General features: G+C 46.1%; 1 protein-coding gene across 1 annotated transcript; it reads left to right on the top strand.

Moving 5' to 3' along the window:
* The first annotated feature begins 24,690 nt into the window (after positions 1-24,690).
* Positions 24,691-55,409, top strand: adck5 (aarF domain containing kinase 5). The gene is made up of 14 exons (XM_061742263.1): positions 24,691-24,720; positions 25,023-25,279; positions 33,734-33,809; positions 38,278-38,475; positions 40,903-41,043; positions 41,156-41,269; positions 41,347-41,478; positions 41,554-41,637; positions 42,430-42,511; positions 43,227-43,305; positions 44,211-44,302; positions 48,099-48,351; positions 53,461-53,574; positions 55,283-55,409. The coding sequence occupies exons 1-14, from the start codon at positions 24,691-24,693 to the stop codon at positions 55,383-55,385; spliced, it is 1,755 nt and encodes a 584-aa protein (XP_061598247.1). The 3' UTR covers positions 55,386-55,409.
* Positions 55,410-72,089: the final 16,680 nt, after the last annotated feature.

Below are 72,089 nucleotides of genomic sequence, written 5' to 3'. Positions count from 1 at the left end.
ATAGGGGGGGTTCTGATTGGATAGGGGGGGGGGTTCTGATTGGATAGGGGGGGTTCTGATTGGATAGGGGGGGTTCTGATTGGATAGGGGGGTTCTGATTGGATAGGGGGGATTCTGATTGGATAGGGGGGGGTTCTGATTGGATAGGGGGGGGGTTCTGATTGGATAGGGGGGTTCTGATTGGATAGGGGGGTTCTGATTGGATAGGGGGGGTTCTGATTGGATAGGGGGGTTCTGATTGGATAGGGGGGGTTCTGATTGGATAGGGGGGTTCTGATTGGATAGGGGGGTTCTGATTGGATAGGGGGGTTCTGATTGGATAGGGGGGTTCTGATTGGATAGGGGGGTTCTGATTGGATAGGGGGGGGTTCTGATTGGATAGGGGGGTTCTGATTGGATAGGGGGGGGTTCTGATTGGATAGGGGGGGGGGTTCTGATTGGATAGGGGGGTTCTGATTGGATAGGGGTGGGGTTCTGATTGGATAGGGGGGTTCTGATTGGATAGGGGGGTTCTGATTGGATAGGGGGGGGTTCTGATTGGATAGGGGGGGTTCTGATTGGATAGGGGGGTTCTGATTGGATAGGGGGGGGGGGGTTCTGATTGGATAGGGGGGGGGGGGTTCTGATTGGATAGGGGGGGGTTCTGATTGGATAGGGGGGTTCTGATTGGATAGGGGGGTTCTGATTGGATAGGGGGGTTCTGATTGGATAGGGGGGTTCTGATTGGATAGGGGGGGGGGGTTCTGATTGGATAGGGGGGGGTTCTGATTGGATAGGGGGGTTCTGATTGGATAGGGGGGGTTCTGATTGGATAGGGGGGGTTCTGATTGGATAGGGGGGTTCTGATTGGATAGGGGGGGTTCTGATTGGATAGGGGGGTTCTGATTGGATAGGGGGGTTCTGATTGGATAGGGGGGGTTCTGATTGGATAGGGGGGGTTCTGATTGGATAGGGGGGTTCTGATTGGATAGGGGGGTTTCTGATTGGATAGGGGGGTTCTGATTGGATAGGGGGGGTTCTGATTGGATAGGGGGGTTCTGATTGGATAGGGGGGGTTCTGATTGGATAGGGAATATTATCTATGTCTTGAAAAAGTTGAAATTTTAGAGAAAAAAGTTGAAATTTTGACGAAAAAAGTCAAAAAAAAAGTTGAAATTTTGAGAAAAAAAGTTGAAATTTTGAGAAAAAAGTCGAAAAAAAAGTAGAAATTTAGAGAAAAAAGTAGAAATTTTGAGAAAAAAGTAGAAATTTTGATGAAAAAAGTTGAAAAAAAGTAGAAATTTAGAGAAAAAAAATGGGTTCTGATTGGATAGGGGGGGTTCTGATTGGATAGGGGGGGGGGGTTCTGATTGGATAGGGGGGTTCTGATTGGATAGGGGGGGTTCTGATTGGATAGGGGGGTTCTGATTGGATAGGGGGGTTCTGATTGGATAGGGGGGGTTCTGATTGGATAGGGGGGGTTCTGATTGGATAGGGAATATTATCTATGTCTTGAAAAAGTTGAAATTTTGAGAAAAAAGTCAAAAAAAAAGTAGAAATGTTGACGAAAAAAGTCAAAAAAAAGTTGAAATTTTGACGAAAAAAGTCAAAAAAAAGTTGAAATTGTGATGAAAAAATAGAAATTTTGATGAAAAAAGTTGAAATTTTGAGAAGAAAGTTGAAATTTTGAGAAGAAAGTCGAAATTTCGAAAACGCACAAAAGAACGAACGCACGAAAAAACGCACGCAAAAAACATACGAAAAAGCGTACGAAAAAACGTACGAAAAAACGTACAAAAAACGTACAAAAAACGCACGAAAAAAGCGCACCAACGCACGAAAAAACGCACGCAAAAATGCACGAACGCACGCATACGAAAAAACGAACAAAAAAACATACAAAAAAACGTACGCAAAACGCACGCAAAACGCACGCAAAACGCACGCAAAACGCACGCAAAACGCACGCAAAACACACGCAAAACACACGGAAAAACGCACGCAAAACGTCCGAAAAAACGCACGAAAAAACGTACTTTCGTAACGCAGCGAAAAAAACGTACTTTCATACGTTTTTCCGTGTGTTTTTTCGTGCGTTTTTTTGCAAAAAAACGTAAAAGCGCACGAAGAAGCGCACGAACACACGAAAAAACGCACGAACGCATGCAAAACGCACGCAAAACGCACAAAATAACGCACGAAAAAACGCACGCAAAAACGCACGAAAAAACGTGCGAAAAAACGCTGCGAACGCACGAAAAAACGGATGCAAAAACGCACGCAAAACGCACGCCGAACGCACGCAAAACGCACGCAAAACGTACGCAAAACGCACGCAAAACGCACGCAAAACGCACGCCAAACGCACGCCAAACGCACGCCAAACGCACGCAAAACGCACGCAAAACGTACGCAAAACGCACGCAAAACGCACGCAAAACGCACGCAAAACGCACGCCAAACGCACGCCAAACGCACGCAAAACGCACGCAAAACGTACGCAAAACGCACGCAAAACACACGGAAAAACGCACGCAAAACGTCCGAAAAAACGCACGAAAAAACGTACTTTCGTAACGCGCGAAAAAACGTACTTTCATACGTTTTTCCGTGTGTTTTTTCGTGCGTTTTTTGCAAAAAAAACGTTAAAAGCGCACGAAGAAGCGCACGAACACACGAAAAAACGCACGAACGCATGCAAAACGCACGCAAAACGCACGAAAAAACGCGCGAAAAAACGCGCGAACGCACGAAAAGACGGATGCAAAACGCACGCCAAACGCACGCCAAACGCACGCAAAACGCACGCAAAACGTACGCAAAAGGCACGCAAAACGCACGCAAAACGCACGCAAAACGCACGCAAAACGCACGCAAAACGCACGCAAAACGCACGGAAAAACGCACGCAAAACGTCCGAAAAAACGCACGAAAAAACGTACTTTCGTAACGCGCGAAAAAACGTACTTTCATACGTTTTTCCGTGTGTTTTTTCGTGCGTTTTTTTTGCGAAAAAACGTAAAAGCGCACGAAGAAGCGCACGAACACACGAAAAAACGCACGAACGCATGCAAAACGCACGCAAAACGCACAAAATAACGCACGAAAAAACGCACGAAAAAACGTGCGAAAAAACGCGCGAACGCACGAAAAAACGGATGCAAAAACGCACGCAAAACGCACGCAAAACGCACGCAAAACGTACGCAAACACGCACCAACGCACGCAAAACACACGAAAAAACGCAATGATTGGATGGAGGGGGATTCTGATTGGATAGGGGGGGTTCTGATTGGATAGGGGGGTTCTGATTGGATAGGGGGGGTTCTGATTGGATAGGGGGGGTTCTGATTGGATAGGGGGGGTTCTGATTGGATAGGGGGGTTCTGATTGGATAGGGGGGGTTCTGATTGGATAGGGGGGGTTCTGATTGGATAGGGGGGTTCTGATTGGATAGGGGGGGTTCTGATTGGATAGGGGGGTTCTGATTGGATAGGGGGGGTTCTGATTGGATAGGGGGGGGTTCTGATTGGATAGGGGGGGGTTCTGATTGGATAGGGGGGGTTCTGATTGGATAGGGGGGTTCTGATTGGATAGGGGGGGGGTTCTGATTGATAGGGGGTTCTGATGGATAGGGGGGTTCTGATTGGATAGGGGGGGGGATTCTGATTGGATAGGGGGGGGTTCTGATTGGATAGGGGGGTTCTGATTGGATAGGGGGGGTTCTGATTGGATAGGGGGGGTTCTGATTGGATAGGGGGGGTTCTGATTGGATAGGGGGGGGTTCTGATTGGATAGGGGGGGGTTCTGATTGGATAGGGGGGTTCTGATTGGATAGGGGGGGTTCTGATTGGATAGGGGGGGGTTCTGATTGGATAGGGGGGGGTTCTGATTGGATAGGGGGGGTTCTGATTGATAGGGGGGTTCTGATTGGATAGGGGGGTTCTGATTGGATAGGGGGGTTCTGATTGGATAGGGGGGGGTTCTGATTGGATAGGGGGGTTCTGATTGGATAGGGGGGGGGGGGGTTCTGATTGGATAGGGGGGGGGTTCTGATTGGATAGGGGGGTTCTGATTGGATAGGGGGGGGGGGGGTTCTGATTGGATAGGGGGGGGTTCTGATTGGATAGGGGGGGGGTTCTGATTGGATAGGGGGGTTCTGATTGGATAGGGGGGGGGGGGGGTTCTGATTGGATAGGGGGGGGTTCTGATTGGATAGGGGGGTTCTGATTGGATAGGGGGGGGGGGGGTTCTGATTGGATAGGGGGGGGGGGGGGTTCTGATTGGATAGGGGGGGGGTTCTGATTGGATAGGGGGGTTCTGATTGGATAGGGGGGGGGGGGGTTCTGATTGGATAGGGGGGGTTCTGATTGGATAGGGGGGTTCTGATTGGATAGGGGGGGGTTCTGATTGGATAGGGGGGGTTCTGATTGGATAGGGGGGGGTTCTGATTGGATAGGGGGGTTCTGATTGGATAGGGGGGTTCTGATTGGATAGGGGGGTTCTGATTGGATAGGGGGGGTTCTGATTGGATAGGGGGGGGTTCTGATTGGATAGGGGGGGTTCTGATTGGATAGGGGGGGGTTCTGATTGGATAGGGGGGTTCTGATTGGATAGGGGGGGTTCTGATTGGATAGGGGGGGTTCTGATTGGATAGGGGGGTTCTGATTGGATAGGGGGGTTTCTGATTGGATAGGGGGGGTTCTGATTGGATAGGGGGGGGTCTGATTGGATAGGGGGGGGTTCTGATTGGATAGGGGGGGGGGTTCTGATTGGATAGGGGGGGGGGTTCTGATTGGATAGGGGGGTTCTGATTGGATAGGGGGGTTCTGATTGGATAGGGAATATTATCTATGTCTTGAAAAAGTTGAAATTTTGAGAAAAAAGTCAAAAAAAAAAGTAGAAATGTTGACGAAAAAAGTCAAAAAAAAGTTGAAATGTTGACGAAAAGTCAAAAAAAAGTTGAAATTTTGACGAAAAAAGTCAAAAAAAAGTTGAAATTGTGATGAAAAAATAGAAATTTTGATGAAAAAAGTTGAAATTTTGAGAAGAAAGTTGAAATTTTGAGAAGAAAGTCGAAATTTCGAAAACGCACAAAAGAACGAACGCACGAAAAAACGCACGCAAAAACATACGAAAAAACGCACGCAAAAACATACGAAAAAGCGTACGAAAAAACGTACGAAAAAACGTACAAAAAACGTACAAAAAACGCACGAAAAAGCGCACCAACGCACGAAAAAACGCACGCAAAAATGCACGAACGCACGCATACGAAAAAACGAACAAAAAAACATACAAAAAAACGTACGCAAAACGCACGCAAAACGCACGCAAAACGCACGCAAAACGCACGCAAAACACACGCAAAACACACGGAAAAACGCACGCAAAACGTCCGAAAAAACGCACGAAAAAACGTACTTTCGTAACGCGCGAAAAAACGTACTTTCATACGTTTTTCCGTGTGTTTTTTCGTGCGTTTTTTTGCAAAAAAACGTAAAAGCGCACGAAGAAGCGCACGAACACACGAAAAAACGCACGAACGCATGCAAAACGCACGCAAAACGCACAAAATAACGCACGAAAAAACGCACGCAAAAACGCACGAAAAAACGTGCGAAAAAACGCGCGAACGCACGAAAAAACGGATGCAAAAACGCACGCAAAACGCACGCCGAACGCACGCAAAACGCACGCAAAACGTACGCAAAACGCACGCAAAACGCACGCAAAACGCACGCCAAACGCACGCCAAACGCACGCAAAACGCACGCAAAACGTACGCAAAACGCACGCAAAACGCACGCAAAACGCACGCAAAACGCACGCCAAACGCACGCCAAACGCACGCAAAACGCACGCAAAACGTACGCAAAACGCACGCAAAACACACGGAAAAACGCACGCAAAACGTCCGAAAAAACGCACGAAAAAACGTACTTTCGTAACGCGCGAAAAAACGTACTTTCATACGTTTTTCCGTGTGTTTTTTCGTGCGTTTTTTGCAAAAAAACGTAAAAGCGCACGAAGAAGCGCACGAACACACGGAAAAACGCACGAACGCATGCAAAACGCACGCAAAACGCACGAAAAAACGCGCGAAAAAACGCGCGAACGCACGAAAAGACGGATGCAAAAACGCACGCCAAACGCACGCCAAACGCACGCAAAACGCACGCAAAACGTACGCAAAAGGCACGCAAAACGCACGCAAAACGCACGCAAAACGCACGCAAAACGCACGCAAAACGCACGCAAAACGCACGCAAAACGCACGCAAAACGCACGCAAAACGCACGCAAAACGCACGCAAAACGCACGCAAAACGCACGCAAAACGCACGGAAAAACGCACGCAAAACGTCCGAAAAAACGCACGAAAAAACGTACTTTCGTAACGCGCGAAAAAACGTACTTTCATACGTTTTTCCGTGTGTTTTTTCGTGCGTTTTTTTGCGAAAAAACGTAAAAGCGCACGAAGAAGCGCACGAACACACGAAAAAACGCACGAACGCATGCAAAACGCACGCAAAACGCACGAAAAAACGCACGAAAAAACGCACGAAAAAACGTGCGAAAAAACGCGCGAACGCACGAAAAAACGGATGCAAAAACGCACGCAAAACGCACGCAAAACGCACGCAAAACGTACGCAAACACGCACCAACGCACGCAAAACACACGAAAAAACGCAATGATTGGATGGAGGGGGATTCTGATTGGATAGGGGGGGTTCTGATTGGATAGGGGGGTTCTGATTGGATAGGGGGGGTTCTGATTGGATAGGGGGGTTCTGATTGGATAGGGGGGGTTCTGATTGGATAGGGGGGTTCTGATTGGATAGGGGGGGTTCTGATTGGATAGGGGGGGTTCTGATTGGATAGGGGGGTTCTGATTGGATAGGGGGGGTTCTGATTGGATAGGGGGGTTCTGATTGGATAGGGGGGGTTCTGATTGGATAGGGGGGGTTCTGATTGGATAGGGGGGGTTCTGATTGGATAGGGGGGTTCTGATTGGATAGGGGGGTTCTGATTGGATAGGGGGGGTTCTGATTGGATAGGGGGGTTCTGATTGGATAGGGGGGTTCTGATTGGATAGGGGGGGTTCTGATTGGATAGGGGGGGTTCTGATTGGATAGGGGGGGTTCTGATTGGATAGGGGGGGGTTCTGATTGGATAGGGGGGGGGGGGTTCTGTATCTTTATCTTTATGTCTGCTATGTTTGTGTTTCTTTGTTTTTCTATTTTATTAACAGATTTAACTGTATGGTTGTAATAATTGAAAACATTTCAATAAATATAGTGTAGAAAAATAAATAAATATATATCTAAAATAAATAAAAAGCTAAGTAGCTCAACAAGACGTGTCTTAAGTAAATTCTTACGGGAGGGTCCTGGTTGCCGTAAAGATAAGCAGATTTTTCGGTTAGTTTTTTCTTTTTAGATCCGAGGCTTTGCGTAGATGGCGGCTTCCGCAACTTTCAGCCGCTTTTTCTGCGCAAGCAAGCTTTATAGATGAGGCCCCAGGTCCTTCAGGGCTGGATTTGAAGCCGATTACGTCACAGCGGCTGAAGGCTGTCCCGTCTGGAAGGCTGTCCCGTCTGGAAGGCTGTCCCGTTTGGAAGGCTGTCCCGTTTGGAAGGCTGTCCCGTTTAGAAGGCTGTCCCGTTTGGAAGGCTGTCCCGTTTGGAAGGCTGTCCCATCTGGAAGGCTGTCCCGTTTGGAAGGCTGTCCCGTTTGGAAGGCTGTCCCGTTTGGAAGGTCCTTCAAATGCAGCAACAAATGCAGCTTGTTTTCCCGCCGTTTGAAGGATCCATCGTTGTTTCCTCCCACTGTTGCCGTCCTTTCCCTTGCCCCCCCAGGGCTCCAGAGTGCGACCTATTAGGTCGCATATGCAACCTAATTTATTAAGGTGCGAGTTAAAATGTAATGAGGTCGCTCCGGTGCTACCTGCAACAGGACTAGTGGGAAAAAAAAAAATTCCCACCCGGCTGCGTTAGTGCGTTAACGCGCGCGTACACGCAGCGCGCTCAAAAAGGTAAACAAAGCAGATGCAGTATGAAGCGGTCTATAGTCAATTCTTTTAAGAAGAAAAATGTGCCAGAGGCTGGTGGAGGAGGAGAAGAAGAAGAAGGGTCAGCAGAGGGAGCGACAAGAATCGTGGATTCTTCTTCTTCTGATGAAGAGAGTGACAGGTTGGAGAAAGAGGCGGGGGAGAGCGGGGAGAAGAAAAAAAAGTACAGCTTTCTGGCCAGTTCCCGTGGTTAAGATACGAGGGACAGGCAGGCCCGGTTCTACGAGGGTGCATAAGCATCAGCATTGCACCCTCAGTTTATGTGTTTCTCAGTTGAAAAGACGAAAAGAAAACTGACAAATGCGCCCGCGTTAAGCCTCATTTATGGTCCGCGTTAAATCGACGGCGTACCCTACGGCGCTTACGCGGCGACGCGCACCGTACCTTCGCGTCCCCGCGTATCCTACGCCGTAAGATCTGCGTTGGTGCAGCGCGGAACCATAAATCAGCCAGTGTCCGTCACTGATCTGCTTCCTGCAGCAGCAAGACGCTGCTCTCTGCTGCTCCGTTAACACAAACTAACATGGATATTCAGAAGTGGTTCAAGCACAACCACGCCAGCAAGTTTACAGGACTGTCTCAGAAAATTAGAATATTGTGATAAAGTCCTTTATTTTCTGTAATGCAATTACAAAAAACAAAAATGTCATCCATTCTGGATTCATTACAAATCAACTGAAATATTGCAAGCCTTTTATTATTTTAATATTGTTGATTATGGTTTACAGTTTAAGATTAAGATTCCCAGAATATTCTAATTTTTTGAGATAGGATATTTGAGTTTTCTTAAGCTGTAAACCATGATCAGCAATATTAAAATAATAAAAGGCTTGCAATATTTCAGTTGATTTGTAATGAAACCAGAATGGATGACATTTTTGCATTACAGAAAATAAAGGACTTTATCACAATATTCTAATTTTCTGCTTATTTTTTGCTTAATCTGCAATTTGCTTATTGGCCACATTGAGGTTGAACACGCTCATGCAGAAGGTAAGGAGTGTGTCTCATTGTTGTAGGTAAATGATCAGGTATCTTATAAAAACACACAGAGGTAACACTTTACCATAAAGTCACCTCAATTAGCCTAACATTAGTTAGTACATTAACATTACTAAGCATTTATATAAATTATATTATCCAACTTTTAATTTATTAACTAACTCTGACTAGTAAACATTAATTAGCCTAACTGTAGGCTATATGTGTTTCCTATACATAATGATTGTTAATCTGTAAACAGGTAATTAATGCTTAATAATTTAACTAATGTTAGCAATGAAAAATATGGTGCTACCTAATTCGTTTTGGTGCTACTAAATGAAAAGCTAGGTGGCACCAGTGCTACCTGTGGAAAAGTTAGTCTGGAGCCCTGCCCCCCCCCCCCCTCCGACTTTTCTGACTTCTGCTCCCGTTTAGCAAAAGATTTTACTGAGACTAAGTGAGAAGAGTCTGATTTGTCTGAGTGAGAAGAGACGGTTTACGCCCTGGAGGATTAGAACCACGCTCTTTATCAAAACTGTCCTTGTGGGTGAGCATACTCATCCGCGAGGGTTAGGGTTAGGTTAGGGCGAGGACAGCTGCAGCTGAAAGAGTACTAGCCTTTTGCTCATTGACATAGGTTCAAGCCTATCTGATAGGCAGTTTTTAAACTCCTGCAGTAAAATGAGCTCACGCAACTGGTCAAACTCAGTGACTGTTGATGACTGACACCAGCGGTCAAATAGAGCTTCCTTCTCCCGGCCAAACTCTGCAAATGTGTGATTGTCAGATTTTCTAAACTTGCAGAACCTCTGCCTGTCGGCTTCAGGCACCAATTCAAAAGACCTGAGTACCGCAGCTTTAACCTTATCATAGTCAAGACAATCATCTGCTGATTTAACATTAAAGGGAGGAACCATACGGATGCATTTATTAATATCAAAATCAGGTCGTGCAACACTGACATGAGGAGCAGGCTGATTGAGTTCTAACTCCTTCAAACGTATTTCTCAGTTAGTCTGCTCTCTCAACTCCATCTCTCTCAGGTTAGTCTGCTCTCTCAACTCTCTCAACTCCATCTCTCTTAGGTTAGTCTGCTCTCTCAACTCCATCTCTCTCAGGTTAGTCTGCTCTCTTAACTCCATCTCTCTCAGGTTAGTCTGCTCTCTCAACTCCATCTCTCTCAGGTTAGTCTGCTCTCTCAACTCCATCTCTCTCAGGTTAGTCTGCTCTCTCAACTCTCTCAACTCCATCTCTCTCAGGTTAGTCTGCTCTCTCAACTCCATCTCTCTCAGGTTAGTCTGCTCTCTCAACTCCATCTCTCTCAGGTTAGTCTGCTCTCTCAACTCCATCTCTCTCAGGTTAGTCTGCTCTCTCAACTCCATCTCTCTCAGGTTAGTCTGCTCTCTCAACTCCATCTCTCAGGTTAGTCTGCTCTCTCAACTCCATCTCTCTCAGGTTAGTCTGCTCTCTCAACTCCATCTCTCTCAGGTTAGTCTGCTCTCTCAACTCCATCTCTCTCAGGTTAGTCTGCTCTCTCAACTCCATCTCTCTCAGGTTAGTCTGCTCTCTCAACTCCATCTCTCTCAGGTTAGTCTGCTCTCTCAACTCCATCTCTCTCAGGTTAGTCTGCTCTCTCAACTCCATCTCTCTCAGGTTAATCTGCTCTCTCAACTCTCTCAACTCCATCTCTCTCAGGTTAGTCTGCTCTCTTAACTCCATCTCTCAGGTTAGTCTGCTCTCTTAACTCTCTCAACTCCATCTCTCTCAGGTTAGTCTGCTCTCTCAACTCCATCTCTCTCAGGTTAGTCTGCTCTCTCAACTCCATCTCTCTCAGGTTAGTCTGCTCTCTCAACTCCATCTCTCTCAGGTTAGTCTGCTCTCTCAACTCCATCTCTCTCAGGTTAGTCTGCTCTCTCAACTCCATCTCTCTCAGGTTAGTCTGCTCTCTCAACTCCATCTCTCTCAGGTTAGTCTGCTCTCTCAACTCTCTCAACTCCATCTCTCTTAGGTTAGTCTGCTCTCTCAACTCCATCTCTCTCAGGTTAGTCTGCTCTCTTAACTCCATCTCTCTCAGGTTAGTCTGCTCTCTCAACTCCATCTCTCTCAGGTTAGTCTGCTCTCTCAACTCCATCTCTCTCAGGTTAGTCTGCTCTCTCAACTCTCTCAACTCCATCTCTCTCAGGTTAGTCTGCTCTCTCAACTCCATCTCTCTCAGGTTAGTCTGCTCTCTCAACTCCATCTCTCTCAGGTTAGTCTGCTCTCTCAACTCCATCTCTCTCAGGTTAGTCTGCTCTCTCAACTCCATCTCTCTCAGGTTAGTCTGCTCTCTCAACTCTCTCAACTCCATCTCTCTCAGGTTAGTCTGCTCTCTTAACTCTCTCAACTCCATCTCTCTCAGGTTAGTCTGCTCTCTCAACTCTCTCAACTCCATCTCTCTCAGGTTAGTCTGCTCTCTTAACTCTCTTAACTCCATCTCTCTCAGGTTAGTCTGCTCTCTCAACTCCATCTCTCTCAGGTTAGTCTGCTCTCTCAACTCCATCTCTCTCAGGTTAGTCTGCTCTCTCAACTCTCTCAACTCCATCTCTCTTAGGTTAGTCTGCTCTCTCAACTCTCTCAACTCCATCTCTCTTAGGTTAGTCTGCTCTCTCAACTCTCTCAACTCCATCTCTCTCAGGTTAGTCTGCTCTCTCAACTCCATCTCTCAGGTTAGTCTGCTCTCTCAACTCTGCCAACTCCATCTCTCTCAGGTTAGTCTGCTCTCTCAACTCCATCTCTCTCAGGTTAGTCTGCTCTCTCAACTCCATCTCTCTCAGGTTAGTCTGCTCTCTCAACTCCATCTCTCTCAGGTTAGTCTGCTCTCTCAACTCCATCTCTCTCAGGTTAGTCTGCTCTCTCAACTCCATCTCTCTCAGGTTAGTCTGCTCTCTCAACTCCATCTCTCTCAGGTTAGTCTGCTCTCTCAACTCCATCTCTCTCAGGTTAATCTGCTCTCTCAACTCTCTCAACTCCATCTCTCTCAGGTTAGTCTGCTCTCTTAACTCCATCTCTCTCAGGTTAGTCTGCTCTCTTAACTCCATCTCTCAGGTTAGTCTGCTCTCTTAACTCTCTCAACTCCATCTCTCTCAGGTTAGTCTGCTCTCTCAACTCCATCTCTCTCAGGTTAGTCTGCTCTCTCAACTCCATCTCTCTCAGGTTAGTCTGCTCTCTCAACTCCATCTCTCTCAGGTTAATCTGCTCTCTCAACTCTCTCAACTCCATCTCTCTCAGGTTAGTCTGCTCTCTTAACTCCATCTCTCAGGTTAGTCTGCTCTCTCAACTCCATCTCTCTCAGGTTAGTCTGCTCTCTTAACTCTGCTAACTCCATCTCTCTCATTTTAAGTTTAAGCACCTGGGGCCTCATCTATAAAGCTTGCTTGCGCAGAAAAAGCGCCTGAAAGTTGCGGAAGCCACCTTCTACGCAAATCCTCGGATCTAAAAAGAAAAAACTAACCGAAAAATCTGCTTAACTTTACGGCAACTCAGACCCTCCCGTAAGAATTTACTTAAGACACGGGGAACTGGCGAGGCAGGCTGTGAGGTGGTGAAATGAAGCCAGATTCATGTCATACTCTTAATAATGTCATCACATAGGCCTATCACAACATATATCAGACTTAAAATAATAAAATAATGAAATAAAATAGCGCTGATCGTGTCCTCTGTGTGTGAAGCTCAGTCAGTCAGGACTCTGGTGCTGCTGGAGCTGCAGCCTCTTCTTCACCCGCTTTAGGACAGAACAAATGAGGGGCTGCGTTTAGGGAGCCCCACGGAGCCCCTAAAGGGACTCAGATCTTTTTTCATATATATGAGTTTTACGCGCGCGTGAAACCTTTACGTGCAGGTGTATGGTGCACGTTCATATACTTATTCTAACTTTTACTGTGACCACCAAATAATGTGGTTTTCCTGTCCTCCACATCATCTACAACATCTCTGTCTCCGTGAAAGTCAGTGTCACGGTGGCTGCTACTTCTCATTCATTCTGACGCCAAACAGGCTGCAGGAAGCCACTGCGCATGCTCAGTAGGCTCATCCATATGCATTTATGGGCGTGTACAGGGCGGGGATTCAGCTACGCAGCCTTCCAGCTGGACTGTGATTCATAAAGGAACGTTGCGTGCAAATCTGCGTGCACATGGTTTTATTGATCCAGATTTTTTTTTGCGCCCGGCATTTTCGGCTTTTGAGCGTACGTGCACTTTTAGTATGAATCCTAGGCAGTCCATTTTAAATGAGGCCCGTGCTCTTTAAGTTTAGCTGTCCCATCATTTTCCTTGTCCTGCAACTCTATGCGGCGCAGCTCTAGCTCCAACTTCCTAACGCTCTGATCAGCATCAGGTGAAGTACCAGAACCATACTGGGGTCAGGAAAAATACCTTCGTCAAACAATGCTGCCCACAACTCAGATTTAACTGTCCTTTTAGCCTTAGTACTGGAGACTTTGATATTGTAGTGATCAGCAATATCAATTAAACTATCCTTTGTGCATTTAACAAAAACATCAAGGGAAGGCTGCTTAACAAACTCGTCTAAATTAAACTCCATTTAGAACTAGGGCTTTACCAATTGTATAAAGAAATCACCGCAAAGCGACAAAAGAGCGCAAAAAATAAATTGCAAAAGCAATATAGGCTTAAGGCCACAAAGACCACCACAAAACGCTCACAAACAATATACAATTTAAAGCAAAATAGCCAGCGGATGAGACACAGCCGAGCAAGCCAAACCCTGCTCAAAACCACTGCTCAACAAAGTGATGTCCTAATCAGGGGTGTGCACAAACTTACACAAACTTAGGCCTGCAAAAGCAAACAACCAATTCCAGAAACTCAATATAATTAAGTCAATCAATACTACTGAAATCAATGAATATACTTTGAAAACAAAAGGCCTACAGTCAATTAAGGTCTCCTTAAAACTAAAATAAAGACTAGCGGCCATCTCCAGGCCCAAACTAAACTAAAATAAAGACTAGCGGCTATCTCCAGGCCCAAACTAAACTAAAATAAAGAATAGCGGCCATCTCCAGGCCCAAACTAAACTAAAATAAAGACTAGCAGCCATCTCCAGGCCCAAACTAAACTAAAATAAAGACTAGCAGCCATCTCCAGGCCCAAACCAAACTAAAATAAAGACTAGTGGCCATCTCCAGGCCCAAACTAAACTAAAATAAAGACTAGCGGCCATCTCCAGGCCCAAACTAAACTAAAATAAAGACTAGCAGCCATCTCCAGGCCCAAACTAAACTAATATAAAGACTAGCGGCCATCTCCAGGCCCAAACTAAACTAAAATACCCAAACTAAACTAAAATAAAGACTAGCGGCCATCTCCAGGCCCAAACTAAACTAAAATAAAGACTAGCGGCCATCTCCAGGCCCAAACTAAACTAAAATAAAGACTAGCAGCCATCTCCAGGCCCAAACTAAACTAAAATAAAGACTAGCGGCCATCTCCAGGCCCAAACTAAACTAAAATAAAGACTAGCAGCCATCTCCAGGCCCAAACTAAACTAAAATAAAGACTAGCGGCCATCTCCAGGCCCAAACTAAACTAAAATAAAGACTAGCAGCCATCTCCAGGCCCAAACTAAACTAAAATAAAGACTAGCGGCCATCTCCAGACCCAAACTAAACTAAAATAAAGACTAGCGGCCATCTCCAGGCCCAAACTAAACTAAAATAAAGACTAGCAGCCATCTCCAGGCCCAAACTAAACTAAAATAAAGACTAGCGGCCATCTCCAGACCCAAACTAAACTAAAATAAAGACTAGCGGCCATCTCCAGGCCCAAACTAAACTAAAATAAAGACTAGCAGCCATCTCCAGGCCCAAACTAAACTAAACTAAAATAAAGACTAGCAGCCATCTCCAGGCCCAAACTAAACTAAAATAAAGACTAGCGGCCATCTCCAGGCCCAAACTAAACTAAAATAAAGACTACCAGCCATCTCCAGGCCCAAACTAAACTAAAATAAAATAAAGACTAGCAGCCATCTCCAGGCCCAAACTAAACTAAAATAAAGACTAGCAGCCATCTCCAGGCCCAAACTAAACTAAAATAAAGACTAGCAGCCATCTCCAGGCCCAAACTAAACTAAAATAAAGACTAGCAGCCATCTCCAGGCCCAAACTAAACTAAAATAAAGACTAGCAGCCATCTCCAGACCCAAACTAAACTAAAATAAAGACTAGCGGCTATCTCCAGGCCCAAACTAAACTAAAATAAAGACTAGCAGCCATCTCCAGGCCCAAACTAAACTAAAATAAAGACTAGCGGCCATCTCCAGGCCCAAACTAAACTAAAATAAAGACTAGCAGCCATCTCCAGGCCCAAACTAAACTAAAATAAAGACTAGCAGCCATCTCCAGGCCCAAACTAAACTAAAATAAAGACTAGCGGCCATCTCCAGGCCCAAACTAAACTAAAATAAAGACTAGCGGCTATCTCCAGGCCCAAACTAAACTAAAATAAAGACTAGCAGCCATCTCCAGGCCCAAACTAAACTAAAATAAAGACTAGCGGCCATCTCCAGGCCCAAACTAAACTAAAATAAAGACTAGCGGCCATCTCCAGGCCCAAACTAAAATAAAGACTAGCAGCCATCTCCAGGCCCAAACTAAACTAAAATAAAGACTAGCGGCCATCTCCAGGCCCAAACTAAAATAAAGACTAGCGGCTATCTCCAGGCCCAAACTAAACTAAAATAAAGACTAGCAGCCATCTCCAGGCCCAAACTAAACTAAAATAAAGACTAGCAGCCATCTCCAGGCCCAAACTAAACTAAAATAAAGACTAGCGGCCATCTCCAGGCCCAAACTAAACTAAAATAAAGACTAGCGGCCATCTCCAGGCCCAAACTAAACTAAAATAAAGACTAGCGGCCATCTCCAGGCCCAAACTAAACTAAAATAAAGACCAGCGGCCATCTCCAGGCCCAAACTAAACTAAAATAAAGACTAGCGGCCATCTCCAGGCCCAAACTAAACTAAAATAAAGACTAGCAGCCATCTCCAGGCCCAAACTAAACTAAAATAAAGACTAGCGGCCATCTCCAGGCCCAAACTAAACTAAACTAAAATAAAGACTAGCAGCCATCTCCAGGCCCAAACTAAACTAAAATAAAGACTAGCAGCCATCTCCAGGCCCAAACTAAACTAAAATAAAGATAAATAAAGCCATCTCCAGGCCCAAACTAAACTAAAATAAAGACTAGCAGCCATCTCCAGGCCCAAACTAAACTAAAATAAAGATAAATAAAGCCATCTCCAGGCCCAAACTAAACTAAAATACCCAAACTAAACTAAAATAAAGACTAGCGGCCATCTCCAGGCCCAAACTAAACTAAAATAAAGACTAGCGGCCATCTCCAGGCCCAAACTAAACTAAAATAAAGACTAGCAGCCATCTCCAGGCCCAAACTAAACTAAAATAAAGACTAGCGGCCATCTCCAGGCCCAAACTAAACTAAAATAAAGACTAGCAGCCATCTCCAGGCCCAAACTAAACTAAAATAAAGACTAGCGGCCATCTCCAGACCCAAACTAAACTAAAATAAAGACTAGCAGCCATCTCCAGGCCCAAACTAAACTAAAATAAAGATAAATAAAGCCATCTCCAGGCCCAAACTAAACTAAAATAAAGACTAGCAGCCATCTCCAGGCCCAAACTAAACTAAAATAAAGACTAGCGGCCATCTCCAGGCCCAAACTAAACTAAAATAAAGACTAGCAGCCATCTCCAGGCCCAAACTAAACTAAAATAAAGACTAGCGACCATCTCCAGGCCCAAACTAAACTAAAATAAAGACTAGCGGCCATCTCCAGGCCCAAACTAAACTAAAATAAAGACTAGCGGCCATCTCCAGGCCCAAACTAAACTAAAATAAAGACTAGCAGCCATCTCCAGGCCCAAACTAAACTAAAATAAAGACTAGCGGCCATCTCCAGGCCCAAACTAAACTAAAATAAAGACTAGCAGCCATCTCCAGGCCCAAACTAAACTAAAATAAAGACTAGCAGCCATCTCCAGGCCCAAACTAAACTAAAATAAAGACTAGCGGCCATCTCCAGGCCCAAACTAAACTAAAATAAAGACTAGCGGCCATCTCCAGGCCCAAACTAAACTAAAATAAAGACTAGCGGCCATCTCCAGGCCCAAACTAAACTAAAGACTAGCGGCCATCTCCAGGCCCAAACTAAACTAAAATAAAGACTAGCAGCCATCTCCAGGCCCAAACTAAACTAAACTAAAATATAGACTAGCGGCCATCTCCAGGCCCAAACTAAACTAAAATAAAGACTAGCGGCCATCTCCAGGCCCAAACTAAACTAAAATAAAGACTAGCGGCCATCTCCAGGCCCAAACTAAACTAAAATAAAGACTACAGCCATCTCCAGGCCCAAACTAAACTAAACTAAAGACTAGCGGCCATCTCCAAGCCCAAACTAAACTAAAATAAAGACTAGCGGCCATCTCCAGGCCCAAACTAAACTAAAATAAAGACTAGCGGCCATCTCCAGGCCCAAACTAAACTAAAAAAAAGACTAGCGGCCATCTCCAGGCCCAAACTAAACTAAAATAAAGACTACCAGCCATCTCCAGGCCCAAACTAAACTAAACTAAAATAAAGACTAGCAGCCATCTCCAGGCCCAAACTAAACTAAAATAAAGACTAGCGGCTATCTCCAGGCCCAAACTAAACTAAAATAAAGACTAGCGGCCATCTCCAGGCCCAAACTAAACTAAAATAAAGACTAGCGGCCATCTCCAGGCCCAAACTAAACTAAACTAAAATAAAGACTAGCAGCTATCTCCAGGCCCAAACTAAACTAAAATAAAGACTAGCGTCCATCTCCAGGCCCAAACTAAACTAAAATAAAGACTAGCAGCCATCTCCAGGCCCAAACTAAACTAAAATAAAGACTAGCGGCCATCTCCAGGCCCAAACTAAACTAAAATAAAGACTAGCAGCCATCTCCAGGCCCAAACTAAACTAAAATAAAGACTAGCAGCCATCTCCAGGCCCAAACTAAACTAAAATAAAGACTAGCGGCTATCTCCAGGCCCAAACTAAACTAAAATAAAGACTAGCGGCCATCTCCAGGCCCAAACTAAACTAATATAAAGACTAGCGGCCATCTCCAGGCCCAAACTAAACTAAACTAAAGACTAGCGGCTATCTCCAGGCCCAAACTAAACTAAAATAAAGAATACCGGCCATCTCCAGGCCCAAACTAAACTAAAATAAAGACTAGCGGCCATCTCCAGGCCCAAACTAAACTAAAATAAAGACTAGCAGCCATCTCCAGGCCCAAACTAAACTAAAGACTAGCGGCCATCTCCAGGCCCAAACTAAACTAAAATAAAGACTAGCGGCCATCTCCAGGCCCAAACTAAACTAAAATAAAGACTAGCAGCCATCTCCAGGCCCAAACTAAACTAAAGACTAGCGGCCATCTCCAGGCCCAAACTAAACTAAAATAAAGACTAGCGGCCATCTCCAGGCCCAAACTAAACTATACTAAAATAAAGACTAGCGGCCATCTCCAGGCCCAAACTAAACTAAAATAAAGACTAGCGGCCATCTCCAGGCCCAAACTAAACTAAAATAAAGACTAGCGGCCATCTCCAGGCCCAAACTAAACTAAAATAAAGACTACCGGCCATCTCCAGGCCCAAACTAAACTAAAATAAAGACTACCAGCCATCTCCAGGCCCAAACTAAACTAAACTAAAGACTAGCGGCCATCTCCAGGCCTAAACTAAACTAAAATAAAGACTAGCGGCCATCTCCAGGCCCAAACTAAACTAAAATAAAGACTAGCGGCCATCTCCAGGCCCAAACTAAACTAAAATAAAGACTAGCAGCCATCTCCAGGCCCAAACTAAACTAAAATAAAGACTAGCAGCCATCTCCAGGCCCAAACTAAACTAAAATAAAGACTAGCGGCCATCTCCAGGCCCAAACTAAACTAAAATAAAGACTAGCAGCCATCTCCAGGCCCAAACTAAACTAAAATAAAGACTAGCAGCCATCTCCAGGCCCAAACTAAAATAAAGACTAGCGTCCATCTCCAGGCCCAAACTAAACTAAAATAAAGACTAGCAGCCATCTCCAGGCCCAAACTAAACTAAAATAAAGACTAGCAGCCATCTCCAGGCCCAAACTAAAATAAAGACTACCAGCCATCTCCAGTCCCAAACTAAACTAAAATAAAGACTAGCAGCCATCTCCAGGCCCAAACTAAACTAAAAATAAAGACTAGCGGCCATCTCCAGGCCCAAACTAAACTAAAATAAAGACTAGCGGCTATCTCCAGGCCCAAACTAAACTAAAATAAAGACTAGCGGCCATCTCCAGGCCCAAACTAAACTAAAATAAAGACTAGCGGCCATCTCCAGGCCCAAACTAAACTAAAATAAAGACTAGCGGCCATCTCCAGGCCCAAACTAAACTAAAATAAAGACTAGCGGCCATCTCCAGGCCCAAACTAAACTAAAATAAAGACTAGCGGCCATCTCCAGGCCCAAACTAAACTAAAATAAAGACTAGCGGCCATCTCCAGGCCCAAACTAAACTAAAATAAAGACTAGCGGCTATCTCCAGGCCCAAACTAAACTAAAATAAAGACTAGCGGCCATCTCCAGGCCCAAACTAAACTAAAATAAAGACTAGCAGCCATCTCCAGGCCCAAACTAAACTAAAATAAAGACTAGCAGCCATCTCCAGGCCCAAACTAAAATAAAGACTAGCAGCCATCTCCAGGCCCAAACTAAACTAAAATAAAGACTAGCAGCCATCTCCAGGCCCAAACTAAAATAAAGACTAGCGTCCATCTCCAGGCCCAAACTAAACTAAAATAAAGACTAGCGGCCATCTCCAGGCCCAAACTAAACTAAAATAAAGACTAGCGGCCATCTCCAGGCCCAAACTAAAATAAAGACTAGCGTCCATCTCCAGGCCCAAACTAAACTAAAATAAAGACTAGCGGCCATCTCCAGGCCCAAACTAAACTAAAATAAAGACTAGCGGCCATCTCCAGGCCCAAACTAAAATAAAGACTAGCGGCCATCTCCAGGCCCAAACTAAACTAAAATAAAGACTAGCGGCCATCTCCAGGCCCAAACTAAACTAAAATAAAGACTAGCAGCCATCTCCAGGCCCAAACTAAACTAAAATAAAGACTAGCAGCCATCTCCAGGCCCAAACTAAAATAAAGACTAGCGGCCATCTCCAGGCCCAAACTAAACTAAAATAAAGACTAGCGGCCATCTCCAGGCCCAAACTAAACTAAAATAAAGACTAGCGGCTATCTCCAGGCCCAAACTAAACTAAAATAAAGACTAGCGGCCATCTCCAGGCCCAAACTAAACTAAAATAAAGACTAGCAGCCATCTCCAGGCCCAAACTAAAATAAAGACTAGCGTCCATCTCCAGGCCCAAACTAAACTAAAATAAAGACTAGCGGCTATCTCCAGGCCCAAACTAAACTAAACTAAAGACTAGCAGCCATCTCCAGGCCCAAACTAAAATAAAGACTAGCGTCCATCTCCAGGCCCAAACTAAACTAAAATAAAGACTAGCGGCTATCTCCAGGCCCAAACTAAACTAAACTAAAGACTAGCGGCCATCTCCAGGCCCAAACTAAACTAAAATAAAGACTAGCAGCCATCTCCAGGCCCAAACTAAACTAAACTAAAATAAAGACTAGTGGCCATCTCCAGGCCCAAACTAAACTAAAATAAAGACTAGCAGCCATCTCCAGGCCCAAACTAAACTAAAATAAAGACTAGCGGCCATCTCCAGGCCCAAACTAAACTAAAATAAAGACTACCGGCCATCTCCAGGCCCAAACTAAAATAAAGACTAGCGGCCATCTCCAGGCCCAAACTAAACTAAAATAAAGACTAGCGGCCATCTCCAGGCCCAAACTAAACTAAAATAAAGACTAGCAGCCATCTCCAGGCCCAAACTAAACTAAAATAAAGACTAGCGGCCATCTCCAGGCCCAAACTAAACTAAACTAAAGACTAGCGGCCATCTCCAGGCCCAAACTAAACTAAAATAAAGACTAGCGGCCATCTCCAGGCCCAAACTAAACTAAAATAAAGACTAGCGGCCATCTCCAGGCCCAAACTAAACTAAAATAAAGACTAGCGGCCATCTCCAGGCCCAAACTAAACTAAAATAAAGACTAGCGGCCATCTCCAGGCCCAAACTAAACTAAAATAAAGACTAGCGGCCATCTCCAGGCCCAAACTAAACTAAAATAAAGACTAGCGGCCATCTCCAGGCCCAAACTAAACTAAAATAAAGACTAGCGGCCATCTCCAGGCCCAAACTAAACTAAAATAAAGACTAGCGGCTATCTCCAGGCCCAAACTAAACTAAAATAAAGACTAGCGGCCATCTCCAGGCCCAAACTAAACTAAAATAAAGACTAGCAGCCATCTCCAGGCCCAAACTAAACTAAAATAAAGACTAGCAGCCATCTCCAGGCCCAAACTAAACTAAACTAAAATAAAGACTAGCAGCCATCTCCAGGACCAAACTAAACTAAAATAAAGACTAGCAGCCATCTCCAGGCCCAAACTAAACTAAACTAAAATAAAGACTAGCAGCCATCTCCAGGACCAAACTAAACTAAAATAAAGACTAGCGGCCATCTCCAGGCCCAAACTAAACTAAACTAAAATAAAGACTAGCGGCCATCTCCAGGCCCAAACTAAACTAAAATAAAGACTAGCGGCCATCTCCAGGCCCAAACTAAACTAAAATAAAGACTAGCGGCCATCTCCAGGCCCAAACTAAACTAAAATAAAGACTAGCGGCCATCTCCAGGCCCAAACTAAACTAAAATAAAGACTAGCAGCCATCTCCAGGCCCAAACTAAACTAAAATAAAGACTAGCAGCCATCTCCAGGCCCAAACTAAACTAAACTAAAATAAAGACTAGCGGCCATCTCCAGGCCCAAACTAAACTAAAATAAAGACTAGCCGCCATCTCCAGGCCCAAACTAAACTAAAATAAAGACTATCGGCCATCTCCAGGCCCAAACTAAACTAAAATAAAGACTAGCGGCCATCTCCAGGACCAAACTAAACTAAAATAAAGACTAGCGGCCATCTCCAGGCCCAAACTAAACTAAACTAAAATAAAGACTAGCGGCCATCTCCAGGCCCAAACTAAACTAAAATAAAGACTAGCGGCCATCTCCAGGCCCAAACTAAACTAAAATAAAGACTAGCGGCCATCTCCAGGCCCAAACTAAACTAAAATAAAGACTAGCGGCCATCTCCAGGCCCAAACTAAACTAAAATAAAGACTAGCGGCCATCTCCAGGCCCAAACTAAACTAAAATAAAGACTAGCGGCCATCTCCAGGCTCAAACTAAACTAAAATAAAGACTAGCAGCCATCTCCAGGCCCAAACTAAACTAAAATAAAGACTAGCAGCTATCTCCAGGCCCAAACTAAACTAAAATAAAGACTAGCGGCCATCTCCAGGCCCAAACTAAACTAAAATAAAGACTAGCGGCCATCTCCAGGCCCAAACTAAACTAAAATAAAGACTAGCGGCCATCTCCAGGCCCAAACTAAACTAAAATAAAGACTAGCGGCCATCTCCAGGCCCAAACTAAACTAAAATAAAGACTAGCGGCCATCTCCAGGCCCAAACTAAACTAAAATAAAGACTAGCGGCTATCTCCAGGCCCAAACTAAACTAAAATAAAGACTAGCGGCCATCTCCAGGCCCAAACTAAACTAAAATAAAGACTAGCGGCCATCTCCAGGCCCAAACTAAACTAAAATAAAGACTAGCGGCCATCTCCAGGCCCAAACTAAACTAAAATAAAGACTAGCGGCCATCTCCAGGCCCAAACTAAACTAAAATAAAGACTAGCGGCCATCTCCAGGCCCAAACTAAACTAAAATAAAGACTAGCGGCCATCTCCAGGCCCAAACTAAACTAAAATAAAGACTAGCAGCCATCTCCAGGCCCAAACTAAACTAAAATAAAGACTAGCAGCCATCTCCAGGCCCAAACTAAACTAAACTAAAATAAAGACTAGCAGCCATCTCCAGGACCAAACTAAACTAAAATAAAGACTAGCAGCCATCTCCAGGCCCAAACTAAACTAAACTAAAATAAAGACTAGCAGCCATCTCCAGGACCAAACTAAACTAAAATAAAGACTAGCGGCCATCTCCAGGCCCAAACTAAACTAAACTAAAATAAAGACTAGCAGCCATCTCCAGGACCAAACTAAACTAAAATAAAGACTAGCGGCCATCTCCAGGCCCAAACTAAACTAAAATAAAGACTAGCGGCCATCTCCAGGCCCAAACTAAACTAAAATAAAGACTAGCGGCCATCTCCAGGCCCAAACTAAACTAAAATAAAGACTAGCAGCCATCTCCAGGCCCAAACTAAACTAAAATAAAGACTAGCAGCCATCTCCAGGCCCAAACTAAACTAAAATAAAGACTAGCAGCCATCTCCAGGCCCAAACTAAACTAAACTAAAATAAAGACTAGCGGCCATCTCCAGGCCCAAACTAAACTAAAATAAAGACTAGCCGCCATCTCCAGGCCCAAACTAAACTAAAATAAAGACTATCGGCCATCTCCAGGCCCAAACTAAACTAAAATAAAGACTAGCGGCCATCTCCAGGACCAAACTAAACTAAAATAAAGACTAGCGGCCATCTCCAGGCCCAAACTAAACTAAACTAAAATAAAGACTAGCGGCCATCTCCAGGCCCAAACTAAACTAAAATAAAGACTAGCGGCCATCTCCAGGCCCAAACTAAACTAAAATAAAGACTAGCAGCCATCTCCAGGCCCAAACTAAAATAAAATAAAGACTAGCGGCCATCTCCAGGCCCAAACTAAACTAAAATAAAGACTAGCGGCCATCTCCAGGCCCAAACTAAACTAAAATAAAGACTAGCGGCCATCTCCAGGCCCAAACTAAACTAAAATAAAGACTAGCGGCCATCTCCAGGCTCAAACTAAACTAAAATAAAGACTAGCAGCCATCTCCAGGCCCAAACTAAACTAAAATAAAGACTAGCGGCCATCTCCAGGCCCAAACTAAACTAAAATAAAGACTAGCAGCTATCTCCAGGCCCAAACTAAACTAAAATAAAGACTAGCGGCCATCTCCAGGCCCAAACTAAACTAAAATAAAGACTAGCGGCCATCTCCAGGCCCAAACTAAACTAAAATAAAGACTAGCGGCCATCTCCAGGCCCAAACTAAACTAAAATAAAGACTAGCGGCCATCTCCAGGCCCAAACTAAACTAAAATAAAGACTAGCAGCCATCTCTAGGCCCAAACTAAACTAAAATAAAGACTAGCGGCCATCTCCAGGCCCAAACTAAACTAAAATAAAGACTAGCGGCCATCTCCAGGCCCAAACTAAACTAAAATAAAGACTAGCGGCCATCTCCAGGCCCAAACTAAACTAAAATAAAGACTAGCGGCCATCTCCAGGCCCAAACTAAACTAAGGATCAAATTAAACAAAAGCTAACAAAAGAGCATCCAGTTTGGTGTTGCTTGGTCTGTGTTTCCTGCACACCGAGCAGTGAGGAGCTTTATAGCTGATGGGAATCAGTTCAGGTGTGCCAGTCCAGGTGTGGTACTCTGAGATGGGAGGAGACAAGATTAATTAGATGATGGAGAATGCTGTGTGTTGAGAGAGAGAGTCATGGCCACACGCAACACCCACCATATCCCAAGATTCATTACGCACAGTCAGAAAAATATTTATTTCCAGCAAAATATTTTCAGATTCAAATTTTTTCAGAAAAATATATTATTTCTGCCGGCGCCGGTCATTTTGAGCTTCGTTTTCGTGTAAACGAACGAACAAAACGCATAAAAACACCAGTGTTTTAGCTTGGTGTAACCGGTTCTAACTGGTTTTTGTCTCCAGGTGCTGAGGTTCTGCCGCCGTCACCTGGCTCTGTTGCCTGGATACCAGTCCTGGCTCCGCCCCCCCGGGTCCTGGCTCCGCCCCCCCGCCAGGTGCTTCTCCTCGGCCCCCCCGGCCCGGCGGCGGCTGGTCCTGAAGGTTCTGCTGGGTCTCGGTGTCGCCGCCCCAGCGGCGGCGGGAGTTCGATACTCGCTGGCCGACGCCCGAGAGAGGAGGAAGATCCGGGTCGTCACCGAGGGAATCGCTCGATTCTGCAGGTGAGCTAACGTTAACGTCTCTGCTAACTCTGCTAACGTCAGTTACGATTGGACGGACAGACTGGTAACAGAGAACTCAAACAATCACAACTGGACGGTTATAAAAATGTACTGGACTCCAATTATTCCAACTGTAGTAAATCTGTGAACTAATCAAATCCATCTAACACTGACCTAACCTGAAATACTTACCCTAAGTCTAATTCTACATAACCTAATACTACACAATACAATAATATACCAATTATGGTCAAGGACTCAAATCCATTTCCGATTACACCACCCACGAGTCTTCATGTCAAACCATTCAAAAGTTATAGCAGAAAATACTTGATATATTTTAATTAAGCAGAAGTAATATTTTAATTAATATAAATGTGTCTGTCTATGTGTCGTGTGCAGTGTTGTTCTTGTCGGCTATTTTTACATTTTGTTTCAGTCTTAGTCCTGTTTCAATCGCCGTTGTTATTTTTTGTCATATTTAGTCGAACTCATCCTTTTTTTATTTAGTCACATTTTTGTCGACTAAAAGTCGAGCATTTTAGTCTTTGTCTTAGTCCATGAAACCGTGAATTTATTTGTTTAGTTTTAGTCAACAAAAACTATTTGCATTTTAGTCTAGTTTTAGTCTGACAATTTAGTCTAATTTTAGTTTGACAATTATTTTAGACATCAGTATATCTTGCTGGTTTACCCAGGGGGCAAAACCCCATTTTTTGGGAAAACAGACATGGAGCGTTGTAAAAGGTTTGACACCAGAAATGATATCTAGGACCTTCAAGGATCACAACCTGGGTGGACAACCCGGTCAACTAGCTGCTGGAAAGCTACAGGGGGCCAAAAACCCTCTTTTTGGGACATTTTCCAGGCGAAATTATGTATCTGCAAATATTTAGTTACTACAATGGCATTAATAGTCATAGAACTATAAAATTTGGCAGAGAGTATGTTGACACATAGGGGAAGACAGGAAAATAATATTCTGGGGCTTGCTGCCACTCTATTTTAAGATATCACTCTCAACATCCCAAAAAAGACAAAAAAAAGTACTGCTCGCCTAACAAATTCTCATGAAAATCAATATTTTTCAGTACTTTATGGAGAATATCTATGCCTACCATGTATATAGAAAACTTCCTTAATTCATAAGCTTTCATTTGAGTCCAAGATGGCCTTTCTATCTCGAAGGTTGCACTAGCTGTGGCCAAATGTCTGCTCTATATCCGAAATCGAGAATTGTACTGAAACTGAATTTCCAGTCAGTGTTCCACGAGATGAGGTCAAGTGCTATTTCTTCTTCTATCATTTGAATAACATCCTATATTGATACTTAGATATTGATGATAATAAGAAACACAATTCCTGTCAGCAAAACATTTATTTTCATTTGGATTTTCATAAATTGAATACAAAATAGCCATTTTCGTGGCCAGAACTATATTGTGATTTTAAAAAAAGAAAAGAAAAAACAGTAACCTGACATAATACATGTCCAAATTACAGCAGGTATAACAGGTTTTAGTATCAGTGTCTAGTTTTCTGATTCACTGCTGCTGCCACTGAACTCCAATGTGACTGTGTTTAATCTGTTGCATCTGGTTGTCAGTCCCTGGCAATGGCACCCTATGTAGCATGGAACTCCCTTCTTTGCACAGGAACAGTTCTTCTGGCAACCTTTGACACATCCACATGAGATTGTCTCGTTCATTGACACAGGCCAGGCTGGCTTTGTAGAAGAACTGCTTTTCCATTATCCATAGACCATCCAAATTCTGTGCACAAGGGAATTTTTGGCTTGGATATGTGTGCACTCTTGTCAATGAGTGTTGCTAGAGCAGCCCTTTTCAGGTGCAGGAGAAATGCTTCTTCTATTGGGGGTAGTAGCTTTAAGAGTGTGGATCTGTTGTTCAGGAACTTGTATGCTCTCAGTTTTCCCAGATCTGAATCCTCAAAATGATCGGCTGTGGCTGTATACACAGCTATGGTGAGGTCCCGTGCCTGATTAAGGACGTCATCTGTTATGGCATCGGTTGGGTTCTCACCAAATTCTTCCAGTGCCGGTATGTCCAGAATCATGCTTATCTTAAACCACGCCTTATTTCCACTGAAATATGGGTAAATAGTTGTATCTCTGCCACTCAGACTGTGGACAAAGGGCATTGCACAACACTGTGAAGGTCCCAGTGCCACAACCATTTTATGGATAGGCAAGTATGCATTTTGGGCTGTTCTCACCCACAGCTCTGCTAGATCACTAAGATGCGTTGCACCATAGTACAGGCACATGATGTCAGTGTCATTTGCATGTATGACAATTCTGTCAACTCCTTCATTCTGGACACTGTAGAGGGTGTGGAGTATGATCCTGGTGTCAGCCTCCTGCTGTGTAGACTCCAGAGCAGGAACATGCATAACAGACCCTCCTGTCAGCACTACATTCTTGGTCTCTTCTTTGAAACCACCACCCAGGTAGAGATGAGTTGGGCCAAGAACAGGTTCCAGTTGCTCATTCTCAGACCATTTGTCACAGAGGAAGCTCAGAAGATTTGCTTTGAGACTGCAAAAACTCCTTTGGGTCTGGAGCTGTGAACTGCTCACTGACTTCATACACTTTGGCTGGTTTTGATCGGGCATATCTCTTTTCTTGCTCAGCTGATTTATGGCTCGGTCCACTGTACCTGTCACAACAGAAGTGTATGATCTGAGTGCCAGCAGGCACATCATTCAGCAGCAAGTTTTTGTATCGCTCAGCAATAGTTCCAAATAGTTCACCTTTTTGAAAAGACCAGTGTCTTATGGCACACATAGCATCAACTACTACTGCTGTCTTTTTTGCCATCTTGAAGCAGATTAGGGATGCTGTCCACTTTGGTCTCCTCTTTCAAATGCTGCCTTACCTCACTGCAGCAGGCCACTATAAATATGGACAGCAATCTTTGCCTTTGTATTTGGCTGAGATGAAGAAACTACCTGAAACAGCTCCAGAGGTACATGAAGCGCTGATGGCAGGTGCATTTGTTGGGAGGAGAGCAGATGGCAGTCATAATGGGGTCTACCCTGACATGCTTCTGGAGCAGACATATAATGCAGATGCCAAGGAGGCAAGCGGTTTAGATGGCATTACACTAAACCCTGCTGCCCGGATGAAATATCTTTACACAAAACCACTCACTGCAGCTATCTCTGCAGAGCTCAAGTCTATGTTGCACCTCCATTTCTCCAGCCCACACCATGAATCTGGTTGGAGTCGTGTCACCAGGGATGCTGAGATGGTAGTCAAGGTCATGGCAGCAGTAGAGACCAACCCATTCACAACAGCCACACCATGCCTGATCAACATATCAACTGGACAATGTGCAGATTCCACAGTCAAGGACAACCTGACAAATGTGAAAGCACTTGGTTTGAGGGCTCTGTCAGAGTCACTGTCCAGTGATCAGAAGAAGACAAGTATTGTGAAGCTTAACACCTTCCACACACAAAACACAAAATCCAAGAAGTCTGGGGGTAAAACATTTGCATCTGGCAAGAGCAATGAAGTTATTGCCCTTCTGCGCATGACACAGATCATTGCCAGTGGCGGAGAGCTTAACATTGTGGACTTCATCGGCAACCATGAGTGCAGTGACTTTCCCCAATCCCTCTTCCAGGAGGATGGCAGTATGAGAACTGGTACCAAGGCAAGCCTAGTAAAGATTCTGAAAGAGGAGACCAAAGTGAACACCATCCCTAATCTGCTTCAAGATGGCAAAAAGACAGCAGTTGTAGTTGATGCTATGTGTGCCATAAGACACTTGTCTTTTCAAAAAGGTGAACTATTTGGAACTATTGCTGAGCGATACAAAAACTTGCTGCTGAATGATGTGCCTGCTGGCACTCAGATCATACACTTCTGTTGTGACAGGTACAGTGGACCCAGCCTTAAATCAGCTGAGCAAGAAAAGAGATATGCCCGATCAAAACCAGCCAAAGTGTATGAAGTCAGTGAGCAGTTCACAGCTCCAGACCCAAAGGAGTTTTTGCAGTCTCAAAGCAAATCTTCTGAGCTTCCTCTGTGACAAATGGTCTGAGAATGAGCAACTGGAACCTGTTCTTGGCCCAACTCATCTCTACCTGGGTGGTGGTTTCAAAGAAGAGACCAAGAATGTAGTGCTGACAGGAGGGTCTGTTATGCATGTTCCTGCTCTGGAGTCTACACAGCAGGAGGCTGACACCAGGATCATACTCCACACCCTCTACAGTGTCCAGAATGAAGGAGTTGACAGAATTGTCATACATGCAAATGACACTGACATCATGTGCCTGTACTATGGTGCAACGCATCTTAGTGATCTAGCAGAGCTGTGGGTGAGAACAGCCCAAAATGCATACTTGCCTATCCATAAAATGGTTGTGGCACTGGGACCTTCACAGTGTTGTGCAATGCCCTTTGTCCACAGTCTGAGTGGCAGAGATACAACTATTTACCCATATTTCAGTGGAAATAAGGCGTGGTTTAAGATAAGCATGATTCTGGACATACCGGCACTGGAAGAATTTGGTGAGAACCCAACCGATGCCATAACAGATGACGTCCTTAATCAGGCACGGGACCTCACCATAGCTGTGTATACAGCCACAGCCGATCATTTTGAGGATTCAGATCTGGGAAAACTGAGAGCATACAAGTTCCTGAACAACAGATCCACACTCTTAAAGCTACTACCCCCAACAGAAGAAGCATTTCTCCTGCACCTGAAAAGGGCTGCTCTAGCAACACTCATTGACAAGAGTGCACACATATCCAAGCCAAAAATTCCCTTGTGCACAGAATTTGGATGGTCTATGGATAATGGAAAAGCAGTTCTTCTACAAAGCCAGCCTGGCCTGTGTCAATGAACGAGACAATCTCATGTGGATGTGTCAAAGGTTGCCAGAAGAACTGTTCCTGTGCAAAGAAGGGAGTTCCATGCTACATAGGGTGCCATTGCCAGGGACTGACAACCAGATGCAACAGATTAAACACAGTCACATTGGAGTTCAGTGGCAGCAGCAGTGAATCAGAAAACTAGACACTGATACTAAAACCTGTTATACCTGCTGTAATTTGGACATGTATTATGTCAGGTTACTGTTTTTTCTTTTCTTTTTTTAAAATCACAATATAGTTCTGGCCACGAAAATGGCTATTTTGTATTCAATTTATGAAAATCCAAATGAAAATAAATGTTTTGCTGACAGGAATTGTGTTTCTTATTATCATCAATATCTAAGTATCAATATAGGATGTTATTCAAATGATAGAAGAAGAAATAGCACTTGACCTCATCTCGTGGAACACTGACTGGAAATTCAGTTTCAGTACAATTCTCGATTTCGGATATAGAGCAGACATTTGGCCACAGCTAGTGCAACCTTCGAGATAGAAAGGCCATCTTGGACTCAAATGAAAGCTTATGAATTAAGGAAGTTTTCTATATACATGGTAGGCATAGATATTCTCCATAAAGTACTGAAAAATATTGATTTTCATGAGAATTTGTTAGGCGAGCAGTACTTTTTTTTGTCTTTTTTGGGATGTTGAGAGTGATATCTTAAAATAGAGTGGCAGCAAGCCCCAGAATATTATTTTCCTGTCTTCCCCTATGTGTCAACATACTCTCTGCCAAATTTTATAGTTCTATGACTATTAATGCCATTGTAGTACCTAAATATTTGCAGATACATAATTTCGCCTGGAAAATGTCCCAAAAAGAGGGTTTTTGGCCCCCTGTAGCTTTCCAGCAGCTAGTTGACCGGGTTGTCCACCCAGGTTGTGATCCTTGAAGGTCCTAGATATCATTTCTGGTGTCAAACCTTTTACAACGCTCCATGTCTGTTTTTCTGCTTGGCCCCCTGGGTAGTTGTTTAGAACATTAAATCAACGTTGTGTTGTTGAGTGTACTGTAGATCTAAAACCCGAATATTAGTAAAAACCCGAATTTTGACTGCATGTAAACGTAGTCAATGTCATTCCAATCCAAAACTATCCTACTTTAAACAAAAATGTAATTGCAGTCTGAATAATTGTTACACTCTGACCCCTTAGCGCAAAAAATGCGCTTTTCATAAGGTAGCTATAAAACATATTATACATTAATATTATATTCTACTTTAATTGAGCTCATTTCTTTCACCAATATCTGACCTAAGTATTGATATCAAATATTCATGATTTTTTAAAGATTTAACCCTTTAAATGCCAGGTTTTATAAACTTTGGCTGCAGTCGCAGCTGTGTAAACGACTCAACAAAAAGCCGGAGTTTGTTATGATTCCCTCTATGGCTGCACCTTTCATGTGATTCAAAATGCCCCATGTTTGGATTTATTTGTGTTTATGGACCTCTTGTGCAGGTGTGTGTAGTGTGCATTTATACAAAATAATCTTAGAGGGGCTTTGAACTTCTGCACAAAAACCATGTGAATGAATGAAAACAGTCGCACTTGAAAGCCTTTGCTCATAATGTCATAAGGTCACACACCACACACACACACACACACACACACACACACACACACACACACACACACACACACACACACTACAAACTAGTAGACTATTTTCGGTTAGGTTTTATTGTAGTAACATTAAGCTGACAGTACACTCAACAACACGACGTTGATTTAATGTTGTAAACAACCAGCAACATACTTTATGTTAACTTAGCTTACCTTGATTTAGACCTTACCTTGAAGTATGACCGCACTGCTCCCCGTCCGTTAAAATCAAGCATTCCGTTTTATCTTCGACGTCAATGTATCTAAAATGTTTCCAGACATCTTCCCTTCTCTTTCTCCCGATCCCCGTGCAAAGCATGTTACCGTTTTATTTTATTTAATGACATTAAATGAAATGTCCGCGTTGAGATCGTGTGCAGCTGCGGCTGCATGCAGCGCTGGCAGTAACTTCAAAAAGGGGGTGTGTTTGTTTATGTGTGAGTGTGAGTGCGAGTGTGTGGGGGAAGGGTATGTTCGATATATCCGCCCTGACCACAATGCCAATACAAAGTGATAGACAACTGTGCTCCCGGACAGTCCCGGTGAGCATTTGCGAACGCACAGCGGCGCTCTATGGCAAAAGAGACAGGAGGAAGTGATACGTTCATTATAATTATATATTTCGTGTCGTCTTTGTTTATGAACGAAAATGATCATAGATTTTAGCGGAGTATTTATTTTGTGAACTATATTTTCGTTTAGTTTTTATTAGTCAACGAACTTGCATAATGATTTAGTCCTAGTTATTGTTTATACACATGTTTTTTTTCTAGTCCGGTCTCGTTTTCGTCCGGGGAAAAATGGGCGTTGACGAACATATTTCGTTTCCGTTTTCGTGAACGAGAACAACACTGGTCGTGTGTGTGTCATTTTTAGCCAATCACAGACAAGAGTCTCAATTTCTGCCCAGAGACAAGTGACAGCTCTCCCTGTGGAGGGAAACTTAGGACCTGCGGTTGCCATGGTGATAAGAACCTGCCTGGTTTTGGCTTCTGACAAGGTCTCAAATCTCTCCGATTTGTGATAAAACCGTAGTTCGTAGCCAAAAAACGAAAACATCGTGATTTATTCAGATATTCCTTAAAATGAGTGAGTAACGTCAGTGCGAAGACAGAGTGAGATTCTTTTGAAGAAAACGTTTGATTACATTGCAGTCAATGGGGACTGAGACAGGTGTTGTCCCGCTCTGGCCTCCCCCGTTTAAATTTTGTGCATAACCCGACTGTCAAAGTTATATTTTATGAATCCCAGCACCTATGTCTAAATTCTGACCTAAAATGATTTGTCTCCTTTTTACGGTTTGGCCGTGAGCTCGAGTTACAAAAAAAAATTTGGGTTGTTTTTTTACTGTTTCTCACACTATCAACCGACATTCCCCACTCTAGATTTGACAAAAAAGTGATTTCCAGTCCTCGCTTGTGTTCTCATATTTTGAAAAATATACATGTTATGAAAAAACAGTTAGATGTTTTGGAGAGAGGAGAAGTTTTCCTCCGTTTTGAAGTTTGAATCACATTTCTACGTGCAAGTATGAGAAAGTTAGGTGACTCAGAACAAAGGTGAATTTTGGCTTTTTATTGGACGTCCTCCCATCCCCTTTGAATAGGGTTTTTTGGCCGTGTTTTGGGAATAACTTTGGGAAAAATGGGAATTTCTACACCAAAAGTCATAGCACACTATTCCCAATCGAGACGCACGTTTTGATATATGATTCGCCTGGGTCGTCTGAAATCTATAGGAGGAGTAGCGAACCGAAATCTGGAGAGCGCATGGTGGCGCTAATTAAAGGACTGTAGTCCCATTCACTCCCATAGAATTCAATGTGTTTATTGGACATTTGTTACAATCACTAGTTTTGTTGTTGCAAAAACATTAGCATTTTATTAACATTAACATTAGCATTATATTAACATGTTTAATCTTCTCTAACCCCCCAGGTCTCTGTCTGTGGGGCTGCTCATCTCCGTGGATTACTGGTGGACCAGCAACGTGGCCCTGAGGGGCCTGGATGAGGTAAGACCTGGACCAGGTCCTGGTCCAGGTCCAGGTCCAGGTCCAGGTTCAGGACTTGGTCCTGGACCTAGTCTCGGACAAAAAAAGTGGAAATTTAGAGAAAAAAGTTGAAATGTTGATGAAAAAGTTGAAATTTGGATGAAAAAGTCAACATTTTGGGGAAAAAGTCGAGAAAAAAGTTGAAGTTTTGAGAAGAAAGTAGAAATGTTGATGAAAAAGTTGAAATTTTGAGAAAAAAGTGGAAATGTCGAGAAAAAAGTGGAGAAAAAAGTCAAAATTTTGAGAAAAAAGTGGAAATGTCGAAAACGGACAAAAGAACGCACGTACGTTTTTTCGTACGTTTTTTTGTAGGTTTTTTCGTACGTTTTTTTCATACGTTTTTTCGTACTTTTTTTTCGTACGTTTTTTCGTACGTTTTTTCGTACGTTTTTTCGTATGTTTTTTCGTACGTTTTTTCGTACGTTTTTTCGTACGTTTTTTCGTGCGTTTTTTCGTAAGTTTTTTCGTAGGTTTTTTCGTGCGTTTTTTTGTACGTTTTTTGTACGTTTTTTCTTACGTTTTTTTGTACGTTTTTTCGTACGTTTTTTTCGTACGTTTTTTCGTACGTTTTTTCGTACGTTTTTTTCGTACGTTTTTTCGTGCGTTTTTTCGTACGTTTTTTCGTACGTTTTTTCGTGCGTTTTTTCGTACGTTTTTTCATGCGTTTTTTCGTACGTTTTTTCGTACGTTTTTTTGGACGTTTTTTCGTACGTTTTCTCGTACGTTTTTTCGTACGTTTTTTCGTGCGTTTTTTCGTAACGTTTTTTTCGTACGTCCAGGACCCCCCCCCCCCCAGAATGATGAGGTATAACCCTAACCCTAACCCAGAATGATATATATAACCCTAACCCTAACCCAGAATGATGAGGTATAACCCTAACCCTAACCCAGAATGATCCGGTATAACTCTAACCCTAACCCAGAATGATATATATAACCCTAACCCTAACCCAGAATGATGAGGTATAACCCTAACCCTAACCCAGAATGATGAGGTATAACCCTAACCCTAACCCAGAATGATCCGGTATAACTCTAACCCTAACCCAGAATGATATATATAACCCTAACCCTAACCCAGAATGATGAGGTATAACCCTAACCCTAACCCAGAATGATGAGGTATAACCCTAACCCTAACCCAGAATGATGAGGTATAACCCTAACCCTAACCCAGAATGATCCGGTATAACCCTAACCCTAACCCAGAATTATATATATAACCCTAACCCTAACCCTAACCCAGAATGATCCGGTATAACCCTAACCCTAACCCAGAATTATATATATAACCCTAACCCAGAATGATCCAGTATAACCCTAACCCTAACCCAGAATGATCCGGTATAACCCTAACCCTAACCCACAATGATATATATAACCCCAACCCTAACCCAGAATGATCCGGTATAACCCTAACCCTAACCCAGAATGATCCGGTATAACCCTAACCCTAACCCTAACCCAGAATGATATATATAACCCTAACCCTAACCCAGAATGATATATATAACCCTAACCCAGAATGATATATATAACCCTAACCCTAACCCTAACCCCTGTCTCCCCAGAATGATCCGGTCTAACCCTAACCCTAACCCAGAATGATATATATAACCCTAACCCTAACCCTAACCCAGAATGATCCGTTATAACCCTAACCCTAACCCAGAATGATCCGGTATAACCCTAACCCAGAATGATCCGGTATAACCCTAACCCTAACCCAGAATTATATATATAACCCTAACCCTAACCCAGAATGATCCGGTATAACCCTAACCCTAACCCAGAATTATATATATAACCCTAACCCTAACCCAGAATGATCCAGTATAACCCTAACCCTAACCCAGAATGATCCGGTATAACCCTAACCCTAACCCAGAATGATATATATAACCCCAACCCTAACCCAGAATGATCCGGTATAACCCTAACCCTAACCCAGAATGATCCGGTATAACCCTAACCCTAACCCTAACCCAGAATGATATATATAACCCTAACCCTAACCCAGAATGATATATATAACCCTAACCCAGAATGATATATATAACCCTAACCCTAACCCCTGTCTCCCCAGAATGATCCGGTCTAACCCTAACCCTAACCCAGAATGATATATATAACCCTAACCCTAAACCAGAATGATATATATAACCCTAACCCTAACCCAGAATGATCCGTTATAACCCTAACCCTAACCCAGAATGATCCGGTATAACCCTAACCCAGAATGATCCGGTATAACCCTAACCCTAACCCAGAATTATATATATAACCCTAACCCAGAATGATCCGGTATAACCCTAACCCTAACCCAGAATGATCCGGTATAACCCTAACCCTAACCCAGAATGATCCGGTATAACCCTAACCCTAACCCAGAATGATCCGGTATAACCCTAACCCTAACCCAGAATGATATATATAACCCTAACCCTAACCATAACCCAGAATGATATATCTAACCCTAACCCAGAATGATATATATAACTCTAACCCTAACCCAGAATGATATATATAACCCTAACCCTAACCCAGAATGATCCAGTATAACCCTAACCCTAACCCAGAATGATATATATAACCCTAACCCTAACCATAACCCAGAATGATATATCTAACCCTAACCCAGAATGATATATATATATAACTCTAACCCTAACCCAGAATGATATATATAACCCTAACCCAGAATGATCCGGTATAACCCTAACCCTAACCCAGAATGATATATATAACCCTAACCCTAACCCAGAATGATCCGGTATAACCCTAACCCTAACCCAGAATGATATATATAACCCTAACCCTAACCCAGAATGATATATATAACCCTAACCCTAACCCAGAATGATATATATAACCCTAACCCTAACCCAGAATGATCCAGTATAACCCTAACCCTAACCCAGAATGATATATATAACCCTAACCCAGAATGATATATATAACCCTAACCCTAACCCAGAATGATATATATAACCCTAACCCTAACCCAGAATGATATATATAACCCTAACCCTAACCCAGAATGATATATATAACCCTAACCCTAACCCAGAATGATATATATAACCCTAACCCTAACCCAGAATGATCCGGTATAACCCTAACCCTAACCCAGAATGATCCGGTATAACCCTAACCCTAACCCAGAATGATATATATAACCCTAACCCTAACCATAACCCAGAATGATATATCTAACCCTAACCCAGAATGATATATATAACTCTAACCCTAACCCAGAATGATATATATAACCCTAACCCTAACCCAGAATGATCCAGTATAACCCTAACCCTAACCCAGAATGATATATATAACCCTAACCCTAACCATAACCCAGAATGATATATCTAACCCTAACCCAGAATGATATATATATAACTCTAACCCTAACCCAGAATGATATATATAACCCTAACCCAGAATGATCCGGTATAACCCTAACCCTAACCCAGAATGATATATATAACCCTAACCCTAACCCAGAATGATCCGGTATAACCCTAACCCTAACCCAGAATGATATATATAACCCTAACCCTAACCCAGAATGATATATATAACCCTAACCCTAACCCAGAATGATATATATAACCCTAACCCTAACCCAGAATGATATATATAACCCTAACCCAGAATGATATATATAACCCTAACCCTAACCCAGAATGATATATATAACCCTAACCCTAACCCAGAATGATATATATAACCCTAACCCTAACCCAGAATGATATATATAACCCTAACCCTAACCCAGAATGATATATATAACCCTAACCCTAACCCAGAATGATATATATAACCCTAACCCTAACCCAGAATGATATATATAACCCTAACCCTAACCCAGAATGATATATATAACCCCAACCCTAACCCAGAATGATCCAGTATAACCCTAACCCTAACCCTAACCCAGAATGATATATATAACCCTAACCCTAACCCAGAATGATATATATAACCCTAACCCTAACCCAGAATGATATATATAACCCTAACCCTAACCCAGAATGATATATATAACCCTAACCCTAACCCAGAATGATATATATAACCCTAACCCTAACCCAGAATGATATATATAACCCTAACCCTAACCCAGAATGATATATATAACCCCAACCCTAACCCAGAATGATCCAGTATAACCCTAACCCTAACCCTAACCCAGAATGATATATATAACCCTAACCCTAACCCAGAATGATATATATAACCCTAACCCTAACCCAGAATGATATATATAACCCTAACCCTAACCCAGAATGATATATATAACCCTAACCCTAACCCAGAATGATATATATAACCCTAACCCTAACCCAGAATGATATATATAACCCTAACCCTAACCCAGAATGATCCAGTATAACCCTAACCCTAACCCTAACCCCTGTCTCCCCAGAGCAGCCCCGGCTACGCCACACTTCTGTCCTCCTGCCACCAGAGGGCAGCAGAGCGGATGGTGGAGGGGGCCGTGCTGAACGGGGGCCTGTACGTGAAACTGGGCCAGGGCCTGTGCTCCTTCAACCACCTGCTGCCCCCCGAGTTCACCCGGACCCTGGGGGCCCTGGAGGACCGGGCCCTGGGGGGCCCTAACGAGGTGAGGGGGCCCTAACGAGGTGAGGGGGCCCTAACGAGGTGAGGGGGCCCTAACGAGGTGAGGGGGCCCTGGGGGGCCCTAACGAGGTGAGGGGGCCCTGGGGGCCCTGGAGGACCGGGCCCTGGGGGGCCCTAACGAGGTGAGGGAGACCTGGGGGGCCCTAACGAGGTGAGGGGGCCCTAACGAGGTGAGGGGGCCCTGGGGGGCCCTGGAGGACCGGGCCCTGGGGGGCCCCAACGAGGTGAGGGGGCCCCAATGAGGTGAGGGGGCCCTGGGGGGCCCTAACGAGGTGAGGGGGCCCTAACGAGGTGAGGGGGCCCTGGGGGGCCCTAACGAGGTGAGGGGGCCCCAATGAGGTGAGGGGGCCCTGGGGGGCCCTAACGAGGTGAGGGGGCCCTAACGAGGTGAGGGGGCCCTAACGAGGTGAGGGGGCCCTAACCAGGTGAGGGGGCCCTGGGGGGCCCTGGCGAGGTGAGGGGGCCCTGGGGGGCCCTGACGAGGTGAGGGGGCCCTGGGGGGCCCTGACGAGGTGAGGGGGCCCTGGGGGGCCCTGGGGGGCCCTGGGGGGGGGTACCAGGGGCCTGTACGTGCAGGGCTCCAGACTAACTTTTTTCACTAGGAGAACAGTATAGTAGTATATATATAATATAATATAATAATATAATAAATAATAATAATATATATATATATATAATAATATAATATATATGATATAATACAGCAGCCCCTAACTGAACATGTTTACATTTCTACTACATTTCAGTGTATTAGTAATACGTATTTCATAATAGATGAATTAATTACCACAATGTGCTGTTTCAAATACAGTGTTACATTTTATTGTGCATTTTTAAAGAACATAAAGTAAACTGACAGCACCATTGCTGTCATTATATATATAAAAAAACATACATTCACATGATAAAAAAGTGCTTGGTAACAAAGTGCTTAGTAACCTTTCAGCCATGAATGTAACTGTTAAACACAGTACTTAACAAATGTACAAATATTGGGGGTACTGGCCAATAACATTTCCTACTTGTGTCTTTACTAAAACCCTGAACTTACACCAGTCGACCAAATTCACTGATTCACTCAAATAACTAAGGATCTTACCAAGAAATATTCTTATGTCTAACCTAAAAATGCCATTACACCTGATAACACACATCACTTAAAAGGTTAGGGGTTTTTCCCACGTGCTAAAATTTTACTTTCATTTGTGTCAAGCACATTTTAAGTTCTAGTTACGTTTTAAGTTAGAGTTTCTGCAGTGTTCAAAATAAAATTATTTTATTTTCTTTTAGTTAAAACTGTAGCGGGGACAGATGTTTAGAGAAACCTATGTGTGTACCGGGTGAAGATGATTTATGGTTCCGCGTTACAACAACGCAGAGCATTTTTTTCTCTTTTTTTCATCTTCTCCTTTTTCATCTTTTTCTCCTCTTTCTCCTTTTTCCTTTTTCCACATTTTTTTTATCTTTTTTCCATATTTTTTTCCTCTTTTTCTCCTCTTTTTTGTCTTTTTTTCCTTTTTTTCCTTCTCTTTTCCATAATTTTTTCCTCTTGTTTTTCCTCTCTTTTTCCATATTTTTTCCTCTTTTTTTCTCTTTTTTCATCTTTTTCTAATTTTTTTCGTCTTTTTTTTCTCTATCCCCAAAACAAATGGACGTGGAGCCGTCGTGACTTTTCAACATGGCGCCCATGGCAGCCATTTTTCAAAATGTGTTTTCTAATGAGTCTACACTCTTTTTTTCCTCTTTTTTACATCTTTTTTCCATATTTTTTTCCTCTTCTTTTCTCTTTTTTCATCTTTTTTTCCTGTAGCGGGGACAGATGTTTAGAGGAACCTATGTATGTACCGGGTGAAGATGATTTATGGTTCCGCGTTACACCAACGCAGAGCCATCGCCGTAGCCTACGGCGTAGGCTCTGCGTTGATTTAAGGCGGAACCATAATTCAGGCGGGGAACATATCGGAGAACAACCAGAAGAATATAGAGTGGATTAAAAATAAAAGTTAAGCACTGAGCTACATGTCTCTCCCGTCTGGGCCGTTGCAGACTCATGCATGACTAAAACCAAACATACCCGTCTCTTTCTTCTAACTTTATGTGCGCGGCAGCAGCGCGTTGTGTCGCATTAAATGTGGTCCGGGCGTAATACCAGCTTTGACCTAGAGAAATTAAACAAAATAAATAAATAGATAAATTAAACAATTCCTCGAGGCAGAAAAAAATCCTGGCAAATTTACTGGTCGCACGTGTGCGAGTGGACATGAAATCCAGTCGCACATACTCAAATTTTGGTTGCAAAATGCGAGCATTTGGTCGCAGTCTGGAGCCCTGGCGTGAAGCGGGGCCAGGGCCTCTGCTCCTTCGTATGTCTAAGGGTGTAGCAGGTTCTGACAGGTTCTGTGTCCCCCAGGTGGACCAGCTGTTCCTGGAGGACTTCAGCAGAACTCCAGACCAGATGTTCAGGAACTTCAACTACCAACCCGTGGCTGCAGCCAGTCTGGCTCAGGTTCACCAGGCCCAGCTGGAGGACGGGACCCCGGTGGCCGTCAAGGTGAGGAACCACCAACCCGTCCTCCCCTGAACCGTCCTGTGTCCCCTCTAATTCCCTATCCCGGTCCACCGCCCCCCTCACGTCCTCTCTGCTGGTCTCTGTGTCTCCCCAGGTCCAGTACATCGACCTCAGGGACCGGTTTGACGGGGACATCAGGACCTTGGAGATCCTGCTGGACATCGTCAAGTGGATGCACCCCAGTTTTGGATTCCGCTGGGTCCTCAAGGTGGGCAGAACCGGTCCTGAACCCCTACCTTGGGTCCTGAACCCCGACCTTAAGTCCTCTGGTCCTGGTCTCTGCAGGACCTGAAGGGGACTCTGGCCCAGGAGCTGGACTTTGAGAACGAGGCCCGGAACTCTGAACGCTGCGCTGAAGAGCTGAAGCAGCTCCGGTTCGTGGTGGTTCCCAAGGTGTTCTGGGAGCAGACCAGCAAGGTGAGTGTGACCCTGGTCCAGGTCCAGGTCCAGGTCTGAGGCCCCCGTCCCTGATCCGGTCCCGTCTCCCCCCAGAGAGTCCTGACTGCAGAGTTCTGCTCCGGCTGCAAGATCAACGACGTGGAGGAAATGAAGAGACAAGGAATCAGCCTGAAGGACGTAAGAGGACCAGGAATTACCTGCAGGGGTCGGGTTAGCGTCTTTTCATTCGTGCGTTTTTTTGTGCATTCGTGTGTTTTCTCGTTCGTTTTGCGTGCGTTTTTTCGTGTGTTTTTGCGTGCTTTTTACATGCTTTTTGCGTGCTTTTTGTGTGCGTTTTTTCGTGCGTTCGTGCGTTTTTCCGTGCTTGCTTGCGTTTTGCGTGCGAGCGTGCGTATTTTTGTGCATTCGTGCCTTTTTTTGGGCGTTTTTTCGTGCGTTTTTTCGGGCGTTTTTTCGGGCGTTTTTTCGGGCGTTCGTGCGTTTTCTCGTGCGTGCCTTCGTTTTGCGTGCGTTTTTTCGTGCGTTTTTGCATGCTTTTTGCGTGCCTTTTGCTTGCGTTTTTTCGTGCGTTCGTGCCTTTTTGCGTGCGTGCGTTTTGCGTGCGTTTTTTTGTGCGTTCGTGCATTTTTCCGTGCGTGCGTGCGTCTTGCGTGCGAGTGTGCGTTTTTTCGTGCGTTCGTTCTTTCGTGCGTTTTTGACATTTACACTTTTTTCTTAAAATTTCAACTTTTTTTTTGTTTCAGACAGTCGTTAACAGTCGTTAAATAACGAGCGTGTGTTCCAGACAGTCGTTGGGGGTGGGTTAGGGTCAGGATCAGGATCAGGGTAAGGTTTAGGGTTGGGTTAGCAGAGGTTAGGGTTAGTTATGGTTAGGGTAGTTAGGGTTAGGGTTAGGGGTTTGTTTAGGGTTAGTTATGATTAGGTAAAGTTATCAGAGGTTGTCGTTCCTAAACCCCCGTTTGTTTCCAGGCTGCAGACAAACTCATCAGAACGTTTGCAGAGCAGATCTTCTACACCGGCTTCATCCACGCTGACCCTCACCCTGGAAACGGTAGGTCTGGACCAGAACTCACTTCCTGCTTCCTGGACACGTTTCCTCCCATCACCAAAACCAGTACCTGCTGATCACCAAAACCAGTACCTGCTGATCACCAAAACCAGTACCTGCTGATCACCAAAACCCGTACCTGCTGATCACCAAAACCAGTACCTGATCCCGATATCACCGATCACAGCAGGAAATCCATAAGTTCATCAATATTGTTGTTGCTAACACTGACATTGTATTATTAGGTATAAAAATGATTATTATTAAATTAATTAATTAATTAATAGAATATATTTTATAATATAATATTAATTAATAATATTAATTATTCTATTATTAAAAATAAATAAATAAAATAAACGGCTAAATAAGTAAAATATAAAAAATAAATTATTAAATTAATTAATTAATTAATATAATATATTTTATAATAATTAATATAATATTAATTAATAATATTAATTATTCTATTATTAAAAATAAATAAATAAAATAAACGGATAAATAAGTAAAATATAATAAATGAATAAAAAAATAAATAAAACGTATTATTAAATTAATTAACTGATAAAATATATTTTATAATAATTAATATAATATTAATTAATAATGAATATTATTAAATTATTATTATTAAAAATAATAACTAAAATGAACGGATAAATAAACCTAAATAAATGTACACAGAGGTTTGATTTTCACTCTGGTTTCTCTCCAGTTCTGGTCCGACCAGGACCCGACAGAACGGCTGAGCTGGTTCTGCTGGACCACGGACTCTACGAATTCCTGCCCCCACAGTACGTGAGTGTTGGTTCATCTGCACTGTGTACACATTTATATATATATATGTGTTTATATATGTGTTTGTGCTGTACATTGTGTTTATTTCACTGCATAAGCACTTCTGGTTGGATATTAACTTCATTCCGTTGCCCTGGACTTTAACATGTGCAATCACATAAAGTTGAATCTAATCTAATCTGATGAGCAGCGGTTAGAGCGTAGCCACGGTTAGCGCGTAGCCGCGGTTAGAGCGTGTAGCCGCGGTTAGCGCGTAGCCGCGGTTAGCGCGTAGCCGCGGTTAGAGCGTAGCCGCGGTTAGCGCGTAGCCGCGGTTAGCGCATAGCCGCGGTTAGCGCGTAGCCACGGTTAGCGTGTAGCTGCGGTTAGCGTGTAGCCGCGGTTAGCGTGTAGCTGCGGTTAGCGCGTAGCCGCGGTTAGCGCGTAGCCGCGGTTAGCGCGTAGCCGCGGTTAGCGCATAGCCGCGGTTAGCGTGTAGCCGCGGTTAGCGTGTAGCCACGGTTAGCGTGTAGCCACGGTTAGCGTGTAGCCGCGGTTAGAGCGTAGCCACGGTTAGCGCGTAGCCGCGGTTAGCGCGTAGCCGCGGTTAGCGCGTAGCCGCGGTTAGAGCGTAGCCGCGGTTAGCGCGTAGCCGCGGTTAGCGCGTAGCCGCGGTTAGCGCGTAGCCGCGGTTAGAGCGTAGCCGCGGTTAGCGTGTAGCCGCGGTTAGCGCATAACCGCGGTTAGCGCGTAGCCGCGGTTAGCGTGTAGCTGCGGTTAGCATGTAGCCGCGGTTAGCGCGTAGCTGCGGTTAGCGTGTAGCCGCGGTTAGCGCGTAGCCGCGGTTAGCGTGTAGCTGCGGTTAGCATGTAGCCGCGGTTAGCGCGTAGCTGCGGCGGCTAACCTGCTAACTCCTCTGCAGCCACAGGGAGGCGCTGTGTCAGCTGTGGAGGGCCGTGATCCTGAGAGACGAGGAGGCCATGAAGAAGAACGCCGCCGCGCTGGGGGTCAAAGGTGAGCAGCCTTCACCTGGGGGTCAAAGGTGAGCAGCAACGTTCACCTGGGGGTCAAAGGTGAGCAGCATTCACCTGGGGGTCAAAGGTGAGCAGCAACGTTCACCTGGGGGTCAAAGGTGAGCAGCATTCACCTGGGGGTCAAAGGTGAGCAGCCTTCACCTGGGGGTCAAAGGTGAGCAGCATTCACCTGGGGGTCAAAGGTGAGCAGCATTCACCTGGGGGTCAAAGGTGAGCAGCAACGTTCACCTGGGGGTCAAAGGTGAGCAGCAACGTTCACCTGGGGGTCAAAGGTGAGCAGCATTCACCTGGGGGTCAAAGGTGAGCAGCGGTCACCTGGGGGTCAAAGGTGAGCAGCAACGTTCACCTGGGGGTCAAAGGTGAGCAACATTCACCTGGGGGTCAAAGGTGAGCAGCAGCGTTCACCTGGGGGTCAAAGGTGAGCAGCCTTCACCTGGGGGTCAAAGGTGAGCAGCGTTCACCTGGGGGTCAAAGGTGAGCAGCATTCACCTGGGGGTCAAAGGTGAGCAGCGGTCAAATGGGGGTCAAAGGTGAGCAGCAACGTTCACCTGGGGGTCAAAGGTGAGCAGCAACGTTCACCTGGGGGTCAAAGGTGAGCAGCATTCACCTGGGGGTCAAAGGTGAGCAGCATTCACCTGGGGGTCAAAGGTGAGCAACATTCACCTGGGGGTCAAAGGTCAGCAACAACGTTCACCTGGGGGTCAAAGGTGAGCAGCATTCACCTGGGGGTCAAAAGTGAGCAGCAGCATTCACCTGGGGGTCAAAGGTGAGCAGCATTCACCTGGGGGTCAAAGGTGAGCAGCATTCACCTGGGGGTCAAAGGTGAGCAACATTCACCTGGGGGTCAAAGGTGAGCAACAACGTTCACCTGGGGGTCAAAGGTGAGCAGCATTCACCTGGGGGTCAAAGGTGAGCAGCAGCATTCACCTGGGGGTCAAAAGTGAGCAGCAGCATTCACCTGGGGGTCAAAGGTGAGCAGCATTCACCTGGGGGTCAAAGGTGAGCAGCAGCATTCACCTGGGGGTCAAAGGTGAGCAGCATTCACCTGGGGGTCAAAGGTGAGCAGCAACGTTCACCTGGGGGTCAAAGGTGAGCACCAGTTCAGCACCACGGACAGTTCAGCACCTGTGCTGAACTGTCCGTGGTGCTGAACTGTCCGTGGTGCTGAACTGTCCGTGGTGCTGAACTGTCCGTGGTGCTGAACTGTCCACGGTGCTGAACTGTCCACGGTGCTGAACTGTCCACGGTGCTGAACTGTCCGTGGTGCTGAACTGTCCACGGTGCTGAACTGTCCGTGGTGCTGAACTGTCCACGGTGCTGAACTGTCCGTGGTGCTGAACTGTCCGTGGTGCTGAACTGTCCACGGTGCTGAACTGTCCACGGTGCTGAACTGTCCGTGGTGCTGAACTGTCCGTGGTGCTGAACTGTCCACGGTGCTGAACTGTCCACGGTGCTGAACTGTCCGTGGTGCTGAACTGGTGCTGAACTGTCCGTGGTGCTGAACTGTCCGTGGTGCTGAACTGTCCACGGTGCTGAACTGTCCGTGGTGCTGAACTGGTGCTGAACTGTCCGTGGTGCTGAACTGTCCATGGTGCTGAACTGTCCGTGGTGCTGAACTGTCCGTGGTGCTGAACTGTCCACGGTGCTGAACTGTCCGTGGTGCTGAACTGGTGCTGAACTGTCCGTGGTGCTGAACTGTCCACGGTGCTGAACTGTCCGTGGTGCTGAACTGTCCACGGTGCTGAACTGTCCGTGGTGCTGAACTGTCCGTGGTGCTGAACTGTCCACGGTGCTGAACTGTCCGTGGTGCTGAACTGTCCACGGTGCTGAACTGTCCGTGGTGCTGAACTGTCCACGGTGCTGAACTGTCCGTGGTGCTGAACTGTCCGTGGTGCTGAACTGTCCGTGGTGCTGAACTGTCCACGGTGCTGAACTGTCCGTGGTGCTGAACTGTCCACGGTGCTGAACTGTCCGTGGTGCTGAACTGTTCGTGGTGCTGAACTGGTGCTGAACTGTCCGTGGTGCTGAACTGGTGCTGAACTGTCCGTGGTGCTGAACTGTCCGTGGTGCTGAACTGTCCGTGGTGCTGAACTGTCCGTGGTGCTGAAAGGAAAACTCTGGTAACACTTTACAATAAAGTACAACATTTAGAGTAGAATAGTTACCAAAACCCTCATTAACTTTACAGCGTTTTGCTTTGCAAATAAATGAATCTGTTTGAACGAGATCTTTGGAAAACTATTTTCTGAACTGAAAAGGAATGAAATAATAATTGTCCCGACCCGGTTCCTCTGGTTCTGGTTCTGTTCTGACCCGGTTCCTCTGGTTCTGGTTCTGACCCGGTTCCTCTGGTTCTGGTTCCTCTGGTTCTGACCCGGTTCCTCTGGTTCTGGTTCTGACCCGGTTCCCCTGGTTCTGACCCGGTTCCTCTGGTTCTAACCCGGTTCCTCTGGTTCTGGTTCTGTTCTGACCCGGTTCCTCTGGTTCTGACCCGGTTCCTCTGGTTCTGACCCGGTTCCTCTGGTTCTGACCCGGTTCCTCTGGTTCTGGTTCTGACCCGGTTCCTCTGGTTCTGGTTCTGACCCGGTTCCTCTGGTTCTGGTTCCTCTGGTTCTGTTCTGACCCGGTTCCTCTGGTTCTGACCCGGTTCCTCTGGTTCTGACCCGGTTCCTCTGGTTCTGACCCGGTTCCTCCGGTTCTGGTTCTGACCCGGTTCCTCCGGTTCTGGTTCTGACCCGGTTCCTCTGGTTCTGACCCGGTTCCTCCGGTTCTGGTTCTGACCCGGTTCCTCTGGTTCTGTTCTGACCCGGTTCCTCTGGTTCTGTTCTGACCCGGTTCCTCTGGTTCTGGTTCTGTTCTGACCCGGTTCCTCTGGTTCTGGTTCTGACCCGGTTCCTCTGGTTCTGTTCTGACCCGGTTCCTCTGGTTCTGACCCGGTTCCTCTGGTTCTGACCCGGTTCCTCTGGTTCTGACCCGGTTCCTCTGGTTCTGACCCGGTTCTTCTGGTTCTGTTCTGACCCGGTTCCTCTGGTTCTGTTCTGACCCGGTTCCTCTGGTTCTGGTTCTGACCCGGTTCCCCTGGTTCTGACCCGGTTCCTCTGGTTCTGACCCGGTTCCTCTGGTTCTGACCCGGTTCCTCTGGTTCTGGTTCTGACCCGGTTCCTCTGGTTCTGGTTCCTCTGGTTCTGTTCTGACCCAGTTCCTCTGGTTCTGACCCGGTTCCTCTGGTTCTGGTTCTGACCCGGTTCCTCTGGTTCTGACCCGGTTCCTCTGGTTCTGACCCGGTTCCTCTGGTTCTGACCCGGTTCCTCCGGTTCTGGTTCTGACCCGGTTCCTCTGGTTCTGTTCTGACCCGGTTCCTCTGGTTCTGTTCTGACCCGGTTCCTCTGGTTCTGTTCTGACCCGGTTCCTCTGGTTCTGGTTCTGTTCTGACCCGGTTCCTCTGGTTCTGGTTCTGACCCGGTTCCTCTGGTTCTGTTCTGACCCGGTTCCTCTGGTTCTGACCCGGTTCCTCTGGTTCTGACCCGGTTCCTCTGGTTCTGACCCGGTTCCTCTGGTTCTGACCCGGTTCTTCTGGTTCTGTTCTGACCCGGTTCCTCTGGTTCTGACCCGGTTCCTCTGGTTCTGGTTCTGACCCAGTTCCTCTGGTTCTGTTCTGACCCGGTTCCTCTGGTTCTGGTTCTGACCCGGTTCCTCTGGTTCTGATCCGGTTCCTCTGGTTCTGACCCGGTTCCTCTGGTTCTGTTCTGACCCGGTTCCTCTGGTTCTGGTTCCAGAGCACCTGCTGTTCTGCGAGATGCTGCTGCAGCGACCCGTCAGCCTGCGGTTCCCGGGCCTGGCCGACGTGCTGACCCGGGAGGAGACGGCCTACATGCGTAGCATGGCGGTTAGCCGCTTCGCTAGCGTGATGCAGGTGCTGCGCTGCATGCCCCGCCCCCTCCTGCTGGTGCTGCGGAACATCAACACGGTCCGGGCCATCAACACGGCGCTGGGGGGCCCGGTGGACCGGCACTGCGTCATGGCCAAGAGGTGAGCACGCCGCCGCTAGCTCCTGCTAGCTCCTACTAGCTCCTACTAGCAGCTACTAGCTCTTACTAGCTCCTACTAGCAGCTACTAGCTCCTACTAGCAGCTACTAGCTCACACTAGCAGCTACTAGCTCTTACTAGCTCCTACTAGCAGCTACTAGCTCCTACTAGCAGCTACTAGCTCCTACTAGCAGCTACTAGCAGCTACTAGCTCCTACTGGCAGCTACTAGCTCCTATTAGCAGCTACTAGCTCCTACTAGCAGCTATTAGCCCCTACTAGCTCCTACTAGCAGCTACTAGCTCCTACTAGCAGCTATTAGCTCCTACTAGCAGCTACTAGCTCCTACTAACAGCTATTAGCTCCTACTAGCAGCTACTGGCTCCTACTAGCTCCTACTAGCAGCTACTGGCTCCTACTAGCTCCTACTAGCTCCTACTAGCTCCTACTAGCAGCTACTAGCAGCTACTAGCTCCTACTAGCTCCTACTAGTAGCTACTAGCAGCTACTAACTCCTACTAGCTCCTACTAGCAGCTACTAGCTCCTACTAGCTCTTACCAGCAGCTACTAGCTCCTACTAGCAACTACTAGCTCCTACTAGCTCCCACTAGCTCTTACTAGCAGCTACTAGCTCCTACTAGCTCCTACTAGCAGCTACTAGCTCCTACTAGCAGCTACTAGCTCCTCCTTGCTCCCACTAGCTCCTACTAGCTCCTACTAGCTCCTACTAGCAGCTACTAGCTCCTACTAGCTCCTACTAGCATCTACCAGCAGCTACTAGCTCCTACTAGCTCCTACTAGCATCTACCAGCAGCTACTAGCACATACTAGCTCCTACTAGCAGCTCCTAGCTCCTACTAGCTCTTACTAGCATCTACCAGCAGCTACTAGCTCCTACTAGCTTCTACTAGCATCTACCAGCAGCTACTAGCACATACTAGCTCCTACTAGCAGCTACTAGCTCCTACTAGCTCCTACTAGCCCCTACTAGCAGCTACTAGCTCCTACTAGCAGCTACTAGCTCCTACTAGCTCCTACTAGCTCCTACTAGCAGCTACTAGCTCCTACTAGCCCCTACTAGCAGCTACTAGCTCCTACTAGCTCCTACTAGCAGCTACTAGCTCCTACTAGCTCCTACTAGCAGCTACTAGCTCCTACTAGCAGCTATTAGCTCCTACTAGCAGCTACTAGCTCCTACTAACAGCTATTAGCTCCTACTAGCAGCTACTGGCTCCTACTAGCTCCTACTAGCAGCTACTGGCTCCTACTAGCTCCTACTAGCTCCTACTAGCAGCTACTAGCTCCTACTAGCTCCTACTAGTAGCTACTAGCAGCTACTAACTCCTACTAGCTCCTACTAGCAGCTACTAGCTCCTACTAGCTCTTACCAGCAGCTACTAGCTCCTACTAGCAACTACTAGCTCCTACTAGCTCCTACTAGCTCTTACTAGCAGCTACTAGCTCCTACTAGCTCCTACTAGCAGCTACTAGCTCCTACTAGCAGCTACTAGCTCCTCCTTGCTCCCACTAGCTCCTACTAGCTCCTACTAGCTCCTACTAGCAGCTACTAGCTCCTACTAGCTCCTACTAGCATCTACCAGCAGCTACTAGCTCCTACTAGCTCCTACTAGCATCTACCAGCAGCTACTAGCACATACTAGCTCCTACTAGCAGCTACTAGCTCCTACTAGCTCCTACTAGCATCTACCAGCAGCTACTAGCTCCTACTAGCTTCTACTAGCATCTACCAGCAGCTACTAGCACATACTAGCTCCTACTAGCAGCTACTAGCTCCTACTAGCTCCTACTAGCCCCTACTAGCAGCTACTAGCTCCTACTAGCAGCTACTAGCTCCTACTAGCTCCTACTAGCTCCTACTAGCAGCTACTAGCTCCTACTAGCTCCTACTAGCCCCTACTAGCAGCTACTAGCTCCTACTAGCTCCTACTAGCAGCTACTAGCTCCTACTAGCTCCTACTAGCCCCTACTAGCAGCTACTAGCTCCTACTAACAGCTATTAGCTCCTACTAGCAGCTACTGGCTCCTACTAGCTCCTACTAGCAGCTACTGGCTCCTACTAGCTCCTACTAGCTCCTACTAGCTCCTACTAGCAGCTACTAGCAGCTACTAGCTCCTACTAGCTCCTACTAGTAGCTACTAGCAGCTACTAACTCCTACTAGCTCCTACTAGCAGCTACTAGCTCCTACTAGCAACTACTAGCTCCTACTAGCTCCTACTAGCTCTTACTAGCAGCTACTAGCTCCTACTAGCTCCTACTAGCAGCTACTAGCTCCTACTAGCAGCTACTAGCTCCTCCTTGCTCCCACTAGCTCCTACTAGCTCCTACTAGCTCCTACTAGCAGCTACTAGCTCCTACTAGCTCCTACTAGCATCTACCAGCAGCTACTAGCTCCTACTAGCTCCTACTAGCATCTACCAGCAGCTACTAGCACATACTAGCTCCTACTAGCAGCTACTAGCTCCTACTAGCTCCTACTAGCATCTACCAGCAGCTACTAGCTCCTACTAGCTTCTACTAGCATCTACCAGCAGCTACTAGCACATACTAGCTCCTACTAGCAGCTACTAGCTCCTACTAGCTCCTACTAGCCCCTACTAGCAGCTACTAGCTCCTACTAGCAGCTACTAGCTCCTACTAGCTCCTACTAGCTCCTACTAGCAGCTACTAGCTCCTACTAGCTCCTACTAGCCCCTACTAGCAGCTACTAGCTCCTACTAGCTCCTACTAGCAGCTACTAGCTCCTACTAGCTCCTACTAGCCCCTACTAGCAGCTACTAGCTCCTACTAGCCCCTACTAGCAGCTACTAGCTCCTACTAGCTCCTACTAGCAGCTACTGGCTCCTACTAGCTCCTACTAGCAGCTACTGGCTCCTACTAGCTCCTACTAGCTCCTACTAGCTCCTACTAGCAGCTACTAGCAGCTACTAGCTCCTACTAGTAGCTACTAGCAGCTACTAACTCCTACTAGCTCCTACTAGCAGCTACTAGCTCCTACTAGCTCTTACCAGCAGCTACTAGCTCCTACTAGCAACTACTAGCTCCTACTAGCTCCTACTAGCTCTTACTAGCAGCTACTAGCTCCTACTAGCTCCTACTAGCAGCTACTAGCTCCTACTAGCAGCTACTAGCTCCTCCTTGCTCCCACTAGCTCCTACTAGCTCCTACTAGCTCCTACTAGCAGCTACTAGCTCCTACTAGCTCCTACTAGCATCTACCAGCAGCTACTAGCTCCTACTAGCTCCTACTAGCATCTACCAGCAGCTACTAGCACATACTAGCTCCTACTAGCAGCTACTAGCTCCTACTAGCTCCTACTAGCATCTACCAGCAGCTACTAGCTCCTACTAGCTTCTACTAGCATCTACCAGCAGCTACTAGCACATACTAGCTCCTACTAGCAGCTACTAGCTCCTACTAGCTCCTACTAGCCCCTACTAGCAGCTACTAGCTCCTACTAGCAGCTACTAGCTCCTACTAGCTCCTACTAGCTCCTACTAGCAGCTACTAGCTCCTACTAGCTCCTACTAGCCCCTACTAGCAGCTACTAGCTCCTACTAGCTCCTACTAGCAGCTACTAGCTCCTACTAGCTCCTACTAGCCCCTACTAGCAGCTACTAGCTCCTACTAGCCCCTACTAGCAGCTACTAGCTCCTACTAGCTCCTACTAGCAGCTACTAGCTCCTACTAGCTCCTACTAGCAGCTACTAGCTCCTACTAGCTCCTACTAGCCGGGGAACCGCTACTTCCTCATGTGTCTAAAGATCAATTTTCATCATTACAACTTTTGGTATTTTTATTGTTTTTTTACCAAAAATGTCTTGGTGCCGTGTTTTTACCTTTAAATATATCTATCATCTCCTCCAGGTTCTACATCTTTATCTATCATCTCCTCCATCTTTATATATCATCTCCTCCATCTTTATCTATCATCTCCTCCAGGTTCTCCATCTTTATCTATCATCTCCTCCATCTTTATCTATCATCTCCTCCATCTTTATCTATCATCTCCTCCAGGTTCTACATCTTTATCTATCATCTCCTCCATCTTTATCTATCATCTCCTCCAGGTTCTACATCTTTATCTATCATCTCCTCCATCTTTATCTATCATCTCCTCCAGGTTCTACATCTTTATCTATCATCTCCTCCAGGTTCTACATCTTTATCTATCATCTCCTCCAGGTTCTCCATCTTTATCTATCATCTCCTCCAGGTTCTCCATCTTTATCTATCATCTCCTCCATCTTTATCTATCATCTCCTCCAGGTTCTCCATCTTTATCTATCATCTCCTCCAGGTTCTCCATCTTTATCTATCATCTCCTCCATCTTTATCTATCATCTCCTCCATCTTTATCTATCATCTCCTCCAGGTTCTCCATCTTTATCTATCATCTCCTCCAGGTTCTACATCTTTATCTATCATCTCCTCCATCTTTATCTATCATCTCCTCCATCTTTATCTATCATCTCCTCCAGGTTCTCCATCTTTATCTATCATCTCCTCCATCTTTATCTATCATCTCCTCCATCTTTATCTATCATCTCCTCCAGGTTCTCCATCTTTATCTATCATCTCCTCCATCTTTATCTATCATCTCCTCCATCTTTATCTATCATCTCCTCCATCTTTATCTATCATCTCCTCCAGGTTCTACATCTTTACCAGTGCCGGGTCATGCCGGGCCCAGTAGGTGCTGGTGGGAAAGAACCATTAGTTTCCCTCCCAAAGCTTCAGATTCTGGTTCTGGGGCTGCAGAACCCCCGACCCGGAAGCATGTACCGGTACCGGTACCAGAACTAACCAGTCCTCTTTTCTCCTCTTCTCCAGTGCGGTGGTTCTGGTTCTGGTTCTGGTTCTGGTACCGGCACTAACCAGTCCTCTCTTTTCCAGTGCGGTGGTTCTGGTTCTGGTTCTGGTTCTGGTTCTGGTACCGGCACTAATCAGTCCTCTCTTTTCCAGTGCAGTGGTTCTGGTTCTGGTTCCGGCACTAACCAGTCCTCTCTTTTCCAGTGCAGTGGTTCTGGTTCTGGTTCTGGTTCTGGTTCTGGTTCTGGTACCAGCACTAACCAGTCCTCTCTTTTCCAGTGCGGTTCGGGGCTGGGGGAAGATCCAGGCCCAGAAGGGGGTTCTGACCCGGTTCTGGATCCTGCGCTGGTTCCGGTCGGCCTGGGAGAGCCTGAAGTTCGAGCTGGCGCTGAGGTGAGAACCGGGTCGTGGTACCAGGACCTCCTAGCTCATTGACCATGAGTTTACTGGAACCGGGTCGTGGTACCATGACCTCCTAGCTCATTGACCATGAGTTTACTGAAGCTAAACTAAACTAAGTACTGACCCGGTTCTGCTGACCCGACTGTTTAACAGCTGCTTTTATTATTCTACCTCTTTCTCATCATTTATTTCATTAGTGCCACGGCTGCTCCAAGAGGCTCCTCCTCCATCGCTATACCATAGCGATGGAGGAGGAATAGAACTATTGTTATTGTTATCGTGTGCGTTTATTTTTTCATCATCTTATTCATTTTCCAGACAGATTTCGGTTCGCTACTCCTCCTACAGACAACCGAGTCGCATCATATATCAAAACGTGCGTCTCGATCGGGAATGGTGTGCTATTTTGGTGTTGAAATTCCCATTTTTCCCAAAGTTATTCTCAAAAAAACGGCCAGAAAAACCCATTCAAAGCCGATGGGAAAACGTCAAAAAAAAAGAAAATCACCTTTTTTCTGAGTCATCTAACTTTCCCATACCTGCACGTAGAAATGTCATTCAAACTTCAAAAGCGGAGGAAAACTTCCCTTCTCTCCAAAACAGCAACAAGTTTTTCCTAAGATGTACACTTTTCAAGATATGAGCACTCAAGCGAGGACTGGAAATCCCTTTTTTGTCAAATCTAGAGTGGAGCTTTCATTTTTTAGAGTGCGAGAGACGGTAAAATTATAACCTGAATTTTTATTTGTAACTCGAGCTCGCGGCCAAACCGTGAAAGCTGGACAAATCATTTTTGGTCAGAATGTAGACATACGTGTTGGGATTCATAAAATGTTACTTTGACAGGGTTACTTTGACGGGGTATGCACAAAATTTAAACGGGGGTGGATAAAGCGGCGAGAATTCCTGCCTCTGTCTCCATTGACTGTAATGTAATTAAAAGTTTTCTTCAAAAAAATCTCACTTTGTTTTCGCACTGCCGTTACTAACACATTTTAAGGAATATCTGAATAAAATTAAGATTGTCAGAATCTGCCGGGTTCTGTGTCTCTCACGATGTCTTTGTTTTTCTGGTAGGAGCTATGGTTTTCTCACAAATCGGAGTTATTTGAGAACTTGTCACAAGGCAAAATCTGTGTTTTTTTTCACAGCCAAACCGGAATGTTCCTCAAGTTGAGGTTCTTGTTGCCGGGGCAACCAGAGCTCAGCTGTTTACTGATTAGACTGAGCATGACTGGTCACATGACCCAGTCATTACAGACTTCACAATACTTTACCTTGGATAATGGAGGAATCTGAACCCTGACCTTTTGACCTTACATGATCCCCAGTCCTGCTGGGAACAGGTTCATTGGATATATATGTATATTATTATTATTATACATATAAATATTTACATTTGTATATTATATATACACATTAGCCCCGCCCCTTCTTCTGATTGGCCCATGTGTGAGTCCCGCCGTGGCACTCTCCAAATCTCTGCCAGGAAATTGAATAGTTTTATTTGTTATTTATGTTTTAATTGTGTCTCGATGCTTTTAATGTTGATGTAAAGCTGTTGAATTACCTTGTGTTGAATTGTGCTACAAATAAACCTTGATGACGGTTCTGACCCGGTTCTGACCCGGTTCTGACCCGGTTCTGACTCTGTTCTGACCCGGTTCTGACCCGGTACTGACTCTGTTCTGACCCGCAGGTCCGACATGGTGCTGATGGTTCTGACCCGGAAGCTGCTGCAGCTGCTGCAGGTTCTGGGTCTGGTGGAGCTGGACCCGGAGGTGGCCCAGTACCTGAGCTAGCAGAACCAGAACCAGAACCAGAACCAGAACCAGCTGGACCCGGAGGTGGCCCAGTACCTGAGCTAGCAGAACCAGAACCAGAACCAGAACCAGAACCAGCTGGACCCGGAGGTGGCCCAGTACCTGAGCTAGCAGAACCAGAACCAGAACCAGAACCAGAACCAGCTGGACCCGGAGGTGGCCCAGTACCTGAGCTAGCAGAACCAGAACCAGAACTGTAACCGGAACCAGAAGAACCAGAACCGGGCCCAGCCGGACCCACGGCCTGCTGGGCCCGGTTCATTTTTACAGACGTTTGTCCGTCAGAGCTCCGGACCAGAACATTTATGTTAAAGAGCCGCAGGAATGAAGAAGCTGCTGGTTCTGATGACCCATTAGAACCATCAGAACCTCCGCCAGAACCTCCATCAGAACCTCCATCAGGACCTCCGGAGGTTCTGATGGTTCTGGATCCATCAGAACCATCAGAACCATCAGAACCTCCAGAACCTCCAGAACCTCCACCAGAACCTCCCGGAGGTTCTGATGGTTCTGGATCCAACAGAACCATCAGAACCAGCAGAACCTCCGGAGGTTCTGATGGTTCTGATGACCCATTAGAACCAACAGAACCATCAGAACCACCAGAACCTCCATCAGGACCTCCGGAGGTTCTGATGGTTCTGGATCCAACAGAACCATCAGAACCTCCGGAGGTTCTGATGGTTCTGGATCCATCAGAACCATCAGAACCATCAGAACCTCCAGAACCTCCAGAACCTCCACCAGAACCTCCCGGAGGTTCTGATGGTTCTGGATCCAACAGAACCATCAGAACCAGCAGAACCTCCATCAGGACCTCCGGAGGTTCTGATGGTTCTGATGACCCATTAGAACCAACAGAACCATCAGAACCACCAGAACCTCCATCAGGACCTCCGGAGGTTCTGATGGTTCTGGATCCAACAGAACCATCAGAACCTCCGGAGGTTCTGATGGTTCTGGATCCATCAGAACCATCAGAACCATCAGAACCTCCAGAACCTCCAGAACCTCCACCAGAACCTCCCGGAGGTTCTGATGGTTCTGGATCCAACAGAACCATCAGAACCAGCAGAACCTCCATCAGGACCTCCGGAGGTTCTGATGGTTCTGATGACCCATTAGAACCAACAGAACCATCAGAACCACCAGAACCTCCATCAGGACCTCCGGAGGTTCTGATGGAGGTTCTGCTGGTTCTGGATCCAGAACCATCAGAACCTCCGAGGAACTAAGTGTTGATTTTCTCAACGAGCCAATAAAGTTCTACCTCTCAGTCTCGTCTCTCATTGGCCACAGTTACGTGATGTCTTTAATTCTGAATTAATTATTCCAAATTAAATAATTCAGAATTAAACTATTTATCTATGATTTATTTATTTTATTATAATTTTTCTTAAATTTTATTTTATCGTTTTTACTTTATTTTATTTTATTTGTTTTATTTCATTTATTTTTTAAATAGTTTTATTTTTTTTTTCTTTCTATTTTTTTTATTTTATTATTTTTTTAAATTTAATTTTAATTTTATTTAATTTTATTTTTGAATGAGAGCAAACATGATCACGGAATGATTCTATTGGGATTTAAAACCAGAATAAACCAGTTTATTAAGTTTAGTTCAGAATGGACGTGGTTATTGGGAATCAGGAGTTTACTTGGTCATTTTTACTCATTTTAAATCTGATTTAATTCTAATTCTGAATTAAAGAGAATTAAACTTTCCTTCCTCCTAGCGAGGAAACGGGTTTCTAAAGTCCGGTCCAGGGTTTCCCCGGTCCACCGGGTCTCCGGGTCTCCGGGTCGGGACCAGAACGCTGCTCAGGAGAGCATGGAGATCCATCAGATCCATCAGAACCATCAGAACCATGGAGATCCATCAGAACCATGGAGAGATCCATCAGAACCATGGAGATCCATCAGAACCATGGAGATCCATCAGAATCCTGGAGATCCATCAGAATCCTGGAGATCCATCAGAATCCTGGAGATCCATCAGAACCATGGAGAGCTCCATCAGAATCCTGGAGATCCATCAGAACCATGGAGAGCTCCATCAGAACCATGGAGAGCTCCATCAGAACCATGGAGAGATCCATCAGAACCATGGAGATCCATCAGAACCATGGAGAGCTCCATCAGCTCCTTCAGAACCATGGAGAGATCCATCAGAACCATCAGAACCATAGAGAGCTCCATCAGAACCATGGAGAGCTCCATCAGAACCATCAGAACCATGGAGAGCTCCGTCAGAATCCTGGAGAGCTGTCCCTGCGCGGGACTGTTTTTTTCATCCCGCTTCCGCCCGCACCCGCGACGTGTGTGTTCCACTCCCGCCCTCTCCCGCAAAACTCGCCTTTTGCACACGCATCAATTATGTGATTGTGGTTACAGCAACGAGAGTAGGTTATGAGTGGCTCAAATAACACTAATAAATAACATAAAATAAACAATGTTAATGAATGAAACCAATTACTGTAATTAAACAAATGAATCGCTTAGCCATTACATTTGTTAGACCCTGGCCTAGGGGAGCCAAGGGTACAACAAAAAGCAGGGGAGACGCAGTACTCAAAATACTATAAATTTATTAAATAAGCAAAGGTAAATAATCAAACGAACAAATGAGTGAGCAAACAAACAGATGAGGTGTGGAAGTCAGTAACCAGTAGTGTAGTGTGTGTATGCATGAGTGGAATGTAGGTGGGTGCATGTTGGATGTATTAACAGAAATGATGAAAAAGGTGCATAGTGGGAGAGGGGTAGAGGAGAACTGAATACAACAGAACTCTGCAGGGACTGGAGAGACAGGCTTTTATACTGGGTGTCGGCCACCCGGGCCCAGGTGCCGACACTTGGCTGATTAATGCTGGCCATGATTGCTCTGCTCCCCAGTCCACTGAAAAACAAGGAAAAAAGGATTAGGACTGAAAAGCAAAGAGAATCTAAATAACCAATATATAATATATAAAATGCTACACCAGACCAATCAAATAACACACTACCACCATATACTATGACACAATACAATAATATAATATAACCCCATATCATATCATACCAGGGAACCGTCACACCCCCCCCCATAAAGACGGGGTCCCAACGGGATCACCGGAAACCTATTTACAAAAAAAAAAACAAAAAAACAATCCTATCTGGTGTACTGAACCTCTACTCCAAAGGCCACCAACCACAGACCTCCACCCCAGCAACCGGATCCAATGAAGCATTTTTAAGGGGTGAAAGACAGAGGCAAATGGAGGACCACTGGAGATGAATAAGACTAGGACTTCAGTCATGAGGAGCCCGTGATAACGCATCGGCCACCACGTTCTCCGTCCCTTTAACATGACGAATGTCCAAGGCATAGGACTGCAGGAATAGTGACCATCGAATCAACCTCTGGTTCGGACACTGTAGAGAGTTGAGAAAAGTCAATGGATTATGATCTGTATAAATGACAACAGGGGTACTACCGCCAACATAAAACATATGTGAACAGAAATTAGAACCCCTGTCCGACTGAATGACCTGCGGAACACCAAAAATAGAGATAAATTGAGAAAGAGCCCGCACCACTGACCGCGTTGTTATAGTACGGAGAGGATAGGCAGCAGGGTAGCGAGTTGCCTGGCACATTACTGTTAACAAATACACTGCTCCAGACTTTGAGCGTGGTAGAGGACCAACACAGTCTATGATTAGATGTTCAAAAGGTTGGCTTATGGCCGGAATGGGATACAATGGAGCTGGTTTCAACTTCTGGTTAGGCTTGTCAGTTAACTGGCATGTATGACATGTTTTAACGTATGCTGCCACATCTCTCTTCATACGAGGCTAAAAAGAACTGCCTAAGTAGTCTGTCATAAGTCTTTTTCACACCTGCATGTCCAGATTCATTATGCGCTACTTTTAACACTGCCTGTCGAAGTTTAGCTGGCAAGACAATTTGAAACACTGGTTCACCCACAAACCTTCCATCATGTGGCAGCCATTTTCTCACCAACACCGAGTTCTGATGAAAATACCCACAAGCACTGTCAACGATCTCATCCTCTGGTCGTATCAGCGGCACCAGCTCCTTCAGAGAGGGGTCCGTCTGCTGTTCTGCCACCAGATCTGAACGCGTTATGGATAGGGGAAAATCAGCAAGAGGTATAGAAAACTTTTCTGATATGTTAGGCTTAAGTGATTCTTTTGACTCAGATTTCCCCTTTAACTTGGCCATTGCCCGTGTCACTGCACACGCTGAGAAAACCTCTGGAAAGTCCCGTTCACTTTTATCCATACCATCAGTTATCAAAGGCACAGACGTCACCACTGCCGGTGGAGGAACCTCCGCCCACACCCGAGCACCAACCAAGTCGTTCCCCAGGATCACAGTCACCCCTGGGATTGGCAGCGCTGGGCGCACAGCAAGCCTTGCTTCCCCCTGGAATAATCCACATTTGAGCAACACTTTATGCAAGGGAACCCACAGAATGTTCATATCTATGCCACGGATAGGCACCTTGTCACCCGTGTCAGAATCCTGAGTTAAAGGCAGAATACCAGCCTGAATAAACGAGTCAAAAGCACCCGTGTCCCTAGTTACTGGTACTTCTTCCCCATTTTGCAGCAAAGCCACAGAGCCTTTCATGATAAACGGTCGGTAAGAATCCAGAGCTGCCACTGCTGTGTCCTTATTAGGGCCGCAATTAGGTGTAGCACAAGTGGACACCGGACGTGGAGCGGCTGCGCCAGCCCCTTTTTGCTGCGAATGACCAGCCAATTGAGTCCTGGGGTTTCCATTTAACTTAAAACACTCAGATTTCCAATGGCCCCGTTTATGACAGTAATTGTAAACCTTGTCTGGCTCACGCAACTTACTACCGCCATTAACATCACTTTTAGCTTGTTCAACATGAAGAGGTCTATCTGATCGGCCACGAGATTCATTATTAGCAGTGTTGCCACTGCCCGCCTTAAACTCTCCTCGGTGCGTCAAAACATAGTCATCAGCCAGTGCTGCCGCGTCTGCTGCGTTGCGTGCCTTCTGCTCGTTTAGGTACATTGCCACTCGAGGTGGAATAGAGTTTTTGAACTGTTCCAAAATCATCAGATCACACAACCCTTCAAAGGTTTCTACACCCGAGGAATTACGCCAGCGTGTAAAACTGGTAGTCAGATCACGTGCGAATTCTAAATGACTTTGCTTGTCATGTTTTTTCCAGAACCTAAAACGCTGGCGATACGCCTCGGGGACGAGCTCGAATGACTTGAGCACTGCTGCTTTGACCCGAGAATAATCTTGGCTGTCAGCCACACTCATAGCCGAAAACACCTCTTGCTCCCTGCCAGTCAACACGCACTGCAACAACAAAGTGCGCGCAGAGTCAGGCCAATTACGAACGTCTGCCACACGTTCAAACATGGCAAAAAATGCCTCCGGATCACGCTCATTAAATTTGGGGACCAGACGTAAGTTACAGTTAATATCAAAACCCACTGCGGACTCTGCCGGTTCTTTAATGAACATTTGTGCAGCACCTGGAATTTTACCATCCCTTATCAGGTCCAGCCTGTTTTGCTCTACTTCCCATTTCATTTTTTCAATTGCATACTGCACGTCTAACCTACTTTTCTCCAGGTCAGCCTGCACTCGAGCTTGTAACAAAATTAACTCTTTTTGCTGTTCAAAAGTCAGACCTGTCTGCGGCATGATGAATGTAGGCACTGCCGATGCAACCTTTAATGGAGGAGGAGACACCTTCTCTGGCTCTGCCAAACCCTTCTCAAATAAATGGTGTCTCAAAATTGCTATTATGGATTCCTTAGTTTTCTTATCATTTGTATCAAGTTTAATCCTATAATGGTCTGCTATTTTAATTAATTGGTCTTTAGTGCATTGTATTAATAGGTCCTCAGATGGACAGGCAATAAATGCCTCTAAAGTTACCATCCTGGCTGCGTGCGCTTACAACTTCCTCAGCTGGTAATAATATAAAAAAAATAAAAATACAAGTGCCCCTCTAGCCTATATAATCCCCAAGTTAAACTCCACCCGTCTTCATGCACGGTTTGCGGTAGGTACTTATGCACTGAAGGCCACCGCAAAGGCCTAGCTGATACCGAGAGGCAGGTAGGGCAACCAGAAACTGGCGACCCGCGTACACCCCTCAGCTGTGCCCCCGAGACAGACTATGTACAGGCCAAAAAGGCCTACACACAGCCGCTACAGCCGCTCCTTGCACCTAAACCACCCCTTGGCCTAGACCCAGCGAGCTATTTAACCCCGAAAACTAACCGCGCCTACTAGGGACACTCATATTAAACAAAAAACAAAACCAGCTACGCAAACTGTACAATATATATCCATATATAGGCTATATTATGATAACACTTATATATATATACAGTATATGTATTTAATTAAGCAGCACCGCAACCAGAAAACCTCTCCACTAGCACAACTTAATCAAACTTAATGCAAAGTAACCAAACTTTTCAATAAATCAAATTCAAATGATCAAACAAATGACTGCATCTCCCAAAGTCCGAGTACATGCACCAGCGTGTACGCTGAAGTAAACATCGCTTAGTTTGTACTCACCGGACTGATGAATGGACAAAAGGAACCCCCGGAATGAATCCCAAATGACGTCACCGCACGTTCATTCACAAAACCACGGTGTTGATGAGCCATTAATTAAGGCAAACGAGCCATCAATCAACCGCAGCAGAGAACAATAAGTAGAACAAAAGGCAGAAGGGCGAGTCACTTGACTCTCCAAACTTACAGCCAAACTACTCCAAATTCAAAGGACTGAGCCCCCATTTGTTAGACCCTGGCCTAGGGGAGCCAAGGGTACAACAAAAAGCAGGTTAGACGCAGTACTCAAAATACTATAAATGTATTAAATAAGCAAAGGTAAATAATCAAACAAACAAATGAGTGAGCAAACAAACAGATGAGGTGTGGAAGTCAGTAATCAGTAGTGTAGTGTGTGTATGCATGAGTGGAATGTAGGTGGGTGCATGTTGGATGTATTAACAGAAATGATGAAAAAGGTGCATAGTGGGAGAGGGGTAGAGGAGAACTGAATACAACAGAACTCTCGCAGGGACTGGAGAGACAGGCTTTTATACTGGGTGTCTGCCACCCGGGCCCAGGTGCCGACACTTGGCTGATTAATGCTGGCCATGATTGCTCTGCTCCCCAGTCCACTGAAAAACAAGGAAAAAAGGATTAGGACTGAAGAGCAAAGAGAATCTAAATAACCAATATATAAAATGCTACACCAGACCAATCAAATAACATACTACCACCATATACTATGACACAATACAATAATATAATATAAACCCATATCATATCATACCAGGGAACCGTCACACATTGGTGTGGAGGAAGAGAATGCTGCTGACCGACTGGCGTCCCAACCCCTGCGTCTCTCTTCCAACATGCGCCCACAGACACTAAATGTAGTTTCTCCAAATATCTGAGTGGCCTTGCTTTGTCTTTGCTTTGTAAAGACCTTGTTGGAGGTTAATTTTCCATGTCATTGATTTCCATCTGGTCGCTAGACGACATCCCCATCCCGCAGTGTTTTTCTTTGTCCGCCCGCTCCCGCCCGCAGCAAAATTCCAACCGCCCGATCCCGCGAGATTTGCGTTGGGTCCTGCGGGACCCAATCCCAATGCAGCCCTCTACCCTGGAGAGCTCCATCAGAACCCTGGAGATCCATCAGAACCATGGAGAGCTCCATCAGATCCATGGAGAGCTCCATCAGAACCATGGAAAGCTCCATCAGAACCCTGGAGAGCTCCATCAGAACCCTGGAGAGCTCCATCAGAACCCTGGAGAGCTCCATCAGAACCATGGAGAGCTCCATCAGAACCATGGAGAACTCCATCAGAACCCTGGAGAGATCCATCAGAACCCTGGAGAGATCCATCAGAACCCTGGAGAGCTCCATCAGAACCATGGAGAGCTCCATCAGAACCATGGAGAGCTCCATCAGAACCATGGAGAGCTCCATCAGAACCATGGAGAACTCCATCAGAACCCTGGAGAGATCCATCAGAACCCTGGAGAGCTCCATCAGAACCCTGGAGAGATCCATCAGAACCCTGGAGAGCTCCATCAGAACCATGGAGAGATCCATCAGAACCATGGAGAGCTCCATCAGAACCATGGAGAGATCCATCAGAACCCTGGAGAGCTCCACCAGAACCCTGGAGATCCATCAGAACCCTGGAGAGCTCCATCAGGTCCTTCAGGTCCATCAGCTCCATCAGAACCCTGGAGAGCTCCATCAGAACCCTGGAGAACTCCATCAGAACCCTGGAGAGCTCCATCAGAACCCTGGAGAACTCCATCAGATCCATGGAGAGCTCCATCAGGTCCTTCAGGTCCATCAGCTCCATCAGAACCCTGGAGAGCTCCATCAGAACCCTGGAGAACTCCATCAGAACCCTGGAGAGCTCCATCAGAACCCTGGAGAACTCCATCAGATCCATGGAGAGCTCCATCAGAACCCTGGAGAGCTCCATCAGATCCATGGAGAGCTCCATCAGGTCCTTCAGGTCCATCAGCTCCATCAGAACCCTGGAGAGCTCCATCAGAACCCTGGAGAACTCCATCAGAACCCTGGAGAGCTCCATCAGAACCCTGGAGAGCTCCATCAGATCCATGGAGAGCTCCATCAGGTCCTTCAGGTCCATCAGAACCATGGAGAGCTCCATCAGAACCCTGGAGAGCTCCATCAGGTCCATGGAGAGCTCCATCAGGTCCTTCAGGTCCATCAGAACCATGGAGAGCTCCATCAGATCCTTCAGCTCCATCAGAACCCTGGAGAGATCCAACAGAACCATGGAGATCCATCAGAACCATGGAGAACTCCATCAGTTCCACCAGAACCCTGGAAAGCTCCATCAGTTCCATCAGAACCATGGAGAGATCCATCAGAACCATCAGAACCATGGAGAGCTCCATCAGAACCCTGGAAAGCTCCATCAGAACCCTGGAGAGATCCATCAGAACCATGGAGAGCTCCATCAGAACCATGGAGAGCTCCATCAGAACCATGGAGATCCATCAGAACCATCAGAATCCTGGAGAGCTCCATCAGAACCATGGAGATCCATCAGAACCATAGAGATCCATCAGAACCATCAGAACCATGGAGAGCTCCATCAGCTCCATCAGAACCATGGAGAGCTCCATCAGAACCATGGAGATCCATCAGAACCATGGAGAGCTCCATTAGAACCATCAGAACCATGGAGAGCTCCATCAGAACCATCATCAGAACCCTGGAAAGCTCCATCAGAACCATGGAGATCCATCAGAACCTTGGAGAGCTCCATCAGAACCCTGGAGAGATCCATCAGAACCATGGAGAGCTCCATCAGAACCCTGGAGAGATCCATCAGAACCATGGAGAGCTCCATCAGAACCCTGGAAAGCTCCATCAGAACCATGGAGAACTCCACCAGAACCGTCAGAACCATGGAGAGATCCATCAGAACCATCAGAACCATGGAGAGCTCCATCAGAACCATGGAGATCCATCAGAACCATGGAGAGCTCCATAAGAACCATCAGAACCATGGAGAGATCCATCAGAACCATGGAGAGATCCATCAGAACCATGGAGAGCTCCATCAGCTCCATCAGAACCATGGAGAGATCCATCAGAACCATGGAGAGCTCCATCAGAACCATGGAGAGATCCATCAGAACCATGGAGAGATCCATCAGAACCCTGGAAAGCTCCATCAGAACCATGGAGAACTCCACCAGAACCGTCAGAACCATGGAGAGATCCATCAGAACCATCAGAACCATGGAGAGCTCCATCAGAACCATGGAGATCCATCAGAACCATGGAGAGCTCCATAAGAACCATCAGAACCATGGAGAGATCCATCAGAACCATGGAGAGATCCATCAGAACCATGGAGAGATCCATCAGAACCATGGAGAGCTCCATCAGCTCCATCAGAACCATGGAGAGATCCATCAGAACCATGGAGAGCTCCATCAGAACCATGGAGAGCTCCATCAGAACCATCAGAACCATGGAAAGCTCCATCAGAACCATGGAGAGATCCATCAGAACCATCAGAACCATGGAGAGATCCATCAGAACCATGGAGAGATCCATCAGAACCATCAGAACCATGGAGAGATCCATCAGAACCATGGAGAGATCCATCAGAATCCTGGAGAGCTCCATCAGAACCATCAGCACCATGGAGAGATCCATCAGAACCATGGAGAACTCCATCAGAACCATGGAGATCCATCAGAACCTTGGATAGCTCCATCAGAACCATGGAGAGATCCATCAGAACCCTGGAAAGCTCCATCAGAACCATGGAGAACTCCGTCAGAATCCTGGAGAGCTCCATCAGAACCATGGAGAGCTCCATCAGAACCATGGAGAGCTCCATCAGAACCATGGAGAGCTCCATCAGAACCCTGGAGAGATCCATCAGAACCCTGGAAAGCTCCATCAGAACCATGGAGAACTCCATCAGAACCATGGAGAGATCCATCAGAACCATGGAAAGCTCCATCAGAACCATGGAGAGCTCCATCAGAATCCTGGAGAGCTCCATCAGAACCATGGAGAGATCCATCAGAACCATGGAGAGCTCCATCAGAACCATGGAGAACTCCACCAGAACCGTCAGAACCATGGAGAGATCCATCAGAACCATCAGAACCATGGAGAGCTCCATCAGAACCATGGAGATCCATAAGAACCATCAGAACCATGGAGAGATCCATCAGAACCATGGAGAGCTCCATAAGAACCATCAGAACCATGGAGAGATCCATCAGAACCATGGAGAACTCCATCAGCTCCATCAGAACCATGGAGAGATCCATCAGAACCATGGAGAGCTCCATCAGAACCATGGAGAGATCCATCAGAACCATGGAGAGCTCCATCAGAACCATGGAGAGATCCATCAGAACCCTGGAGAGATCCATCAGAACCATGGAGAACTCCATCAGAACCATCAGAACCATGGAGAGATCCATCAGAACCATCAGAACCATGGAGAGATCCATCAGAACCATGGAGAGCTACATCAGAACCATCAGAACCATGGAAAGCTCCATCAGAACCATGGAGAGCTCCATCAGAACCATGGAGAGATCCATCAGAACCATGGAGAACTCCATCAGAACCTTGGAGAGCTCCATCAGAACCATGGAGAACTCCATCAGAACCATGGAGATCCATCAGAACCATGGAAAGCTCCATCAGCACCATGGAGAGATCCATCAGAACCATGGAGAGATCCATCAGAACCCTGGAAAGCTCCATCAGAACCATGGAGAGATCCATCAGATCCATCAGAACCATGGAGATCCATCAGAACCATGGAGAACTCCATCAGAACCATGGAGAGCTCCATCAGAATCCTGGAGAGCTCCATCAGAACCATGGAGAGATCCATCAGAACCATAGAGAGATCCATCAGAACCATGGAGAACTCCACCAGAACCGTCAGAACCATGGAGAGATCCATCAGAACCATCAGAACCATGGAGAGCTCCATCAGAACCATGGAGATCCATCAGAACCATGGAGAGCTCCATCAGAACCCTGGAGAGATCCATCAGAACCATGGAGATCCATCAGAACCATCAGAACCCTGGAGAGCTCCATCAGCTCCATCAGAACCATGGAGAGATCCATCAGAACCATGGAGAGCTCCATCAGAACCATGGAGAGATCCATCAGAACCATGGAGAGCTCCATCAGAACCATGGAGAGCTCCATCAGAACCATGGAGATCCATCAGAACCATGGAGAGCTCCATCAGAACCCTGGAGAGCTCCATCAGCTCCTTCAGAACCATGGAGAGCTCCATCAGAACCATGGAGAGCTCCATCAGAACCATGGAGAGCTCCATCAGAACCATCAAAACCCTGGAGAGCTCCGTCAGAACCATGGAGAGCTCCATCAGATCCATCAGAACCATGGAGAGCTCCATCAGAACCATGGAGAGATCCATCAGAACCCTGGAGAGCTCCATCAGAACCATCAGAACCATGGAAAGCTCCATCAGAACCATCAGAACCATGGAGAGATCCATCAGAACCATGGAGAGCTCCATCAGAACCATGGAGAGATCCGTCAGAACCATCAGAACCATGGAGAGATCCATCAGAACCATGGAGAGCTCCATCAGAACCATGGAGAGATCCATCAGAACCCTGGAGAGCTCCATCAGAACCATCAGAACCATGGAAAGCTCCATCAGAACCATGGAGAGCTCCATCAGAACCATGGAGAACTCCATCAGAACCATGGAGATCCATCAGAACCTTGGAGAGCTCCATCAGCTCCTTCAGAATCATGGAGAGCTCCATCAGAACCATGGAGAGCTCCATCAGAACCATGGAGAGCTCCATCAGAACCATCAAAACCCTGGAGAGCTCCGTCAGAACCATGGAGAGCTCCATCAGAACCCTGGAGAGCTCCGTCAGAACCATGGAGAGCTCCATCAGCTCCTTCAGAACCATGGAGAGCTCAGTCAGAATCCTGGAGAGCTCCATCAGAACCATCAGAACCATGGAGAGCTCCATCAGAACCATGGAGAGCTCCATCAGAACCATGAAGAGCTCCATCAGATCCATCAGAACCATGGAGAGCTCCATCAGAACCATGGAGAGCTCCATCAGAACCATGGAGAGCTCCGTCAGAACCATGGAGAGATCCATCAGAACCATCAAAACCCTGGAGAGCTCCGTCAGAACCATGGAGAGCTCCATCAGAACCCTGGAGAGCTCCATCAGATCCATCAGAACCATGGAGAGCTCCATCAGAACCATGGAGAGCTCCATCAGAACCATGGAGAGCTCCGTCAGAACCCTGGAGAGATCCATCAGAACCGTGGAGAGCTCCATCAGAACCATCAGAACCATGGAAAGCTCCATCAGAACCATGGAGAGCTCCATCAGAACCATGGAGAGCTCCATCAGATCCATCAGAACCATGGAGAGCTCCATCAGAACCATCAGAACCATGGAGAGCTCCATCAGAACCATGGAGAGCTCCATCAGAACCATGGAGAGCTCCATCAGATCCATCAGAACCATGGAGATCTCCATCAGAACCATCAGAACCATGGAAAGCTCCATCAGAACCATGGAGAGCTCCATCAGATCCATCAGAACCATGGAGATCTCCATCAGAACCATCAGAACCATGGAGAGCTCCATCAGAACCATGGAGAGCTCCATCAGAACCATGGAGAGCTCCATCAGATCCATCAGAACCATGGAGAGCTCCATCAGCTCCATCAGAACCATGGAGAGCTCCATCAGAACCATGGAGAGCTCCATCAGAACCATGGAGAGCTCCATCAGAACCATAGAGAGCTCCATCAGAATCATGTAGAGCTCCATCAGAACCATCAGAACCATGGAGAGCTCCGTCAGAACCATCAGAACCATGGAGAGCTCCATCAGCTCCGTCAGAACCCTGGAGAGCTCCGTCAGAACCATCAGAACCATGGAGAGCTCCGTCAGAACCATCAGAACCATGGAGAGCTCCATCAGAACCATGGAGAGCTCCATCAGAACCATGGAGAGCTCCATCAGAACCCTGGAGAGCTCCATCAGTTCCACCAGAACCATGGAGAGCTCCATCAGAACCCTGGAGAGCTCCATCAGAACCCTGGAGAGCTCCATCAGAACCATGGAGAGCTCCATCAGAACCATGGAGAGCTCCATCAGCTCCTTCAGAATCCTGGAGAGCTCCATCAGAACCATGGAGAGCTCCATCAGAACCATGGAGAGATCCATCAGAACCATGGAGAGCTCCGTCAGAATCCTGGAGAGCTCCATCAGTTCCATCAGAACCATGGAGAGATCCATCAGAACCCTGGAGAGCTGTCCCTGCGCGGGACTGTTTTTTTCATCCCGCTTCCGCCCGCACCCGCGACGTGTGTGTTCCACTCCCGCCCTCTCCCGCAAAACTCGCCTTTTGCACACGCATCAATTATGTGATTGTGGTTACAGCAACGAGAGTAGGTTATGAGTGGCTCAAATAACACTAATAAATAACATAAAATAAACAATGTTAATGAATGAAACGAATTACTGTAATTAAACAAATGAATCGCTTAGCCATTACATTGCTGTGGAGGAAGAGAATGCTGCTGACCGACTGGCGTCCCAACCCCTGCGTCTCTCTTCCAACATGCGCCCACAGACACTAAATGTAGTTTCTCCAAATATCTGAGTGGCCTTGCTTTGTCTTTGCTTTGTAAAGACCTGGTTTGAGGTTAATTTTCCATGTCATTGATTTCCATGTGGTCGCTAGACGACATCCCCATCCCGCAGTGTTTTTCTTTGTCCGCCCGCTCCCGCCCGCAGCAAAATTCCAACCGCCCGATCCCGCGAGATTTGCGTTGGGTCCTGCAGGACCCAATCCCAATGCAGCCCTCTACCCTGGAGAGCTCCATCAGAACCATGGAGAGCTCCATCAGAACCCTGGAGAGCTCCATCAGAACCATGGAGAGCTCCATCAGAACCATGGAGAGCTCCATCAGAACCCTGGAGAGCTCCATCAGAACCATGGAGAGCTCCATCAGAACCATGGAGAGCTCCATCAGTTCCATCAGAACCATGGAGAGCTCCATCAGAACCATGGAGAGCTCCATCAGATCCATCAGAACCATGGAGAGATCCATCAGAACCATGGAGAGCTCCATCAGAACCATGGAGAGCTCCATCAGAACCATGGAAAGCTCCATCAGAACCCTGGAGAGCTCCATCAGAACCATGGAGAGCTCCATCAGAACCATGGAGAGCTCCATCAGAACCATGGAGAGCTCCATCAGAACCATGGAGAGTTCCATCAGAACCATGGAGAGCTCCATCAGAACCATGGAGAGCTCCATCAGCTCCATCAGAACCATGGAGAGCTCCATCAGAACCATGGAGAGCTCCATCAGGTCCATCAGAACCATGGAGAGCTCCATCAGTTCCATCAGAACCATGGAGAGCTCCATCAGAACCATGGAGAGCTCCATCAGAACCATCAGAACCCTGGAGAGCTCCATCAGAACCATGGAGAGCTCCATCAGAACCATGGAGATCCATCAGAACCATGGAGAACTCCATCAGAACCTTGGAGAGCTCCATCAGAACCATGGAGATCCATCAGAACCATGGAGAGCTCCATCAGAACCATGGAGATCCATCAGAACCCTGGAGATCCATCAGAACCCTGGAGATCCATCAGAACCATGGAGTTCCATCAGAACCATGGAGAGCTCCATCAGAACCATGGAGAGCTCCATCAGAACCATGGAGATCCATCAGAACCATGGAGAGCTCCATCAGAACCATGGAGATCCATCAGAACCCTGGAGATCCATCAGAACCATGGAGTTCCATCAGAACCATGGAGAGCTCCATCAGCTCCATCAGAACCATGGAGATCCATCAGAACCATGGAGAGCTCCATCAGAACCATGGAGAGCTCCATCAGAACCATGGAGAGCTCCATCAGAACCATGGAGAGATCCATCAGAACCATCAGAACCATGGAGAGCTCCATCAGAACCCTGGAGAGCTCCATCAGAACCCTGGAGAGCTTTTTCTTCTTCCGGCTCTCGACGAAGGCGGACGCTTTTCTGCTCCTCTCCCTAATCTATCTGTCCTGCTGCTGCTTTTGATTGTCTCGTCTTCAGAGTCTCTTCTTTTCACTCCTACGAAACTCTACAATAATGGAATTGATTAACTGGTCTCTCGGCACAATTGATCAAATTTTTCCGACCAGTAGACAGGGGGTAAGGGAGCCCTCCTGCCCCGATGGGACATTTTTTGCTGGACAATGGATTCCTGGAGACATTGGAAACCGTTGTGTTTGGTGATCCTGTCTGTCGAGGACGTTGAAGATGCTTCATAATTGGATTTATGATAGCAGGATTTCTCTTGATCATCCTCTTGATCGGAGGAGGGGGATTCCTGGTGTACCGACAAACGCGTAAGTCGTAGACAGCTGTTTTGGCTCTTTCTGAGCTGCCGGACGTGGCTGAAGGATCAAGCAAGGCATCAACACTCAGACTTTAACGTTAGGGGAGCAAAGCCGTAAGCTGGATGTGATTCTTGAACAGAATCTCAGGCTGGCGGCGTCTTTGAGCTCATTGGCAAGATGGAGAAAACCCTGGAGAAGTTGGAAGCTCGGCTTGGCGGGAATTGATCACAAATTCGTCTGTTTGGAGTCGCCATTGATGAACCAGAGACTGAAGGCAGACGGAAAATTACTGGAGTCTGTCTGTTTTCAAAATAATTGCTGATCCTAGAATCTGGCCTTTAAAAGAGCGGTTTGGCTGATCGCTCCAGTCACAATCTTCCTGGTGGAACAGAAGGTTCTCAGGCTCTTCTCCCTAGGACACCAGGGAGCTGGTCTCTCAACCACAGAAGGTTCTCAGGCCCTTCTCCTGAGGACACCAGGGAGCTGGTCTCTCAACCACAGAAGGTTCTCAGGCTCTTCTCATGAGGACACCAGGGAGCTGGTCTCTCAACCACAGAAGGTTCTCAGGCTCTTCTCCTGAGGACACCAGGGAGCTGGTCTCTCAACCACAGAAGGTTCTCAGGCCCTTCTCCTGAGGACACCAGGAAGCTGGTCTCTCAACCACAGAAGGTTCTCAGGTCCTTCT

This window comes from Cololabis saira, chromosome 15, assembly GCF_033807715.1.
Source record: "Cololabis saira isolate AMF1-May2022 chromosome 15, fColSai1.1, whole genome shotgun sequence".
Classification (NCBI taxonomy): domain Eukaryota; kingdom Metazoa; phylum Chordata; class Actinopteri; order Beloniformes; family Belonidae; genus Cololabis; species Cololabis saira.
The sequence above is the reverse complement of the archived record's forward strand: the minus strand, read 5'-3'. Positions and strand labels throughout refer to the sequence as shown.

What these genes read in the sequence shown, in the direction of transcription:
- adck5 (XM_061742263.1), top strand. Translation starts at nt 24,691, where the DNA reads ATGGGAATCAGTTCAGGTGTGCCAGTCCAG. An exon ending in AAGGAATCAGCCTGAAGGAC is followed by an intron (nt 41,638 to 42,429) that starts GTAAGAGGACCA and finishes GTTTGTTTCCAG; the next exon opens with GCTGCAGACAAACTCATCAG. An exon ending in CGCCGCGCTGGGGGTCAAAG is followed by an intron (nt 44,303 to 48,098) that starts GTGAGCAGCCTT and finishes TTCTGGTTCCAG; the next exon opens with AGCACCTGCTGTTCTGCGAG.